This window comes from Canis lupus, chromosome 9 (genome assembly GCF_011100685.1).
Source record: "Canis lupus familiaris isolate Mischka breed German Shepherd chromosome 9, alternate assembly UU_Cfam_GSD_1.0, whole genome shotgun sequence".
Taxonomy (NCBI): domain Eukaryota; kingdom Metazoa; phylum Chordata; class Mammalia; order Carnivora; family Canidae; genus Canis; species Canis lupus.
This window is the reverse complement of record NC_049230.1, coordinates 40,765,608-40,829,029: the sequence shown is the minus strand read 5'-3', so window position 1 is coordinate 40,829,029 and position 63,422 is coordinate 40,765,608. Positions and strand designations below refer to the sequence as shown.

Below are 63,422 nucleotides of genomic sequence, written 5' to 3'. Positions count from 1 at the left end.
CTCTGCTCGCCACCAGGCACATGCTGTGGCACCCAACACCCGCAGCATGGCCGCTCCTTTTGGAATCCCTGATTTTAGGTGGGAGGCAGTGTCTTCAGGGAAGGCGAACTGGTTATGGTAATCCCGTTTCCCTTTGCTAAAGATTAAGATTAAGAGTGGGTGTGGTTCAGTTTGGGAGCCTATCAGGGAAAGATTTTATATCCTGATAAAGAGTGGGAGGAGCAGTGGCCCCCTTCCCTTTCTTCCTGAAGATCCAATGGGAGGCTGAGCTGAGAAGAGCAGGACAGGCAGTGCTGACAAAAACCTTGATGACATTGATCAGCTGCTGGATCATCCCTAAAACCATCCATCTGCAGACTTTTGGTTCAGTAAGGGAAAAACTGCCCTAATTGTTTCCAGCCACTTGGAGATCAGTGCTTTGTTACTTGAAGCTGATAACTTTCTGCTTCACACACCCAGTCAGGAGACAAAAGGGATAACTCAAAGACACACATCTCATGTTGTCTCACCTTTGTGCCTGCCAGTCCCTTTTGCTGAGATTCCCACCCCCTCTACAAAAAATGGTCTGAATTCTCACCTCACAAGTGCCAAGAAGGGTGCCCCCTGCCCTGCGAAGCTTCCCTGTGTGCCAAGCCAGAGCATTGTCCCTTTTGCCAACCACTGGACTTTTCTCTATCAGAATACAACCTGTGGGCTTTTTGTTTTGTTTCATTTCTGACCACACATCTTTGTCCCCTTCTTTGACTCTAGTCGGTTTCCCAAGGGGATCTGGACACTACCAACCAGAATATTTCAAAAATCCATTCCTCATGTCTCAGCATCCCTCCTGGAGACAGAGGAGCTCACTGGTTGTGCTCAGATTCTGGACTCAGTCAACCCCATGTTTTAATTCTGTGTTCCAATCCTAGCAGATCTAGCATGAACTAGGACAAGAGATGTCACCTCTCCAAGATCCTTCAAGAGTTCATGAGGAATGAAGGCCATAATTATATCTCCTGTAAAACCCAGTACATTGGCTGGCACGTATGAGGGTTCATTAATTCAGTGTTGGTTAAAAAAAAAATTAATGAATGTCACATACATAATATGTAAAAAGTTCATTTTGTTTTGGGGAAAAAAAACATAAAAAATTAATGCTCCATATAGCAATGGCCACAATTGCCAAACTATGGAAAGAGCCCAAATGTCCATCAACAGATAAATGGATAAAGATGTGATACACACACACACACACACACACACACACACACACAAATATTACTCAGCCGGAAAAAGAATGAAATCTTGCCATTTGCAACAACATGGATGGAGCTAGAGGATATTATGTTAAGCAAAATAAGTCAGTCAGAGAAAGATAGTTATCATATGATTTCACTCATATGTGTAATCTAAGAAACAAAACAGATGAAAACAGGGGAAGTGGAGGAAAAATAAAATAAGAGGAAAACAGAAAGGGAGGCAAACCATAAGAGATTCTTAATTGTAGGAAACAAACTGAGGCTTGTTGGAGGGGAGGGAGGTTGTGGGGATGGGGTAACTGGGAAATGGGCAATAAGAAGGGCACATTAGGTGATGAGCACTGGGTATTATATGCAAGTGGTAAATCACTGAATTCTACTTCTGAAACTAATAATACAGTATATGTTAATTGAATTAAATTAAAGAATTTTTTTAAATTAGCGCTTAATAATTTCATGAGCTCAGTATAGGCAAACATTTCTGGAATAGGACATAAAAAGCATTAACCAGGGGCACCTGGGTGGCTCAGTCAGTTAAGTGTCTGCTTTCAGCTCTGGTCATGATCTCAGGGTCCTGGGATGAAGCTTATGCCAAGTTTCCTGCTCAGTGAGGAGCCTGCTTCTCCCTCTCCTCCCTGCTTGTGCTCTCTTGCTATCTCTGTCTCTCTCTCTCAAATAAATAAATAAAATCTTAAAAAACAAAACAAAACAAAAGTAAAAAATAAATTTAAAAACACAAAACATTAACCATAAAGGAAAAAAATAAATTGGACTTTGTTAAAGTTAAAAATATCTGTTCATTAAAAGATGCCAGGGAGAGGCTCCTGGGTAGCTCAGTAGGTTAAGCATCTGCCTTTGGCTCAAGTCGTGATCCCAGGGTCCTCGGGTTGAAGCCCCAAGTCCAGCTCCCTGCTCCACGGGGAGCCTGCTTCTGCAGCTCCATCTGCCGTTCCTCTGCTTATGCTCTCTTTCTCTCTCTCTGTCAAATAAATAAATAAAATCTTAAAAAAAAAAAAAAAGACACCAGGGAAAAGGCAAGTCACAGAGTGAAAGCAGATATTTACAATACATATGACTAACAAAGAACTGGTATCCGGAATATATTTTAAAATTCCTGGGGATCCCTGGGTGGCACAGCGGTTTGGCGCCTGCCTTTGGCCCAGGGCGCGATCCTGGAGACCCTGGATCAAATCCCACGTCGGGCTCCCGGTGCATGGAGCCTGCTTCTCCCTCTGCCTGTGTCTCTGCCTCTCTCTCTCTCTGTGACTATCATGAATAAATAAATAAATAAATAATCTTTAAAAAAATAAAATAAAATAAAATAAAATAAAATAAAATAAAATAAAATTCCTACGGGGTGGCTGGGTGGCTCAGTTTGTTAAGTGGCCCACTCGATTTCATCTCAGGTCATGATCCCAGAGCCCTGAGATTGAGCCCCACATTGTGCTCTGTGCCCAGTGGGAAGTCTGCTTCTCCCTTTGTCTCTCCCCTTGCTTGCTCACTTTCTCTCTCTCTCAAATAAGTAAATTTTTAAATTCCTGCAAAATGAGAAAAAGGCAGGCAAACCACTGAAAAAATGGGCAGAAGACTTGAATAAGTACTTACCTAAAGAGGATGTTTAAATGACCAATTAGCAGAAAAAAGGTGTTCTTTTATTACTCATCAGGGAAATGAAAATTAAAACCCATGTTATGATACCACTACACATCCATGAGAATGGCTAAAGTGAAGAAGACAGATAATACTGATAGATCAGGGCAGCCCGGGTGGCTCAGCAGTTTAGCGCCGCCTTCAGCCCAGGGCATGATCCTGGAGACCTGGGATCAAGTCCCGCGTCAGGCTCCCTGTGTGGAGCCTGCCTCTCCCTCTACCTGTGTCTCTGCCTCTCTCTCTGTGTCTCTCATGAATAAATAAATAAAATCTTAAAAAAAATACTGATAGACCAGTAAGACCTGAGTGTTGGCAAGGGTGTGGACCTCTCAAACTTGCTGATGGAGCTGTGGATTGGTGGAATTACTTTGGAAAATCACTTGGCAGTATCTACAGAAGCTGAACATATGTATCTCTGATGAGCCAGTCATCCCACCCCTAGGTGTGTATTCAACAGAATACAGACATATGTGCACTAAAAGACATCGCATAGGTTGAGCTATAATATATTGCCAGTATCTGACAGTTGTTGATTTACAAAAATTGCAGTTTTCTATGGTTGAACCTAATACTGGAATGTGCTTTTTGTAGAAGCCCAAACCTGGGATACCTCAAGGGTCAAAAGATTATGTGTCTATTGAATACACTTCAACTATACCCAGCAACATGGAGGAATCTCACAAACATAATTTTTTTTTAGGATTTTATTTATTTATTCATGAGAGACACAAACATAATGTTGAGTGAAAGAAGCCACACGGTTTATATAAAGTGCAAAAACAGGCAAAAGAATATATGGTGATAAAAATCAGACTACCTTTAGGGGCTAGTCACTGAAGGGGAATGGGAGCCTTTTGAAATCCTGATTTCGATGTTTTTTGTTTTTGTTCTTGTTTTTGTTTGTTTGTTTTAGCCCTGAGTACTGGTTAAACATATGCATGCACTTACTAAAAACTCATCAAATAATGCATTTATTATTTGTGCTTTTCTGTATATTTGTTACACTTCAATGAAAGTTTACTTAAAAAGTGTAATTCTCGGGGATCCCTGGGTGGCTCAGCAGTTTAGCGTCTGCCTTCGGTCCAGGGTGTGATCCTGGAGTCCCGGGATCGAGCCCCACATCGGGCTCCCTGCATGGAGCCTGCTTCTCCCTCTGCCGGTGTCTCTGCCTCTCTCTCTCTCTCTCTCTCTCTCTCTCTCTCTGTGTCTCTCATGAATAAATAAATAAAATATTAAAAAAAAAAAAGTGTAATTCTCTAGCAGCCCTGGTGGCTCAGCGGTTTAGTGCCGCCTTCAGCCCAGGGCCTGACCCTGGAGACCTGGGATCGAGTTCCACGTCGGGCTCCCTGTGTGGAGCCTGCTTCTCCCTCTGCCTGTATCTCTGCCTCTCTTTGTATCTCTCATGAATAAATAAATAAAATCTTTTTAAAAAAATTTAATTCTCGGAGTGCCTGGGTGGCTCAGTCAATTAAGTGTCCAAGCCTTGATCTCAGCTCAGGTCTTAAATATTTTTTTTTTAATTTTATTTATTTATGATAGGCACACAGTGAGAGAGAGAGGCAGAGACACAGGCAGAGGGAGAAGCAGGCTTCATGCACCGGGAGCCTGACGTGGGATTCGATCCTGGGTCTCCAGGATCGCGCCCTGGGCCAAAGGCAGGCGCTAAACCGCTGCGCCACCCAGGGATCCCTCAGCTCAGGTCTTGATCTCAGGGTGGTGAGTCCAAGCCCTGCATTGGGTTCTACTCTGGGTGTGGAGCCTACTTAAAAAACAAAAACAAAAATAGCAACAACAACAAAAAAACCCACAAAGTCTAATTCTCCAAGTCATTTGAAATAAGCATGCATCATATAAAGTTTATTTATTTAGTGATATGATCTACTTTATTTAGTCTTCAAAGTTGTTCCCCTCCTCAGACATAGCCAGGATTCCCATGAAAAGGCTGTTGATTCTTAGATAACTCTAGGCAAAGAGTACACAATATATCTCTTTGCTCCCCTTCCCCAGTGATATTTTATAGAGGAAAGATAATTGACCTTCCTAATATTACTTTGGCAAAAGTTTTAGATTTCTTTTCTGCTTTTATGTTACACCGTCTTACTGTCTTTTATTTTTTTTTAATTTTTATTTATTTATGATAGTCACAGAGAGAGAGAGGCAGAGACACAGGCAGAGGGAGAAGCAGGCTCCATGCACCGGGAGCCCGACGTGGGATTCGATCCTGGGTCTCCAGGATCACGCCCCGGGGCCAAAGGCAGGCGCTAAACCGCTGCGCCACCCAGGGATCCCCCCTTACTGTCTTTTAAGAAAGTATTACACACATGGGTGCCTGGGTCACTTAGTCAATTAACTGTCTGGTCAGGTCATGATCCCAGGGTCTTAGAATCTAGCAGGGAGCCTGCTTCTCCCTCTCATTCTCCCTCTGTGTTCTCCCTCCCTCTCTTTCAAAAAAGTAAATAAAATCTTTAAAAATTAAAAAAAATTAAAAGTATCACACACAATTAAAATAATAAGGCAAATGATCAAAATAAAAAAAAAACAGCATTCACAATTTGAAATCCAGAATCGGAATACTTGGGCTCATGTTCCAACACTGCCTCATATATATATGTGTATTTCAGTTTACTCCTGTAAGAACAGTTTCTCTTTTGCAAAATAAAGTTTATGTACCACTCTCACAAGGTTGTTATGAAAATGAAATTATATAAATCATTGGGAAAATATAAAATGTTATACATTGGAAGCTATTTTTTTCACAATAGAAGATATTATTAATTGGACCATTGATTATATAGATTGAGATGAAAGATGTGATTGTCTAAGAAACCATCTCAAGAAGTACCTAGATGCTTTCCAAAGTAATCCTTGGGGACCCTGGCTGGCTCAGTCAGAAGAGCATGTGACTCCTGATCTTGGGATTGTGAGTTCAAGCCCCATGTTTGGTGTAGAGATCTCTTAAAAAAATAAACTCTTTTTTAAAAAATTGTATTTATTTGTTCATGAGAGACACACAGAGAGAGGCGGAGACATAGGAGAGGGAGAAGCAGGTTCCTTGCGGGGAGACCGATGCAGGACTCGATCCCAGGACCCTGGGATCACTACCTGAACCAAAGGCAGATGCTCAACCACTGAGTCACCCAGGTACCCTAAAAAATAACCTTAAAAAATTGCCTATGTGATTAATTTAGGTATAACTAAAGGTAATTGAAGTTTTAGATTTTCGAGCCTAATTTTAAAACTCTAGTTCAACAGAGTAGCACCTCAACGTTCAAATCACATTTCCAACAGATGTCACCCTAATCCCTTCAATTATAGTTGTGAGTAAAGCTCTGTGACTAACTTCTCACTCAGTGCTCCAGGTCACATTATAAAATGTAAACAATTATTGTGTGTTAATTCAGGACTTATTTTCTGGCTCTTTAGAGTTCACAACTGAGGATGCCTGGGTAGCTCAGTTGGTTAAGTGTATGCCTTGGGCTCATGTCACGTTTCTGGAGTCCTGGGGATGAGGCCCCATCCCTAACCAATCGGGAGCCTGCTTCTCCCTCTCCCTCTGCTTCTCCCCATCCCCTGTCCTTCTCATGCTCTCTGTCTCAAATAAATAAATAAAATCTTAAAAAAAAAAAAAGCGGATTTCACAACTGGATGTTTCAACTTATTGTTGTATTTTATTCAGAATGCAAACCCACATGCTTGATTGCCTATAATAATAGGGCTCTCAACTTCACCCAATTCAACCAACATTTTTTAGGGTGTGTCTGGCAAAATTCACATAACATAAAATTCACCATTTTAACCATTTTTTTCCCTCGTAATCAAGACCTGAGCTGAGATTGAGTCAGACGCTTAACCCACTGAGCCACCCAGGCACCCCTCATTTTAACCATTTAAAGTGTACAATTCAGTGGTATTTAATACATTCACAGTGCTGTGCAGCCATCACCACTATCTAGCTCCAGAACATTTCCAACACCCTAAAAGGAAACCTTGTACATTTAGCAGTCACTCTCCTGCCTCCCTCCCCCAGTCCCTGGCAACCAGGAATCTGCTTCCTGTCTCTATGGATTCTCCTGTCCTGGACATTTCACATACATAGATCAACCAACATTTTTTGGGCCTGGTACTTGCTAGGCACCAAGAATATAAGATGAATAGGACAATCTGCTGTTAACAAGATCACTGACAACTGGGACAAGATAGATTTTAAAAAATCATAGTACAGTGTGATGATTATTATAACAGAAATATGAACATTGTGAGAAAATAGATGGAGACAGGGCAAACTGTAAGAGGTAAGATTTGAATTTGGGCAGAAGGGCAGGAGTTTGCTAGAACAGTGGGGGCTGGGTAAAAGAGGATGGGGTAGGGATCCCTGGGTGGCGCAGCAGTTTGGCGCCTGCCTTTGGCCCAGGGCGCGATCCTGGAGACCCAGGATCGAATCCCACATCGGGCTCCCGGTGCATGGAGCCTGCTTCTCCCTCTGCCTCTCTCTCTCTCTCTCTCTCTCTCTCTCTCTCTGGCTATCATAAATAAATAAAAATTAAAAAAAAATTAAAAAAAAAAAGAGGATGGGGTAGAGGAGGAGGGGGCTGCAGTAATAGAGGGAAGCAGCTTGAGCAAGGCACAAGATCATAGAGTTGGGCAGCTGTGTGCTCAGAGGAGGTAGACAAAGCACATCGCAATCATGTTGTCACCCCAGGGCCTTTGTACTTGCTGGCCCCTTTTCCTGGGACACGCTTTTCTTAGGTGCTAACTTAGCTCAAACCCTTCCTTCAGATCTTTGCTCCAGTATCACTTACTCAGAGAGGGTTTCCTTGACCTTCCTATCAAAATAGGATCTTCCATCCTCCCCTATCCTCTTACTTATTGTTATTTTACAGCATTTATCACCCTGATAACATATTGTATATAGGTATATTTGTTTCTCTGTTCATGTTCTGTCTCTCCCACTTGAAGGTAAGCTGAACAAAGGCAGGAACTTTTGCTTGTTTATAGCTATATATTCCCAGTGCCCATAACAGTGCCTGGCACATAGTGTATGCCCCACAAATATTTAATGAGTGAAGGAGCAAACACTTTAGTAGCATTGCAGTGGGGAGTCCTTCTGGGCTCTTAGCTGCTTCCTATAGAAGATAAAGTAATATTGAATATACAAAGAAATAGGTTAACTTGGTCAGATTCTTTGGCTTGGTTGCTTGATTTTCTGCTGTTTCATATGCCTGCCTGTAATTTCTTTCAAAGGGAAAACATGTTCATGATCCCAAGACCTCTCACTTTACTGTTTATTATTTTTTACCCACATTCATTTCTTTATTTTGCAAATATTTTTCAAATCTCCACTACACAGCAGGCAGGTACTGGGATACAGCAGAGGATACAACTGACCTGACCCTGCCCTTATGAAGCTTAGGTGAGTAAGGGAGACCAGGAAATCAATGAGCAATTACAGGAGATTCGGGTGCTTGAAAATACTAGCGTTAAAGAGGGGAGAGGTTTTGGGCACAAAGATACTCATTACAGCTAAACAGCCAGATGAAAATTTAGGAAAAGTTTAATAAGGTCTTAAGGTCTGCTGGTAAAAAAAAAAAAAAAAAAAAAAAAAAAGGGACTGCTGGTAGAGCCGCGCCTGGGTGGCTTAGTTGGTTAGGTGGTTGGTTCTTGATGTCTTGATTTTGGCTTAGGTCATGATCTCAGGATTCTAGGATCGAGCCCCATGTCAGGCTGCGCACTTTTGGTGGAGGATTCTTTCTCTCTCTTTCTCCTCTGCCCCTGCCTCTCCTTGCACATGTGCACTCTCTCTCTCAGAAATAAATAAAATAAATCTTTTTTAAAAAGACTGGTGGTAGAACAATTAAAAGATAATATTAGGTTGACCTGCATGACATTACTATTTTTGTAAGTCAGCTTCATACTATCAACCTAATATATTGATAAAAGGGGCCCAAAGCTCCAGATTATGTATCATCCAGTATACATCATATCAGTTGTGTAACCTGGGACAAATGTACTTAAATTCTCTTCCAGGGCCTCAGTTGCTTCATCTGTAAAATGGGCATAAAACTAGTTCTATGTAAGGATTGTATTTAAGATTAAATGGAATAATGCTTGACATACAACAATCCCTGAATATATGGTGGTCATAATTGTGGTATTTCTTCCTTCTTTATTGCATTTTCCAAATTTCTTGTAATTATAGTTTAAAAAAAAAATCTAGGGATGCCTGGATGGCTCAGCAGTTGAGCTCAGGGTGTGATCCTGGAGTTCCAGGATCGAGTCCCACATCAGGCTCCCTATGAGGACCCTGCTTCTCCCTCTGCCTATGTCTCTACCTCTCTCTGTGTGTCTCTCATGAATAAATAAATAAAATCTTTTTAAAAATCTAGTAAACATAATTATTTAAAATTTCAAAGGACTCGTGATCTATTCCCCAAGGATCTTGAGCCAAGTCCAGGGCTGGGAATGTGGTTGAAAGCTTTCTTCCAGCCCCATGGTGGCTGGGCTCGGTTCAACAGACAGTGACCCTGAGAGCAGGGCTGGATGTTTGTGCTCTGAGGGATCCTGGGAGCTTTATTTACAGAGGACTCTCTGTCTAGGGCCTGAATTGCCCCCTCACCCCTGCAGCTGTTGCACTGATGGAGCCCATGAGAAGCCTGTCTCGGCCCACCCTGCCCCTCATAGCCTGGACCCTGATCCTGGTCACCATAGCCTTTGACCCAGTGCTTCTGCATAGGAACAGCCTCTGGTTCCTGAACACAGATCTGAACTGAATGCTGATTGTGTCCATTACCTATAAGTGGGCTATAGAGTTTCTGTTAGCGGCAATGAAAAGTTGTGCAAACGGGGCAGCTGGGCAGCTCAGGGGGTTAGGCCTCTACCTTCAGATCAGGTCAGGATTCCAGAGTCCCAGGATTGAGCCCCACATTGGCCTCCGGGCTTGGGGGTGTCTGCTTCTCCCTCTGTCCCTCCCCCTGCTCTTGCTCTCTGTCTCTCTGTCTCTCTCTCATAAATAAATAAAATCTTTTAAAAAGAAAAGAAAAAGTTGTGGAAACAGGTAGTGGTGATAGTGGCACAACATCATGCATGTAATTAATGCCGCTGAATTGTACACTTAAAAATGGTTAAAAGTGCCAATTTCACATTACAGAGATTTTACCATAGTTTTTTTAAGAAGTGGGAAAAAAAAAAACCCAGGAATGGGAGAGGGTGAAAGAGAGGGCAGGCTTGTCCTATGGGATTTAGTGGCCACCAGGAGACCTGGATTTAGACCCTTGTTCTGCCCATTTGGCTCTTTGAACTTAGTGTAACTTAACTCCTCTGAGGATAACATGCTGCCCTCACAGAGCAGTCATGACACTCAAATGTGATCAAATGTTGTGAAACTCTCTGTAAAATAATCAATAATTGTTAATTAGCATTGTCACCCTCTCATTCCCCAGAGAAAGAAAGAAACTCATTACAAACAAAATACAATAGTATCTTTTATTTCTTAAATATTTATTTATTTAGTCTCTGAGAATGCCTGAAATTCCACCTTGAGGCTTGGAATTCAGTAAATGGAAACCTCCAGAAATAAAACAGGAGGAGGACAAACTAAAGGAATCTCTCCATCTCTGGCTCCTCACCATGAAGGAGATCTAGTTTTGCTGGGGTTGGCTTTTGTGGGATCTCACAAAATGGTGAGACTCCTTGTGTCAGAGGAGAGCGGGACAAAGGTACATGAACTAGGAAGGCTGAGGGTTTCGCCCAGGCATTGGGCAGCAGCGAAATGATGTCCTTGCCCTGTCCCCTCATTGCCCCCTACGTCCTCCCTTCTTGCCTTCCTATCTTAAGTTGCCTTTCCCATCTGTCTCCTGGGAGATTTATTTCTGTCTCCTTTTTCATCTAAAACAGCGGAAATGAATCATCTTTCAGCCTATTTGGTAAACAAGCCCCATGCCCTCTGACCCCTCTGGGGCTCTCTCTGGTTCCTCTAGAGCTGCCTCTGGGCTAGGTCTCACCCCCCACAGTTGAGACTCTCCTGACTGATTATTTTTGGGAATGTCCCCCTCCTCCCAGGCCCAGAGGCTTGACCTCCTCCACCCTGTGGAAGATGGGAAATGACACACAGCATTCCAAATGATGATCCCACGAGCTGACCAGACGGGCAGGGAAAGGAAGGCAGCCCTGTGTTCTGAGGACTTTGTGTGCCATGCACGTCCTGGCACATCTCAACAACCCCATTAAATGGATCGTCCCTAATTCTCATTTTACAGGCGAGGAATATAAGGCTCAGAGAAGTGAAAGAATTTGCCCAAGGCCACGTAGCTAGTAAGTGGTGGAGTCAAGATTCAAAATCTGTATTCTTGGACTCATTCCATTATATCATGCTGCCCTATGTATTCACATGTACCTATGCATGCATGTTGAGTTGGGATACTGGTAGGTCAGCTTGAACTTCAACTGTAATCATCGGGATGGAAATCTAACATCCTTGTGCATAAAGCTATATGCATATGACAGATGGGTGTTTACCTACAGAGGGGAAGGCAAGTGTGTGCCATCTGTGCCTTACCAGACACCCGGAGATCCCAGAGAAAGGGGTCAAGGAGGGACAAGGATGGTGGGGGGAGACCCTAGATTCAAGACTATCAAAGCCCTGGCCACACCTGACAGTGATGGAACTTAACAGATAAAAGTGCCTGGTGAAGTCCACATTGGTGAAACGACACTTCCCCGTGAACAGTCATGCAACTGTTTATTGGACTTCTAAAAATGGGCAGGTGCTGGGTTTCTAGGGTTGTGTGGGATACAGAAATAAAGCTACTGATGTGAACTATTCAGCGTGGCCCTGTGCGTGCTGGAGGTGGGAGAGGAGTTAACATAAATATATAAATAACTGTGATGCAATGTAGATAGAAAGTGCTCGGGGCCGAAGGGAGGGACGGATCCCATAACAGGGTTCCAGCAGGACCAGAAGCCGGAGAGATTGCTCGAGGCTGGGTATCAAGGAGCGTTTCCTCGGAGTTAGCACTGGAATCTCTCTAAGTAGATGCAAGCGATACATCAGTAGAACGCTTTCACGGGTTAGAGCGTGTCTAATCTTCCAAGGAGCCCAGAGACACAGACATGTCCTTCTTCGCCTGTTACAGAGGTGGAAACCGAGGCTAGAGAAGCTGACTGGGTGGCCCACAGTCCCGCAGCTGGCAGGTGCCTGGCAGGGGTCTGCTCCGGGCCCGGCGCTCGGCTCCCTCCGGGTGTGGCCGGCCTGGCCCGCCTGAGCCCGGGCGGAGAGGCTGGAGCCGCGGCACAGGGGCCGAGGGGGCGGGGCGGGAGGCCGAGGGGGCGGGGCGGGAGGCCGAGGGGCGGGGCGGGAGGCCGAGGGGGCGGGGCGGGAGGCCGAGGGGGCGGGGCGGGAGGCCGAGGGGGCGGGGCGGGAAGGCCGAGGGGGCGGGGCGGGAGGCCGAGGGGGCGGGGCGGGAGGCCCGAGGCCCGAGGGGCGGGGCTGGCAGCGGCGCGGGCGCGCGGGAGGCCGCGGAGCTGCTTCCCTCTCCACCTGCCGAGCGAGCTCCGCGCCATGGGCCGCTGCAGGCTGGGGGGCGGCGGAGCCGAGCCCCGCTGAGCCCGCCGGGCCGGCCATGGGCGACCGCGAGCGCAACAAGAAGCGGCTGCTGGAACTGCTGCAGGCGGCGGGCACCGGCAACGCGCACTGCGCCGACTGCGGAGCGGCGGGTAAGGGTGCGGCGTCCGGGAGCAGGACCCTCTGCCGGCCAACCCCCTCTCCTTCTAGACTCGGTCCCGTCCCGGGTGGCCGCTGGCTCCGGGCATGACCCCTCTGACACCTTCGCACCCGGGCCCCAGCCCACCCATACCACGAATCTCCGCCCCGCGCGCTCGGCTGCCGCGCCCCCCGCACCCAGGCCCGCTGACCTCCGCACTCTGGACCCCGACAGGGGCCCCGGACCCGGGTGCCCTGGCCATCGCGTTCACCTTCCCCGCCGGACACCCCACGCACTCGGTCCTCGGTCTCTGACATCTTTGCTCCGGACCCAGCCACCTCTCACGCCCATGTACCCAAACATCCCGCACACCCAGGGGTCCCGGACCCCGGGCGTCTGAAGGTCCAGTGGCCCCTTTCCTGCCCCCGGCGCCCCGGGGTCCTCCCAGGTTCCCGCTCCGCAGCGCGCGGACCCTGCCGCCGCCGCCGCCGCCGCCGCCCAGGGGCCCTACGGCCGACTTCTCCACCTGCCGCTCCCCGGCCGGCCGCCCCAGTGTCGGCCCCTTCCTCCGCACTCTCCTCTCGGTTCCCCGGAGTCCTGTCACTTCGCTTCGCCCTCGCCGCAGCCTCTCGGCCCCATCCCTAGACTCCTTCCAGGATCATCCCGGTGGGCTGACCATGCTGGTATCTTAGTTCACCCAAGGTGGGGGGGCCGAGAGGAAAGGGTTCCTAGCGTGGGCAGCGCTGGGCATGGCCCAGGAATCCTAAGGCCAAGCCCTGCTTCTCCCAGCACCACCACCACCACCCCCGCCCCGCAGCCAGCCCAGCCCTGGTCCCGGTGCCTAGCTCTCCATCCAACTACCCTTGCGCCCTCTCGCCCCGCAGATCCCGACTGGGCCTCCTACAAGCTGGGTATTTTCATCTGTCTCAACTGCTCCGGCGTCCACCGCAACTTCCCAGACATCAGCAAAGTTAAATCCGTGAGACTTGACTTCTGGGACGACAGTACTGTGGAGGTAGGAAGGGAGCGGGGGGTGGCGGAGGGAGGCACTGGTAGCCTTGGAACAGCAGAGCGGGGGTGGGGGGTGGGGTGGGGTGGGGGTGGAGTTGGGGGGTGGGATGGAGGTGGGGGGTGGAGGCGGTGGGCAGGCCCTAGGGTACCGGCGTGGGGGGGATGGAGCATTCTCCAGGGGAAGAAACAGTGAAACGGTTCCAGAGAGAAGCAGTAACTAGCAAGAGAAAGCACTGCCTTTTAGACCCCCTGCTTAGCCAGAGACGGTGAGTGCAAGGCCCTGAGCCGGTTATTTCCCTGTTTAAATGTCTGTGTTCTAAGGATACCACTACCCCTTGACAGGGCTGCTCTAAGGATTAAATGTAAGCTCCTGCTTCCGGGTCTATAGTCCCGGTTCCAGCCCACCCCCTAGCCAGGAAGGGCACAGTTTTTCTTTCCTGACCTATAGAGATGGAGGACACTTTCAGCTTGGATGGTAATACCATTTTGGCCACAAAACCTTCAGAGAGCAAGCTGTTCTAAATTGTGCTGGTTGGCTGAGGATTTCGAGGACTATTGGAGAAGTAGACCCGTGTTTACTGAGTGCCCACTCTGTGCCTGGCACTGTGCTAGATGCTTATTTGTTGGACGCATTACTGTAAGCCTACTGTGTGCTGGGTATTAGGAAAGCACAATGAATAAGATACAGTCTCTGCCCACGTGGAGCTTACATTCTAGTGCAGGAGAAAGACAAGAAACCAGTAAACCAGCACATAGACCTGAAGATTGTAACCTTCCTTGTAACCCTCCTGTTATTATACTTTTTTCATTTTTGCAGTTCTAATCCCTGAACCTCAGGGGGTTAAGTAGTGCCCAAGGGTCACTGAGTAAGTGGCACAGCTGGAATGTCAAACCTGCTCTGTTGGGATCCAGAGCCCATTCAAATCCTGTGTCACAGTCTGGAGTCCCTGGGGATTGGGGGAGAATGGGGTTCACTCTGCTCAAAGGATGTATATTAAAAACCTGATGTTTCTTCCCACATGTGCCCTCACCCCAGATATGCCACCCGTTACTGAGTGCCAGCTGTTGGCCAAGGCCAACTTTGGCATATCTGCCTCTGGGTGTGTCAGGTGTCCCAGGGCCCCAGTGATCATCCTGACCTACCTACTCCATGGGGCCAGCTCCAACTTCTTCTGTCCTCCAGCTATGTCTATCTCCTGCACGTAGCTGCTGGTGGTCCTGGCCATCTGTGGAGAGAGAGGGTGGGAGAAAGAACATGAGCTTTGGAGTTAGGTCTGAGTTCAAGTCCCAGCTCCTCACTTGCTAGCTGTGTCACCTTGGGTAAGTCACCTAACCTCTCTGAGCCCATTTCCTTACCTCTAATATGGGGATGATAGTATTAAAATGGTCTAGGGAATCGAATGAATCCACTAGGGTAAAAACCATAGAGTGCTCTGCCCATGTGAGCCACGGTTGTAGTGCCTCATTGTTCCAGGCTGTGGCTTCCCAGCAGCATGTATGACCAAGCCCAATAGGATGCATCAAACTCCAGGAGCATTTCCTGACTCAGCCTAGGAGCCAATGGGAAGAGTGGCCTTCTGGGTAGACAGTGGTTTCATTTCACATTTTTTTCAAGTTCTAATATTACCCCAAGTTGCTCTTGTCTTACAGTTTATGAGCCACAATGGGAACCTCCGTGTGAAGGCCAAGTATGAAGCCAGAGTCCCTGCTTTCTACTATGTCCCCCAAGCCAACGACTGCCTGTGAGTGGGTGATTTCTTGGTCTCACTTCCCTGATCCCTGCTCCATCTCTAGTACCTTTGTGTGTGGTGGTCTTTTCCATGGACCTGGTGGATCCAGGAAAACATTTGGTACTATTGTGGAGAACACAGAGACCTGGCCTCATTCCCTCTCTACCTTTATTGGTTGGTTTATCACTTCCCCTCTCTGTGACTCAGTTTCCACAGCTGTGAAATGGGGCATTTTCTCTATGATGGGCCCTTTGTCTCTGATGTTCTCATAGCCTACTCATAGTGGCTAATTTGATAGAGAAGAGGAACACTGTTTTTTGGGGGGGAGGGGGTTTGGTAGAATGGGTGTGTTTCGGCTACTTCCTACAGAATGTCTTGAACTCAGCATAGCTCCAAAGCAGCTATCTGGCCTCAGATGCCTACATAATCACCATAAAAATAATAGTAACCAGGGATCCCTGGGTGGTGCAGCGGTTTGGCGCCTGCCTTTGGCCCAGGGCGCAATCCTGGAGACCCAGGATCGAATCCCACATCGGGCTCCCGGTCCATGGAGCCTGCTTCTCCCTCTGCCTGTGTCTCTGCCTCTCTCTCTCTCTCTGTGTGTGACTATCACAAATAAATAAAAATTAAAAAAAAAAATAATAGTAACCACTAATATTTATTGAACTTTACCTATACACCAGGCTCTGTGCTAAATGCTTGTGTGCGGTAATTTGTTTAATTCTCTCAACGATTCTGAGATAGCACTGCCATGGTCTCTATAGTATAGTGACATACCTGAGGTTCATAGAGACAGAACTGGGACTGACTAGCCCATCTGACACCAGGGCCTGGTGTTGGGTACCAGGGCACTGGGGAAATCTAATATAAGGAGGGAAGCTGGGAAGCAGCAGGAGGTTTCATGTCCCCTGGATATGAGGGGTCAGTGTGACCCTGGTACCTAGTGACCCCAACTTTCTTAGGACTGTCTGAGCCTTAACCTTCCTCCTGGGGACTCAGCCTCACTGCCAGGGCTGTTAGATAGCATTCTGCCTCCACCCATACAAATGGGAAGAAGGTACCCTCTGGGCAGACACAGCCTCATAGCGGGTATGGCTTGCAGGAAGCAGGCTGCATTTCAGCCACCATTGTCTGCTAGCCTCAGCAGGAAGCTTTTGGACAGTGCACAAACTATACAACTCTACCTAGTACCCTGCCATTTCCCAGTAGTTAAACAACTGAGAGGCTACTGATACAGCATGGAGTAGCAGGGGAGCTGCAGCTTTCTACTCAGAAGACTCCAGTATTGTTTCCTGACTCTACCACTATTTACCTGTGAGAAGGTGGACAAGTTACCAAACTTCTCTGAATCGTGGCATCCTCATCTCTGGAAATGTAGGTAATGATGCCTATATCATGGCATGGTGGTAGAGATTAAATGAGATACTTTATGTAAAATGTCTTACAGGCCACCCAACAGGCTAGTTTTAAATCCATTTCTCAGTGTCACCTTCAGAATGCTGCCTGGTTCGTGGCCCAGGCGGAGGGATGTGCCAGGCTTAACTCGAGAGGGTCTGGCTCACCTTGCCTCACTGCTGCTACTCAGTGGTTGGCTGCAAGGAGAAAGGAATAGGAATTTGGTGAATATCTACTATGTGTTAGGCTTTCTGCCAGCACTACAGCCACTACTTGTCATGATTCCAACCACAGCCCTGCACCTTATCCCCTTTTAGTGGAACACCAATGGTCTTCTCCCTATAATTCTGGAAGTCCTCTAAATTCCCCACCTCCAGGACCAGGACTGGGGCCTCAGTCTCCACTCCCTCTCCCAGCTCTGATCCTGTGGCTCAGGGTTTCACAGAAGGCTTGGTGACTCTCCGCAGTGAGCTGGGAGTGAGGGCTGTGAGAGTGAGAATTGCCTTAGGTAGGACTCCTGATTGTAAGTAACAGAAAACCAGTTTAAACCAGCTTAGGCAGGAGTGGGATTTTATTGATTCTGGGGATCAAACCGTAGGAGGGACAGAGATAGAGCCACCCTCAGGAAGGACAAGCCAGGGACTCAAATGCTATTTGGCCTCTCTCACTCTCTGTCTGGTTCTCATTCCTGCCCCTTTCTGTCGGCCAGGCTTCTTTCATACAGCTGGGAGCAAGGCTACTTCCAGGTCCCTGGCTCCAGATCACCAGCTCCAGCTCCCAGCTTGATGGTGAGAGGGCTTCCAATCCTTTGCCCTCTCAGCTTTACTCCTTTTACTCCACACAGCCTGGGGCAGAGCTCTGATTAGCGAGTTCAGGCCCAGTGCCCACTTCTGGGTCTTTCCCTGTGGGTCTGAAGTAAGGTCACGGAAATTTTGGAGCATTTACCTGGAAAAGGCAAGAGGGAACCAAACAATTGAAATAAGTTTTCTGGGCAGCCCCAGTGGCCCAGCGGTTTAGCGCCACTTGCAGCCCGGTTGTGATCCTGGAGACCCGGGATCTAGTCCCACATCAGACTCCCTACATGGAGCCTGCTTCTCCCTCTGCCTGTGTCTCTCTCTCTCTCTCTCTCTCTCTGTGTGTGTGTGTGTGTCTATGAGTAAATAAATAAAATGTTTTAAAAAAAAGAAAAGTTTTCTACACGGGGTCACGGATGACAATATTTGCTTCGTCTAACATTAAACTCCTACTATATGCTGATCGTGGTACTAGGCCCTTTTGTATATATTTAAACTCCACAACAACCCTGAGGGGAAGGTAGGTATAGTATTATTGAACTATTCCCCCAAGGTCAGAGGAGTTAAGGAACTTGTGTTGGTCACACAGTGGATAAATAGTAGAAGAGGACCAGGTCTCAGGTGGTTGGACCCCAAGATCATGGCTCTGTCCAGTGTAGCATGCCCAGAATTTATGGGCAAGCCACAGGAAGAGGCTCATGGACTCCCTTAGCTTCAACTTATGATCATGCAGTGGGAGGGGGACTGTAGATAGTCCAGAGGAGCTGGTTGACTTAGAGGGCTGGGCTGGGGTTGGAGTAGCCCAGTGTTTTTTATATAGCCCCTTGGGGGGAATATTTTCCCCAAGGACACCCTGGCAATATCTGAAGACATTTTGGGGTGTCATAACTAGGGAGGGGGTACTACTGGCATCTAGAGGATAGAGGCCAGAGATGCTGCTAAACATTCTTCAGAACACAGGATTCTTCCCCTCACCACAACAAAGAATTAGCCCCAGATGTAAGGTACTGAGGCTGAGCAGCCCTGGGTGGTCTGAGCAGGCAGCTGCTGTGATGTGCCACTCTGTGTGAAGAGGATGCATCAGACAGCAGTTGACCAAAGGTTCTTTCTTTTTTTCAGAGTGTTAAAGGAACAGTGGATTCGAGCTAAGTATGAAAGACAGGAATTTATGGCCGATGGGAAAACCATGTCATCCCCAGGTAAAGTTATTTCCATCATCTTGTGAAGTCTGTGTTCTAATGAATTCTAGACAATGAAGTGCCTGGCTACTGGAACAGGGCCCAGTTCAGACAGTATCTGCCGACCTCGCTCTGGCCACAGAGGCCAAGATGTGGGTTCCTCTGTGTCTGAAACAGCAACACGTCAGCTGGTAGAGTTTTATGGTCTGAGTGGTCAAGAAGCATTTTTATCTCAGGTCCCTGCAGGGCCACACATGCATGTAGAGTCTTAGTATAGAATTGCAGAAAGACTCACCCACCAGGCAGAACCTTTAGAAAAGAGGCACCCCTGCTCTTGTGAGTATGGCTCCTGGTGTGCATAAGACTTGGCAAGGTGCATGGGGAGGATTTCAGCCTCCCTTCACACCTTTGTGTGGGGCACAAGCTCATTGCTGGCCCTTGACCTGGGGTCATTTCTGCCCAGCTGCTCTGAGTCCAAGCTGACATTGACCCAGAGAACAAAGCATACAAAACCACCATGAGGACCAGCGGCAGCCAGAGCTCAGCGTTCTGAGCTACCCGTAGCTCACAGTATTCTTCAGCTAGCAGGTACCTAGAGGTCACTCATTAGTCCACCCTCTGGAGAGTTTCATTAGGCCAATGTTGACATGATGTTGGGCAGACCATATGGGCATCTTTCAGAATCATCCAGTTTCTCAGGACTTAGCCTCCTTAAGAGTTTACTCTATCTTATGAAACAGCCAAAGAAGGAAGTTAGGGAGGGCCCAACTGAAATCATAAGACATTGCAAATTTGGCCCCAGACAAAGTCCGAACGTGCTGCAGCTGACATGGCAAAGTTATATTTTAGATATTTTAGCCCTGGGCGGAGCGTGCATTCTACCCTCAAGACCCTATGAGGTTTGAGAACTGCTTGTTCATATTAAGGATGTGAGTGTTCCCTCTGTCTCGTCCTTGGTGGCTAAGGTAACCGAGAAGGGTTCCTGTGGAAGCGAGGGAGGGACAATGCTCAGTTCCTGAGGAGGAAGTTTGTCCTGCTGGCAAGAGAAGGCCTCCTGAAGTACTATACGAAAGAAGAGGTAAGAGCCCCAACCAGCAAGGGGTCCCTCCCTGAGCACTGGCTCTCACCCAACTCAGGTCACATTTGAATCAGTGGTGCTGTGTCTTCTGGATAATCTTGGCCACTGAGCGTTCAGCACTGCATTGTTACTTTTCCATGGCTATGTGATCAGTCCAGTCCACAGAAAACACACCTTCTCTTCACCTAGAATCAGCTTGGATGTGTCCACAATAAAGTCTTGGATGACTCCTTGGGTTTACCGCATTTATGAATGCACTCAAGAAATTTATTCAGCACCTGCTGTATACTAGATATTCCCATAGGCACTGGAGCTACAGCAATAAATAAAACGAAGCTCCCATTCTCATGGGGCTTTCATTCTAGAGGAAGGAGACAGATGGTAACCAAAATGTACATCAAAATATGATATATGAGGTAGTAGTAAGTTCTGTGAAGAGAAATAAAAGTGGGTGAAGAGTGAGAGGATGATGGGGCTGATATCATTCAGGGCTTAGGGAAGGCCCCTCTGATGACATTGGAGCAGAGAAATGAATAAAAGTGAGCAAGTCAGGGTCACCTGTGCAGCTCAGTCGGTTAAGTGCATCTGGCTCTAGGTTTCTGCTCAGGTCATGATCTCGGGGTCATGAGATTGAGCCCCGTGTCAGGGTCCGTGCTCAGGGTGGGAGTCTGCTTGGGTTTTTCTCTCTCTCTCCCTCTGCCCCTCTCCACTTTCTCTCTTTTTTTATTATTTTTAAAATATTTTATTTATTTATTCATGAGAGACACAGAGAGAGGAAGATATATATAGAGAAGCATCTCCCTGTGGGGAGTCCGATGTGGGACTCAATCTCAGGACCTCAGGATCACGACCTGAGCCAAAGGCAGCCACTCAACCATTGAGCCACCCAGGTGCCCTCTCTCTGTTTCTCAAATAAATAAATAAAATCTTAAAAAAAAAAAAAGTGAGCAAGTTATGTGCGTATGTGAGGGCAGAGTAGAAGCAGTAGAGGGAACATGATGTGCATAAACCCTGAACATGGTCTTGGCACACCTGTGTGCCAGTTAGAAAATGACCCCTCTGAGATGGTGTAGCCCTGGGGCCCAGGTCAGATAAGCGGAAGCCTAGATTGCAGTTCTTGTCTCAGCCAGGGACTTTTTGTTAGTGCACAAACTATTTGCCCATAAGCCACAGCCCTGGCCTGAACTGGTTGGTGGGTCAAGGAAGCCAAAGTGACCTGTACAGAGGGAGCAAAGAAAAGGATGGAAGGAGATGAACTCACATGGGTAAGGACTTTGTAGGGCCTAAGAAGACTCAATATTGTTGTTTTTTTTTTTAACAGTTTTATCAAGATATAAATTCACAGAGGTGCCTGGGTGGCTTAAGTGTGGGACTTGTGACCTCAGCTCAGGTCTTGATCTCAGGGTCATGGGACCAAGCCCTGTGTCCAGCCCATATTGCATCACATCAGGCTCCTCACACAATGGAAAGCCTGCTCCAGATTCTCTCCCCCTCTCTCCCTCTGTTCCTCTCCCACGTTTGCACTTTCTCTCTTTCTCTAAAATAAATAAATACAAATTTTAAAAAAGATATAAATTCACATACCATACAATTCACCCATTTAAAGCATACAACTAATGGCTTTTAATATATTCACAGAATTGTGCAACTGTCAACACAATTTTAGAACATTTTCATAACCCCCAAAAGAAATCTCACACCCATTAGCCCTATCTTGGTGTACCCTATGGTGGGTACACCATAACCCCCAGCCCCAGGAGACCAATGATCTACTTTCTGTCTCTGTATTTATAGACACCTCAAGTATATATATGGACTATGTGGTGTTTAGTAACAGAACTCTTTCATTTCACATGTGTGTTCAAGGTTCATTTATGTAGCATGTATTGTACTTATTTTTATTGCCAAGTATTGGTCCATTGTGTGGATATTTCATCTTTTCACTAGCTGATAGACATTTGAGTTATTTCCACTTTCTGGTAAGTATGAATAATGCTCCTATGAACATTGGTGCACAAGTTTTCATGTGGACATGTTTCCATTCTTCTTGGGGATATAGCTAGGAGTGGAATTGCTGGGTCGGGTGGTAACTGTCTTTACTCTGTCACACTTTTCCAAAGTCCCTGCACCATTTTATGTCTCCATCAGCAATGAGTGAAGGTTCCAATTGCTTCACATCTTCACCAACACTTGCTGTCATCTGTCTTTTTTTTTTAAGATTTTTATTTACTTTATTTGAGAGAGAGAGCGAGCATGAATGAGGAGAGGGGCAGAGGGAGAAGCAGACTTCCCACTGACCCCCCCCCCCCCGCCCCGCCAACACAGGGGTCAATCCTAGGATCCCGGGATCATGACCTGAGCTGAAGGCAGATGCTCAACCGCTGAGCCACTCAGGCACCTCGTCATCTATCTTTTTGATTATAACCATTTTGGGGGATATGAGTTAATATCTGGTTGTGATTCTGGTTTGCATTTCCTTGATGGGTATTGATATTGAGCATTTTTTCATGTGCTTATTGGCCATTTATTTATCTTCTTTAGAAAAATGTCTGTTCAGATCCATTTCTAATATTTTAATTAGTTTAGTTGGCTTTTTATTACTGAGTTTTTATAGTTCTTTATGTATTGTAGGTATAAGGCCATATTGGATACATGATTTACAAAAAAATGTAGGCTTTTTGGATTTTACTCTGAGGTGAGAAGCCACAGGACAGTATTGAGCAGAAAAATAATACAATTTGATTTAAGCTCTTTACATTTTGGGAATATAAGTCTTGTGATGGATGAACATTTCATGGGGACAGTTTCTTCTGTACTCTTATTCCTACTTGCATCAGGGACCATTATGATATGGCTCTTTTATTTATTTTAAAAAGATTTTACTTTTAAGTAATCTGTACACCCAACATGGGGCTCAAACCCACAAATCCAAGATCATGAGTCATGCTTTAGCAAAGCCCCGGTGGCTCAGCGGTTTAGTGCCGCCTTTGGCCCAGGGTGTGATCCTGGAGACCCAGGATCGGGTCCTGCGTCGGGCTCCCTGCATGGAGCCTGCTTCTCCCTCTGCCTGTGTGTGTCTCTCATTCTCTCTCTCTCACATGAATAAATAAATAAAATATTTTAAAAAAGAGTCATTCTTTACTGACTGAACTGGCCAAGTGTCCAATTTAAATTTTTTTTAATTTTTTTATTTTATTATTTATGATAGTCACAGAGAGAGAGAGAAAGAGAGAGAGAGAGAGAGGCAGAGACATAGGCAGAGGGAGAAGCAGGCTCCATGCACCAGGAACCCGATGTGGGATTCGATCCTGGGTCTCCAGGATCGCGCCCTGGGCCAAAGGCAGGCGCCAAACCGCTGCGCCACCCAGGGATCCCTAAATTTTTTTTAAAGACGCACTCTGGCTGCTTCTGGGGTCAGGGTGGGGCAGAGAGGGAACAAGAGTGGAAGGAGAGAAAGCAGTTAGGAAGCCATTGCAATAATGTGAGGAATCAGGGTGCCTGAGTGGCTCAGTCAGTAGATCATATGACTCTTGATCTCAGTGTTGTGAGTTTGAACCCCACATTGGGCATAGAGTTACTTCAAAGAAATAAAAATAGTTAATTAAAAAAATAATCAATTGAGGAATAATGGTGGATTAGATGAAATGGTGGTGAAAGAGATAGTTAGAGGTGATCAGATTTTGGAAGTGGAACCCACAAGATTTACTGACAGATTGGCCATGGGATATGAGAGTAAGAAGCATCAAGGCTAGTTCCCAGCTTTTTGCCCTATGTAACTAGAAGGACAGATTTGCCATTTACTGAAAAGGCAAAAACTTAGCCCTCTGAAGGGATGATCAAGAGCCCTTTTTGGTTTGAGATGCTTATTAGTCATCTAGGTGGAGACACTGAGAAGGAAGTTGGATATATGAGCTTGGAGGTCTGGGGAGAGTTTGGAGGTGGAGTCCTCAGCATTGCAATGGGTTTAACGATGGGACTGGCTGGAATCGCCTGGGCAGGGAATGTGGGTAAATGAGAAAAGATTTTTTTGTTTTGTTTTGTTTGTATCCCACATGTGTTTATTGGTATAGTTTCCCACTCCTCTTTTTTCAGGGTGCTTTTAGTGATGCTTCTGTCAGAGGGAGCATCCTTCTATAAGCCTTGCCCTTCCTCCTGTAGACTGGCAAAGGACTGTGGTGCAGCCAACACACAAAACTACCTTTCGTGCATGGTTAAGGATGGTGGTGATTTTTTTGTAGCATCCTGGGCACTTCTCGGCCACGAAGTAGGGGTTGGGACTCTGCACCAGGTGCTGCTTCTTGTGCTTCCTCTTCTGAGGATGGTTGGATGAGGTCCTTCACAAGGAGCATGTTCTTGTGGGGAGGTGGTCACCCAAAAAGGAGCGAAAGCAGAAATCCTAGGACTGTGTACTTTAGTTGCTTCTTGCTGAATGAGAAACCATCATAAAGCTTAGTGGCTTAAAACATCAGTTTATTATTTCTCTCAATCTTGAGGGTCAGGAATTTGGGCAGGCCTTGGCTGTTGCAATGTACTCCATGGGGCATCAGTCAGGTCATTCACCCTGCTGCATTGAGCTGGTGGTTGGGCTGGGCGAGAAGGCCCAGGAAGCTTTCATGTATATGTCTGGTGCCTTGGTTACTCCAGGTAGTCGCTGTTTGTCCACGTGGTTGTTCCTTATTCAGGAGTCTGCGTTGAGCTTCTTTGCAGTGTGGCAGTTGGCCTCCCCTAAGTAAAGGGGTAGGCTACTCAGCCTCTTAAACCCGAGGCCAGGAACTAACTTCTGTTGATCAAAGCAACTCAAGCAGCCAGCGCTGATTCAAGAGGAGGGCATATAGATGACCCTCTCCTCCCTTTGTGGGGTACAATGGTGTGTGTATACCGGGAGGGCCAGAATCAGTGAGGGCCATCTTTGGAGATTATTTACCACACTGAGCTCCAAGACATTGCAGTATTTAGAAGGCAGAAAAATGAGAAGTCTCCAGCAGAGAATGTGAAGGAGTAGCCAAAAAATCAGAAAAGGACAAGCTTTGAGCACATCAGCTATCACCTGACTCCATTTCCTATATGTAGACCTTTTTTTTTTTTTTTTTTTTTTTTTTTAATTTCCCCTGTTGGGCAATCTCCCTGACAGTCAGGAAAATGCAAATTAAAGCCATGTGAGATATACTACATACTCACCAGAATAACTGAAATTAAAAAGACTGACAATTCCATGTAAAGGGTGTGGAGAAACTGAAACTCTCATACGTTGCTGGTGGAATTGTAAAATGACACAACTACTTGGGAAAACCATTTTGCAGTTTTTAATAATGGTAGATATACACTTAACCATATAACCCAGCCATTCCACGCCTAGGTATTTACTGAAGAGGAACAAAGACAAATGTCCACAAAAATATTTGTATGCAAGTGTTCATATATGCTTTTTTAAAATTATTTATTTATTTATGATAGTCACACACAGAGAGAGAGAGGCAGAGACACAGGCAGAGGGAGAAGCAGGCTCCATGCACCGGGAGCCCGATGTGGGATTCGATCCCGGGTCTCCAGGATCGCGCCCTGGGCCAAAGGCAGGCGCCAAACCGCTGAGCCACCCAGGGATCCCCCAAGCTGTACTTTTAAAATGAGTTTCATTTATTATTTATAAATTATACCTCAACAGGGATGCCTGGGTGGCTCAGCGGTTTGGCGCCTGCCTTTGGCCCAGGGCGCAATCCTGGAATCCCGGGATCCAGTCCCACGTTGGGCTCCCGGCATGGAGCCTGCTTCTCCCTCTGCCTGTATCTCTGCCTCTCTCTCTCTCTCTCTCTCTCTCTCATGAATAAATAAAATCTTTAAAAAAAATTATACCTCAACAAAGTTGATTGAATGAAAATTAATAATGATATCCAATTTCATACCCATCATATTGGCAAAAAATTTAAATCTGCCAGTCAGATGTTGGTGAGGACATAGGGGAAGCGGAACTCCTCTATGATTGTGTTATTCACTTATGTTGTTTAGTAGTTAGAATTGAAGTAAATATTGGTACAACCGATGTGGAGAGCCATAGAGCAGAATAATTTGCTGGCCCTCTATAGTTCTTTTTTAACCTAGGCCCCATGCCCACTGTGGGGCTTGAACTCATGACCCTAAGATTAAGAATCGCATGTTCTACCAACTGAGCCAGCCAGGCGTGCCCCAAGGAACTGAAGTTTTATTTTTATTTAATTTTAGTTTTAATTTAAAGAGCCACATGTGGTTAATGGCTGCCACAGGTCTAGAAGGTTTGTGCCATTTTTCTCTGTTATCAATTACAAAGAAAACACTCTTTTCCCTTCCTTGCTGAGTATTGGTTAGTGCTTAACCTGTGTTCCAGACCCCTGCCAACAGAAAAGAGTGCGGGAGGGAGCTCCCCAAGGGCCCCATACCTGCTTTTATCTGTTTTATTTTATTTGTTTGGCTTCCATAGATAATATACTTCAGAAAAAGTCCTGTGGCTTAAAGTTGGTTTTTTTTTTTTTTTGGAAGATTTTTCTATTTTCATTCACTCATGAGAGGCACAAAGAGAGAGGCAGAGACATAGGCAGAGGGAGAAGCAGGCTCTCTGTGGGGAGCCTGATGCAGGACTTCATCCCAGGACCTCAGGATCTCACCCTGAGCCGAAGGCAGATGCTCAACCACTGAGCTACCCAGGTGCCCCTGTGGCTTAAAGTTTTGAAAAGTTCTCAGTTAAGGCCTTTCTAGGCCCCATCCCAGCTCCAAGAAGCCAATCCGCAGGAGAGCAGAATATCTGTGCATCTCGATATTACAACAGGGACGTATAAAAGCCCTGAAGAGTTAGCAGTTGGTTATTGGTTTGTATTAAGGCCTTGGTGAAGGTGGCGAGAAGTCACCTGCCTCCTCTCTTTCAGGGTAAAGGCCCCAAAGCTGTCATCAGCATCAAGGACTTGAATGCTACCTTCGAAACAGAGAAGATAGGGAACCCCCATGGTCTGCAGATCACCTACAGGAGAGAGGGCCACATCAGAAACCTCTTCGTGTACCATGAGAGTGGGAAGGTGAGATGACCAGCATGGCCACCCTGGCCCCCAGCCCGCACTCCGAGATTCTGCAGGCCTGGCTTGCTAGCTCCCTGGTTCAGCTGCTGCTTGGGATTTGCTGCTGCTGTTTGCCTCATCTCTCATCATTTTCCAATCTGAGAGAGCCATACAACATAGCAGCAGGGAGTGAGAGCAGGGAGAGAAACCTGGCAGGCACCATGGATGTGTCTGGATAGTGAGCAGCCACTAAGGGGACTCCAGTTAGCAGGAAGGGCCGTGCCCAGGGGTGACAAACCCAGGTAGGGCAGAGATTCTGAACATGGGAGCAGGGGAGAAGGGAAGATCCTGCAGCCCTGAACTCCAGGGCCTTGCTTCTCACATGTGGTCTTGTACCCACAGTATTAGGATCACCTGGGAGCTTGCTAGGAACAGTCTCAGTCAGACCCACCTGAACCTACTGAATTAGAGACTCCATTTTCACAGGATCTCCAGGTGACCATTAAGCACATTAAAGTTTAAGAAATTGGCTCTGCCAGAGAAGAGCAAGCCAATAGTATATGTCCAGGAGAATAAGCTTGGTCAGAATGTGTGGAATCTCATGACTGGACAAGGGGCATGGATGCCATGTGGAGGTGCAGAGAGGTAGAGGTGAGGGCAGACATTTAGTGAGTGCCTATTGATTCTGTGCCAGGCATTGTTCTTGGCAATCACCACACATCTTTTTTTTTTTTTTTTTTTTTTTTAAGATTTTATTTATTTGGGGGAGAGAGAGAGAACAAGTTGGGAAGAGGCAGAGGGAGAGGGACAAGCAGACTCCATGCTGAATGCAGAGCCCGATGTGGAGCTCAAACCCACAACCCTGGGATTATGACCTGAGCTGAAATCAGTAGTTAGATGCTTCATGGATTGAGCCACCCAGGAGCCCCATTCTATATAATTTCTTATTCCTCAAAACAGTCCAGGAGATGTTTTAACCCTATGTTACTGAGCCTTGGGCACATTACATAACTTGTTCAGGGTCACCCAGACTACAGTTCCTGAGTCCTACACCTATTTACCACCCCATGTGCCTCTGCTGGAGGGACAATCCTTGGCAGCAGGAGCCAGGAACCTGAGGCAGGGACTAGATCTTCCCAAGGGGTGCTAGCCCTGGGATGCTTTCCTCATAGTCTGGGCAGAGTTCCTGGTGGTGGAGTCTGAAGAATAGGGGTTTGGAGTCAGAAACTGGAGCCCTGGTTCTTCCACTCTGGGCTGAGTTACTTGGCCAAGTCCCTTCCCCTCCTCCATCTGCTTGGTTATGGATTTGAACACCTACCCCCCAGAGGGGTTTTGAGGGTTGAATGACCATGAACCATGAATGTCAAAGAATTTCATTACTGTGAAGTACATTTCTTTTTTTTTTTTCTTTAAGATTTTATTTATTTGAGAGAAAGATGGTGAGAAAGAGCACCACTAGGGGGGCAGAGAAGGGAGAAGCAGTATCGCCACTGAGCAGGGAGCTCGAGGCTTGGCTTGATCCCAGCACCATGGGATCATGACCTGAACTGAAGGCAGATGCTTAACCGAATGAGCCACCCACATGCCCCTACAGTGAAGTGCATTTCAAACATTAACCTCTGCTAATTATTTGCTCATGATTGTAGCAGTTGTAAAGGGTAAAATCTTATGGGCAATTTCACATCTGTATCACTTACTCATTCACTCTATTTTTTTTTTTAAGATTTTATTTACTGGGGGGTGGGTGAGGGGCAGAGGGACAAACAGACCCACCTGTGGAATGCAGAGCCCGCCAGGGGCTGGATCACAGGACCCTGAGTTCGTGACCTGAGCTGAAATCAGACACTTAATCAACTGAGCCACGCAGGCACCCCATTCAGTGACTCTTTTGATTAATCCTTATTGTGCTTCTGCAATGTTCGAAGTACTGCCCTGAGTTCTAGAGAGTGTGATAATGAATAGTTAGAGCCATGGATGGGCCTCAAGCATCCCAGAGTCTGGGGAGGGAGTCAGAAATTGGGAAATGGGCATTGTTGATACTGTGTGATGGGGTGTCAGTCATGCTGGGGACACATAGGAGACATGTCAGTGGCCTAGTCTGGGCTGGCGTGGGTAGAGGGCAATCAGAGGAAAGACTTTCTATTTAAAAATTATGTGAATATGTTGAAAAAGTGGACACTCAAACCAGCTTAAAGGGGGTATGAATGGAAAATATACAAGTGTTTTTTTGTTTTTTTTTTTTTAAGAGCAACAGATATGACTGGGTCTCCTGAGAGATTAGTCAGGAACTCTGTGTGTCTGTGTGTGTGTGTATGTGAGAGAGAGAGAGAGAGAGAGAGAGAGAGAGAGAGAGAGAGCAGGAAAGGACTCTCACAGGAATACATTATCCTATAGCACCAGAAGTACAAGTAAATGTCATATTTATTTCTCTAAATTCAAGGACCCCCATTCCCCAAAGTGGCAAGAAATCTAATATCCATCATCTTTCTTGACTTCCTCACTTAGTTCCACCATAATCTTGGGACTGGGAGACACAGAGGAGATTCCCGGTTCTTTGTCCATGGTCCTTGGTCTTCGAACCATGGTCCATGGGTTCTCTGCTGTTGCCCTATGTCCACGTTGGTGCCAGTGGCCCCCCCCCCTCCATGCCAGTCGCTATATGAAGGCTTTTACTGAAGTGCCCAAGGTCTCTGATACTTAGGGTAACTGCCCCCACTTCCAGGTACCCCCCCCCCCCCAGCTGTGGAGCATCTGACCACCTGGGTATGGCCATTCTCTTTCCCTCAATGCCCCAGCTTCTCTGTTAGATAGGCATAAACAGGGGCTGCAGACTCATGACTGCAGGGGCCAGGTAGGTCATTTGAACATGGAATGGGCAACTATAAGGCTATAAAGCAGGAAGACCTGTATGGAGGACTGAAACAAACAAAACTTTGGAACCAAACAAATGTGTATGCAGGTTGGATTTGGCCCTAGGGTTACCAGTTAGTGACCGAAGTCTGGGTGGGTATTTTCTGGGACCTGCATAGGTTATTAATGCCCAGGACAAGAGAGCTCACAATTCTGGAATACTGGGCCAGCCTGCTTGGCTGCTGAGAAAGGGTCATTATGTTGCATTCCTGGGAAACTGTATTTGAATGAATTTTTCAATCACTGTATTACATCGAGGTGGAGCAGACCAGCTATTTGAACAAATCTTTCAGCATCCCAATTCCAAATTATTTGGGAGAAAGGCCCTGATAAGCCCAGGCTAGCCTCTTTATTGGTCCAGGCCTGACCTAGTTCCTGTGGCCAAGAAGGGGAAGATCCTAGCAGCAAATGTGGCTGCAGTTGTGGGTGAGTGGTGTGTGAGAATGGGTGGGGCGTTTCTTATAGAAGCAGGGCTTGGGATGAGCAAAAATCCACTCAAACAACTAAACTAAACTTCAGGATAAGAAGAATGTGGAGTGCCTGGGTGGCTCAGTCCGTTAAATGTCTGTCTGCATTTGGCTCAGGTCATGGTCCCAGGGTGGTGGGATCGAGCCCTGCATCAGCTCTCTGCTCAACGGGGAGCCTGCTTCTTCTGCCTGCTGCTCCCCCTGATTGCGTTCTCCCATTTTCTCACTAATAAATCAATAAAATCTTTCTTTTTATTTAAAAAAATTTTTTTAAAGATTTATTTTTATTTATTTATGATAGACATAGAGAGAGAGAGAGAGAGAGAGAGAGAGAGAGAGGCAGAGATACAGGCAGAGGGAGAAGCAGGCTCCATGTAGGGAGCCCGACGCAGGACTCAATCCCGGGACTCCAGGATCGCGTCCTGGGCCAAAGGCAGGCGCGAAACCGCTGAGCCACCCAGGGATCCTCTCCCTTTTTTTTTTTTTTAAAGGATACGTAGAATATTCTAGGTAAAAGCTATGTGTGGGGTGAGGGAAGAGAGGTGGATTAAGTAGAGTGTACAACATGAAAGGATTGCAAATGCTTTTGTGTGGAGGGAGCTCAGAGGGCGAAGTGGTCATACTAGAGACTTAGACTTTTCACCTGAGGGTAGCAAAGAGGACTCTGGGGGGGCCCTGGGTGGCTCAGTGGTTGAGCATCTGCCTTTGGCTCAGGTCATGATCCCAGGATCCTGGGATTGAGTCCCTCATCAGGCTCCTTGCAAGGAGTCTGCTTCTCCCTCTGCCTGTGTCTCTGCCTCTCTCTCTGTCTCTCATGAATAAATAAATGCAATCTTAAAAAAAAAAAAATCACTCTGGCTGCTGTGGGGAGGATCTATTGCAGAGCAGCAGAGCCAAGGCAGAGCCAGCTAGACAAGTGGTTCACCAGGTCCTTATAAGGTAACTCACACTGCTAAGGGCACACTCCCCCAGAGTGACACTAGCAAGTCCAAGCCAGCTTTGGCCCAAGTTGCACCCCAGGTGATGAGCATCCCCATTGAAGGGAATCCCCAGGTGTACTTGCCCCCACATGAGATCCAGTCTTTGACATCTGAGGGCCCTTCCTCCTCCAATTATATCCCACTGACCAGCATTGCATCACCAGAGAGCCGGTTAGGGATTCAGGATCTGAGGCCTCACCTACCTCAAACCCACTAGACCCAAATCTGCATTTTAAAGAGATCCTCAGGTGATTCTTACACACTTTGGAAAGGGCCAAGCATGGCTCAAGACCATTACCTAACTCTACCATAGTTCTCCTTGGTCTTTCTTCATGGCTCTGGACCTCTCTGTCAGTGGCTTCCCATCTGCTCAGGTGAGCTCCCCAGGCTCTGGCATCATTCTCCCACATGCCTGTGATCAGGTCTCTAAGCAGAATTGGGGGTGTTGACACTGAAGACCCAGCTAACTTCCTGCCACCAGACTCAGCTCCCCACTACTCCATCTCACAGGATATCTATCCTCATTTTTTCTCCACAGGAGATAGTGGACTGGTTCAATGCCCTCCGTGCAGCCCGTCTGCAATACCTAAAAACGGCCTTTCCTGAGCTCCCAGAGTCTGAGGTGAGCTAAATGTGGACCCCAACTTCCTTTTTTTTAAAAAAAGATTTATTTTGAGGGAGGGAGAGAGAGAGAGAGAGAGAGAGAGAGAGAGAGAAAGCAGACTCCCTGCTGAGTGTAGAGCCTGATGCGGGGCTTGATCTCATGACCTAGGCTGAAACCAAGAATCAGATGCTTAACTGACTGAGCCACCTAGGTGCCCCATGAACCCCAGCTTCTGAGTCTCCTCTCTGCCACCTCCACTCCTTGCCTGCTGACCTCAAAAATACTCAGAGGCCCAACTAGCTTTGTTTGTGAACAAGACTTTGAGAGAAATGAAAGGCTTTCTTTAGGGGATTATGGCCTCACACATGGCATGGCAGCCTCCAAAATGTAGGTTGCCTTTTAGATGCAGAGCCACCATCCCCAGTGTCAAGGGGCTTGGGATTTGGGCATCTCTTTCTGATGCCTTCTCCCATTGAAATGTGCAAATGATCCCTCATGGGCCTTCATGCGCTTTTGAGCCCATTTTATCTTGTATTGTCTTTTATCTAGTAATCCCTTATAGCAGACAGCTAGGTGGGGTGATTGTTCCTATTTTACTGATGAAAACTGAGTCCCAGGAAGGTCAAGTGAATACCAGAGAGTGCTCTTCCCACTCTAATGTCCTCCCTTTGCCCTTTTGTGTTCTGGCCTCGGGAAGGCAATGGGATCTTCTCCATTACAGTTCTAATAGGGGCAGTCTGCCTTCTGTAGCCAAGATCACGGTGCTCCTGAGAACTTCATTTTGGTTGTCCTCAGACATGTGGGGCATCCATCTACATCTCTCAAGTGTGTGGGGCAGAGGATGCTGCCTTGAACCAGGAGGCTTGGGCTCTCATGGATGCTCTGTTGCTAACTCACTGTTTGTCACTAACATCACTTCTCGGAACATCTGCTTCGATGTCTGAAAGATGGCTGTTGGTCTGGATCATCCTCAGGGTCCCTTCCACCTCAGAGGTGCTATGGTCTGGGGTCTGCTTTAGGCTCTACTCTAGGAGGATTTTGTAAATGATGGGGGTGGAGACACTGTATTAATCCCAGGACTTTCTTGTTCCAAACTGTTACACCTTCCTTGAAAGCCTAAATGCTCCTTAATTCCAGAGTTTGCAGGGAGCTAAGTTTTGGAAACAGGCTACCCCTCCAGGCCTAGCAATGCACTGAGATGGCAGTTCTCTGCAAGTGACTCCAGCCAGGCCTGCGTCAGGACCCTCTGGTTCTGTGGAGTCAGCACCCAGTATGAGCGAGTGCACAATCCGTGGGCAGGGCTTGTGCATGCTGAGTGCTGACTGGAGACTTCGGAGGACAAAGTGCAGACTCTCAGCTTTAGTCATCTAGGCTGGCTCTTCAACTTTGTTGACCCCTGCAGAGGATATTGGTTTTTGGCCAACCCCTCAATGTCCTCTTGCCTCCCCTCATCACCATGAGTCTTCTCCCCCCATCCCCCATCTCTCTGCTGCCTTTCCTCCCCCTGTCACTAGGTATGGCCTGAGATTCTGGACTACCGCCTGGACCTCAGTTCAGGCTGAGGGATCCGGGGGCCAGACACCTGGGAGTTCCAGTGTGGGGGGTGGTCCCATACTAAGAAATGTGTGGCCTCTGAGGTCAGAGAAGCTGATGTGTTACCTGAGGCATGTCACCTCACCATTCTGAGCTTCAGTTTGCTCATCTGTCACCATGGGGACAATGCCCAGTCTCCAGGGCTATTGTGAGAATCGAACGGGCCACAGCTTCTAGGGTCCTAAAAGCAGCACTCCATCCATGTGCTCTTCCTTCTTCTGGTATCTCCTCAGGGCTAGACTAGCATTGCCCAGGCTCAGGTTCAGACTCTTGAGCAGTTTAGGACTCTTCTTTCCAAATGAAGAAATTAAGGCCTCCAGAAGGTATTTTAGGGAAAGGGGAGTGCTATACTTTCATTTTTGGCTCACAATTTTCTTCCTTTCGACTTCCCAGACTTCACTTCCCCTTTGCCCCAGGTCCGGGGCTCTGGAGCTCCAGAGGACGCCCTCTGCTCTCAGAGGCCTGAGCTGTCATTGGAAGCTCTAGACTTGTCAGTTTGACTCCCTAGAGCATAGGAGGCCACCATTAATTCCTGGAAGCTTCTCTGAGTAAGGGATGGCAAGCTGGAAGGGATCCGAGAGATCACATAATCCAGTCTCCATATTACTCGGAGGGAAGTGGGCCCAGAGAGGGACAGGGTCTTAGCAAGGTAAAACAGCTAGGTGGAGGTCAGAACAGCACCTGGAATCCAGGTCTCCTGACTCCTAGTCCAGAGCTTTCTCTATTTGCCCACCCTGCCACCATCTCCTGTGGGCCTATGTCAGAAACCCCAGCAAAGACCAGGTCTTGGCCAGGTGCCTGATCAGAGGGCTCTGGAATGTTTACACTGTAGTGTCATGGTGATAGGAATACCACTAGTGTCTGTCAGCCATAGGTGTGAATCCCACCCAGCTTTATAGCCTCCCAGCAACACGGCATAGAGAAAATTGCCAGCCACTTCTCTGAGGCCTGGTTTCTTCAGAAGTCCAATGAAGATGATAATGTCCACCTCACAGGGTGATTGAGAATTGCATCCAGAGCCTGACACATGTAGATCCTCAAAACATGCCCTCCTGGCACCAGGAGGGTTTCCTCAGAGCCCTGCCTGTCTGCCTCCTAGGGCTACTGAAGGAATTCGTAGACTAAGTCCTTAAATCACGATTCGGCTCTGCTGGTGAGCTCTGCAAGGATCTGAGATGCTGTCGTCTGACTGTTGAAATGGTAATATTGCATCCCTGCCACATTCCAAATATAACCCTGTGAACTGTGAACACACATCCTTCCCCATTCCAGACTTCCCCTTTGCTGGGGAGCCAAGTTCAGGAAGGAAACTTGAACCCTTGGCGTGTGAGTTGGTGTATGTCAGTGTATGTCTCTCTTTCCCCAGCTCGTGCCCCTCATCACCAGGAACTACCTCAAACAAGGCTTCATGGAAAAGACTGGTCCAAAGGTACATTTGGCCGCTCTCTGGGGGGACTTACACGTGCCCCTGGTTCTAGTGGGCAGTAGGGCAGAATTTGGAAAGTGAGGAACCAGGGGTGAGAAGAGTGGGGGGAAGGGAAGTAACCCAATGTTTGTGCATTCCTGGGGCCAAAGACCAAGAGGAGACTGGTGAGCTGGTGTGTGGTCCAGCTGTGGGTGCTTCTCCTGATTCTCCTCCTCCTTTATCAACATCACCAGCAGCTTCTTTCCTTTTTTTTTTTTTTTTTTAAGATTATATTTGTTTATTAGAGAGAGAGAGAGAATGCATGTGCATGCCAGTGCTGGAGAGGGCGAGGGGCAGAGAGAGAGCAGGGAACATACACAGCTGATCCCAGGACCCTAGGATCATGACTTGAGCCAAGGCAGACGCTTCCCTGACTGAGTCGTCCAGTTGCCCCAGCTTCCTTCCTCTTAACTCCAATCTCATTGACCCCACTCCTGTGAAAGCAGAGCTGAAAAGGGACTCTGCGTAACAGCTTTTACACTTTCCAGAACCCTTGTGTGCTCTGTGCTGGGGGCCTACCAGCACTGTCCAAGTGAGATAGGCTGGTGACTGGTCTGTGAACACACAGCTATACACGCCTGCCCGCCCGCCCGTGGGCACACCCCTTCCCAGCACACACATCCTCCCTCCAGCTGAGCCTCTGCTCTCCTTTGCTAAACCCGCCCCAACTGCCAGTGCTGCCCATTTCTACTTATCAGTGACAGAAGGGAAGACTGGCTGCTCTTGGGCCTCCCTTGGAGGTCCAGAGGGGTGGCGGCTCCTGCTGTGAGGGCATCTTGGGGGGACCCCAGCCTGAATGCGAAGAGGGGCACAGCTCCAAGTCAGAAGTCTGGCTGGAGAGGATCCTGATGATTGTGAGGGGAGGAGGTGGGGAAGGGAGGGTGAGAAGAGAAAGCAGAGGGAGCCTCCTGAAAAAACCAAAGCAGCAGCAATCCAATGCTGGTTTTTTTTTTTTTTTTTTTTAACAGGATGGTTGTTAATTCTGCAGGGAAAGGTGTTAGGCAATCAGTGTGAAAGAAAGCCTCTGGGCAGCTTAAAAACTAGTCAAAGCCTTGCACATTTTTTCTGCAGATGGCACAGCCACTCCCCAGTGGTTTTTGCCAGGGGCTTTCTTTCCCCTGACCTTGGTTAGGGTTCCAGCCAGGCCAGCACTTTCAGCATTGCTGAGCAGGAACTCTTTCTGATTTCCCCCACTTCCTTTTTCTGAGACTCCTTATCCCTAGCCTGAGAAAGAGGAGAGCCCCTCTTCCTACCCTACCCACAGCAGCACCCAGAGGCACAAGGTGCAGCTGGCAAGGTGTGAGCAGGTGGGCAGAGCCCCAGGGAGGAGCACTGGGGTGTGTGACGGCCAAGATACTGGCCAGCTCCCTCGACCCAGCCCAGCCCAGGCTGGCTCTCTGACCTCTGTGCCCCAACCCGCACCCCCGCACTCAAGTGACCCTAGTATGAGGTTCCCTCTTTTGCAGCAAAGAGAACCTTTCAAGAAAAGATGGTTTGCTCTGGATCCCCAGGAGCGGAGGCTGCTGTATTACAAGAACCCACTGGTAAGAGCCACTGCCGGCCCCTGTCCAGTGCACCCCCAGACAGGTGGGGTCTGTGCCAGCTGGGGACTGCAGGGGAATCAACAGTATTGGAACAACTTGGTGAGGGAAATGCCTCCATCTTTGCTCATCTCTCTAAGTCATCTCCATGCACAGAGTTATTCTCTTCCACCGTCAGGACGTCCTCTGTGTATCCAAAATGCTGCCAATGTAGTTAAACGGGTGATTTTTCATCCTCCTGTCTCCAGGGCTCGCTTCTCATTTGGGAGACTAGCGGTTAGCACTGTAGGCTCTAGAGCTTTCAGTCCTGCCATTTAGAGGTATGCCTTGGCCAGAGCACTTAACCCTCTGTGCCTTAGTTTCCTTCTCCAGAAGATAGTTTTAATAACAGCACCTTCCTCAGAGGCTGCCGTGAGGATTATATGAGCTACTTAAGGTAAAGCTCCCAAACAGTAAGCTGTCCATAAATGTTAAGCATCATTTTAACAGATCACGTGTGTGATTTCTTTTATGGCTTTTGTAGCCTTTCAAATTCTGGGTCTCACCAAGCAGAAATTCCCCGCAGAGACTCTCACTGCACACATATGACACCTCTTTCTAAAAGAGAGCCTAGGGGATGTCAGGGCTGCCGGCGTCCCTCTGCCCCAGCCGTGGCCTCTGGTGACCTCGTGTCCTCTGTTTCCAGGATGCCTTTGAACAGGGCCAGGTCTTCTTGGGGAGCAACGAGCAGGGGTATGGAGTCTATGAAGACCTGCCCAAGGGCATCCGGGGGAACCGCTGGAAAGCCGGCCTCACCATCATCACCCCGGAGCGGAGATTCGTCTTCACCTGCCCCAGCGAGAAAGAGCAGCGGGAGTGGCTGGAGAGTTTTCGGGATGTCCTCTCTCGCCCCTTGACGCCCCTCAACCTCCTCCGTAAGATGCACGGCCTGGGGGGGCTTATTCTTTTGGCCAAGGGCAGAAGGGGGCCTCACAAGGGGTCTCTGTGAGCCCTGAAATGGAGGTCATGGCCCCCAACTGTCCTCTTTCCATTTTTTTCTCTTCCTGCCAAAGGAAAGTACAGGTGGTACACATTACTGCCAGAAAGCCCTTGCTGTTCACGCACAGTCCTTCTGTCGTTGAGAGCTCTACGCTGTTAGCTCCCCACCCTCCACCAGTCCGTCTCATGAGAAACCCTGGCCTGTTATTATTAGCTCCAGTCTCACCCACTGGGCAACTCCCAGGGTCTCAGGTTCCTCTGAGACCCACTCAGGTTCCCACGAGGGAAGGCTATTTTTAATGCTCTTCTCCGGTCCTCCCTTCTGTCTGCTTCTCCCCTGCTCCTCCCTTTTGCCCCCGATGTTACAAGTAGGTTTCTGTCTACTGACAGTCCTGTGAAAAATAGGAAGACATTCTGAACTGGAGCAGGAAACTTCTGGCCCGGGGCCTGGTTTGAGGGTACCAGGAAGATGTTCTGTGTTTGGAAAAGAACAGAGTAGGTCACTGCCCCCGGCCCCTTAGGAGAGATGCCTGTGCCCTTAAGAGTCAGCTGATGATAAACACACACCCTTTTCACTTTCCAAAATCTTACAGCCAAAGAGCCTGAGAAGCAGAAGTTGTTAGCGAAGCATATCAGCTGCTACTTTCTTTCCCTGTGGGCCTGTATGTCTGAGTCTCTGTTTCTCGCCATGTACTCTGGTGTGTGTCCTCTCTGTCTCTCACCCCGCTTTGGTTGGTTTTTTGATTCTGGTTGTTTGTTATCATGCCCTTGTCCCCTTACTTTCCCTTCTCTCCAGTAGGATTGCATTGGCATGGTTATCACCTCAGCTCTCTTCTTGCTCCCCTGGCAGCTGCATCATCAGAGAGTGGCCACAGCAGCAGGTGACTCGTTGGCTGAGGAGCTGGCCACTGGTCACCTGGAGCTCATGGGAAGAAGGACAAGCTGTCACCTAGGCCTTCGGTGCCCAGCAGAAGTGCCCCGAGGTCAGCAGACATGGCTGGCCATGAACTCTGCCAAGACTGAAGCTTTGGCCTTTACTTACTGGCTCCCTGGGCCTTCCCTCTGCCCTGAGGGTCTTGGGGATCTGGTACCTGTCATCAAGGCTCTGGAGATCTGAGATGAAGGCGCTGCAATGGAAAGCCACCCACCATGTCATGCAAGTGGCATGTTTGCTCAAAGAGAAAAAAAGGTTGATTCTGAATCTAACCATGAGGGAATAATCAGACAAATCCACATTAGGGACATTCTGTAAAACAGCTGGCCTGCACTCCTCAAGTGTCAGGATCATGAAAGATAAAGTCACGAGGAAACTTACCTAGATAAAAGAAGACGAAGGGAGGCAACAAGGTGCAATTCATGATTCTTGGTGGATCCTGGATTTTTACACTTTATTTTATTTTTTAAGATTTTTATTTTTAAGTAATCTCTACACCCAATGCAAGGCTTAAACTCATGACCCCAAGATCAAGGGTCACATGCTCCAGCAACTGAGCCAGCCAGGCAACCCTGGATTCTAGGTTTTTAAAAAACAGCTATAAAAGACCTAATTGAGATACCTGGGGCAGTTTGAATATGGATGTATATTAGCTAATCATGATGTGAGACTGATAATTATGTTATATTTGTGTAGGAGATTGCTCTTGTTCTTAATGAACACGTGCTAAAAAGTTCAGGGGTAAAATGTAATAATCTTTAGTCTACAACTGACTCTTACATGGGTCAGCAAAGAATAAGTGTGTTTGTACATGTATATATAGAAAATATATACATATATATAGTGTGTGTATGTGTATATATGGAAGACAGGAAGTGTATATATATATATATATATATATATATATATATATATATACACACACACACACAGGGAGAGAGAGAAAGCAAGCCACAGTGCAAAATGTTAGCAACTGAAGAATCTACAGGAAGTATAGATGGGTCTTTATTGTCCTGTTGGTGCAAATTTTCTAGTGACTCAAAAGTGTTCAAACTAAAAAGCTGGAAGCTGGGGAAATTTTTAAAGAAACATCCACTCTCAGCCTTCAAAAGCAGTGTGTTTTCAATATGAATCAAGATAGTTCCTGACAGTTCATGTTAGAAGAAATGAAAACCTAGAGAATACAAAAAAAAAAACAATGTCTGAACTGATGATCGTCATACTCCGGAAAGAAAGAAGCAAGCCGAGGAGGTGGCTGTGCTGGACCCTAAGACACAGCTGTCCAATCTGCGTGTCAGCTGTGGCCCTGCCACTGACTTGAAATTGTTGAAAACCTCACTTTCCCACTGACATGCCTTGGCTTTTCTCTTTTACTTAAGGAAGTTGTGCTAACTATTGAAATCCAATGGAAGCAATAAGTATTTTTGAGCATCTCCTAGGTGCCAGGCTCTGGGCTAAGCCTTGGGAATAGGACAGGAATCACATGATCCCTGCTGTCACAGATCCCAGGCTGCTACAAGTCAACTCTTACACAGGGTGGGACGATGCCACGAGTGTTCAGAACAGGAAGTACAAGCTCCTTGGGGAGCATGCAACATAGGGTTTCCCCTAACTGAGGGTCGGGGGATAGGAAGGCCTCTGTCCTCTCCAGAAAGTGACGTTGAAATAGAAACCTTAAAGATATTTAGAGGTTACTCAAAGGGAAGAGGGTGAGGAAGACACTTGTCTCAGGGAAGTAAATGTTCAAAGGCCTTTGGATGGGAAAGAGGAACTGATAGAAATCGGGAAGGGCTGACGTGTTAGAGAAACAGATCACCGAGGTCTCTGCTCTGTGATTCTTTGTCTTTCATGTGATGTGCAGAGGAACATTTGGTGTTCTCTCTTCATTTTGGTGGAGACGGAAAGGGTTGGGAGGGTGTTTACTAGAGTTGCTGCTTTTTACAGTGTTTTCCTATGGATCCCCCCAGAGGACAAGCAGTGTTATTGGAGTGTCTTTTCGGAGGCTTCTTGACAGCCCAGAGGAAGATGTGGGTGCTTCCTCTTTTGGCTCCTGAAGCACCTTGAAAATGTCTGTTTCAATACCTGCTGGGTTCAATACCTAAGGGTCAGTTGACTCACCTGCCTTTTTTACTACCCATGAGCGATGCCTAGAGAGGAAGAAAGAAGTAAACAGGCAGTAAGAAAGCTACTTGGTATTAAGAAGGAAAGTCACATGATCAGATTCCAAACTTAGGAAAAGAAGGCAGCAATGTAGAGTATGAGAAGGAAGCAGAGAGATCAGTTGGGAGGCCATTGCATAAATCACAAGCACCATCGTAATGCCTAGTTGTGGGCTTGTGTCTGAGGGCGCACACCAGCTCTATTTCCCGTCTCTTCTTTCTTAAACATCCTCCTCTTGTTCAGACAGAAAAGCCATACCTCTTACCCACCTTCAACCTTACTAGAGTATATTGCTCCAAGGCATAAAAATCTTTATTTGGGATGCCAAATAAAGAGATCTTTTGAAATAAGAGTGACAAGCCTTCTTTTTAAATTTTATTTTTTATATCACTCTATAATTGACTTTTTTTTACTGTTCTGTAAGTCTTAATACAACAGGATTCATGTAATTATCACCACAATCAGAATAAAGAATGGTTACATCGCGTCAAACATTCCCTAGTGCTACCTCTTTATAGCCACACCCTTCCCCTGCTACCTGCCAATCACAAATCTGTTCTTCATCAGTCCAGATTTGTATTTTTGAAGATGTCTTATAAATGGAATCATTCAATATGTAATTTTTGAAACTGGCTTCTTTCAGTATAATGCCTTCGAGATTCATCCAAGCCACTGCATGTATCAATAATTCTTATTGCTGAGTAGTATTGCGTTATATGGATGTACCACAGTTTGTTTATCCCATGGAATAGTACTCAGCAATAAAAAGGAATGAATTATTAATACATGCAACAATATCCAGGAGTGGCACTGTTGAGTTTATGGTAGGTGTATGTTTAACTTTATAACAAACCATCAAACTGTTTTCCAGAGAGGCTGGACTATTTCGCATTTCCACTAATGATATATGAGAATCCTAGTTACTCTGCCCAGAAGTCCAGTGTACCATCCATTGTGCCACAGAGCCAGGAAGAGAGTTCCATTTACTCTGCATCATCACCAGCACTTGGTATTGTCAGTACTCTTAATTTTAACAGTCCTAATAAATGTGTAGTGGTTTTCCATGGTTTTCATTTGTATTTCTCTAGTGGCTGGTGATGCTGAACATTTTTTCATGTGCTTATCTTTGGAGAAGTGACTTTAGTTCCATGTCTCATTTTTTAAATTAATTTTTAAAAAAGATTTTATTTATTCATGTGAGAGAGAGAACACAAGCAGGAAGAAGAGCAGAGGAAAAGGGACAAGCAGACTTGCCACAATACGGGGAGCCCGACATGGGGCTCGATCCCAGGACTATGATATCTTGATGTGAGCTGAAGGCAGATGCTCAACTGACTAAGCCACTCAGGTGCCGGTCATTTTTTTAATTGCGTGGTTTCTTTTCTTTATTGTTGAGTTTTGACAATTCTTTATATATTCTTGATATTAGTCCTTTGACAGACATGGAATGTGCAAATATTTTACCCCAATCTGTAGCTTTTTATTCTCTTAACAGTGCCAGGGAAGTTTTCTTACGGCATTGAGGTCAGGGTTTATGGCTTCCTTTGTTTTTTGCAGATTTTTGTTGGTGATGAAGTTTGGCATGAAAAATAGGGTGTTTTGGCTTATGTTTGGATATTTTGAATTCATATAAAGTGGAGTAGGAATGAGGATGATGTTCATTTAATGTTCATTAATCATTTAATATTCATTTAATGATGTTCTTCCCCTGAAAAAAATATGCTTTGTCCCTGAAGGAATGCACTGGTAGATATTAATGGCAGTCATACCTTATTTCATCCCCCACACAAATTCAGGAATTTGTCCTTTCCCATCTAACATTAGAACCCAGTGTCACAGGGATGTGTATTGACACATTTTTAAAAAAGATTTTATTTACTTATTTTAGAGAAAGAGCATGCAAGGGGCAGGGAGGGAGGTAGAGGCAGAGGGAGAGAGAGAAACCAAAGCAGAATCCCCGCTGAGCAAGGAGCCCAAGGGAGGGCTTGCTCCCAGGACAGCAACATCATGACCTGAGCAGAAACTGAGCTGGACACTTAACCTGCTGAGCCACCCAGGTGCGCTTTAACACATCTATTTGAATTTAACAATGATGTCAGACTGACGGAAAATGAGTCTGATTTGCCTGACTGGTTTGATGTGAGAACTGGCCTTGCCAATTAGGTTATGTGGCAAGTATTTTGCATAAATTGGGTAAGCTAAATCTGCAGCCCCCAAATTTTAAAGAAAATATATTTCAAGCATATAAAAGTATCTTTCCAAAAAATATGAGATTGACAAAGGTGTATTGAAATGATTAATATTCCAATTTTTCTAGGCCTGAGTATATCAAGTTAAACAAAGTGACTCTTGGGATCCCTGGGTGGCGCAGCGGTTTGGCGCCTGCCTTTGGCCCAGGGCCCGATCCTGGAGACCCAGGATCGAGTCCCACGTCGGGCTCCCAGGTACATGGAGCCTGCTTCTCCCTCTGCCTGTGTCTCTGCCTCTCTCTCTCTCTCTGTGACTATCATAAATAGATAAAAAACAAACAAACAAACAAAAAACAAAGTGACTCTTAAGTAATAGAGTGATTGGTTTAATTGATAGTAATTTGATAAGCCGGGGCAAAGTCTTGTTACCATACCTCCCAGAAAATGAGAAAGTGAATACTTCTTTTTTCTCTAAGTTTTTATTTATTTAATCTCTACAATCAACATGGGGCTCAGACTCATGGCCCTGAGATTGAGAGTTGCTTGCTCTTTCAACTGAGCCAGCCAGGCACCCCAAGAAAGTAAATACTTTTGACTTTTGCAACACAGGTAGCCTCAAATTCTTTGTTCTAATAAAGATTAAAGGAAAATCTGATCAAATTGTCAGCTGAGAGATTACTAAGTAATTTCTGTTGATGGATCACTGATTTTTTTTATCTCAAAGTATTCAGTAAAGTATGTGACATGGTTGTCATATATGTGAACGAGGTTTTTCAGAACTAACATAAAAACAAAAAATAGGAATATAATTTATTCCCGAATCTTGTTTAATTCTATTGCTAAGTAATGTTCATCTCTCATATAACTCAATAGCAAAAAAAAAAAAAAAAAAAAAAAATTAAAAACAGGCAGAAGACCTGGATACATATTTTCCAAAGAAGATGTACAAATGACCAGCAGGTACATGAAAAGGTGCTCAACAGCATAATCATCAGGGAAAAGCAAATCAAAACACCAATAAGATATCACCTTGCTGTAAGAGTAGCTATCAAAAAGACAGGAAATAACAAGTATCGGCCAGGATGTGGAGAAAAGGGAACCCCTGTGCACTGCTGGTGGGAATGTAAATTGGCGCAGCCACTGTGGAAAAGTTATGGAGGTTCCTTAAAAAATAATAATAGACCTACCATATAACCCAGTAATCTCATTTCTGGGTATATATCTGAAGGAAACAAAATCACTGTCTCAAAGAGTTATCTGCACCCAATGCAGCATTATACACAATTGTCAAGTCATAGAAATAGCCTGTGTCTACATTAATAGATGAATGGATAAAGAAAATACACACACACCCCTTGAGGATATTATACTAAATGAAATAAATCAGAGAAAGACATTGTATGATCTCACATGTAGAATCTATAAAAGCTGAACTCAGAAACAGAGTAGAATAGTGGTTGCCAGGGACTGGGAAGTGGGAGGAAATGGGAAGATGTAGGGCAAAAAATACAAATTGCCATTTTTGGGATGAAGAAATTCTGGGAATCTATCATACAGCATGGTGACTATTGTTTACTATTTTGTATATTTTAAAGTTGCTAAGAGAGTAGATCTTAAATGTTCTCATCAGCCTCAAAAAAAGGTGAGATGATGGAGGCATTCACTAACCTTATTATGGTAATCATTTTGCAATATATATGTGCATTAAATAAATCATCTTATTGTTCATCTTAAACTTAGAGACAATGCTATGTGTCATTTGAGATAACTCAGTAAAGCTGGAGAAAAAAAGTAATATTCATCCACAGATAAATGCGTTTTTTAAATTAAAAAAATTTTTAAAAAAAAGATTTTATTTATTTATTCATGAGAGACACAGAGAGAGAGGCAGAGACAGGCAGAGGGAGAAGCAGGCTCCATACAGGGAGCCCCATGTGGGATTCTATCCTGGGACTCCAGGACCACACCCTGGGCCAAAGGCAGTCGCTAAACCGCTGAGCCACCCAGGCGTCCCAATAAATGCATTTTTAAAAAGAAACCAGCCCATCCATCTCACTAAGAGCTGTAATTCCAATAAAATTTTGATTTTTTATTTAATACCTATTTATATAAATTTATATTTGTTTTGATTGACTGCTAATAATAATTTTTTAAAAATATTTGTTAGAGACAGAAGAGTATGAGCAGGGAGGGGTAAGGGAGAGGGAGAGAGAATCCCCAGCAGACTCCACACTGAGTGTGGAGCCTGACTCTGAGCTCAATCTCAGGACCTCGAGATCATGACCAGAGCAGAAATCAAGAGTCAGATGTTTAACTGACTGAGCCATCCAGGTGTCCTGACTGCTAATAATAACTTTTTTTATTAATTTTTTTTCTGATTTTATTTATTTATTCATGAGAGACACAGAGACATAGAGAGGCAGAGACATAAGCAGAGGGAGAAGCAGGCTCTATGCAGGGAGCCTGATGTGGGACTTGATCCCAGGACTCCAGGATCATGCCCTGAGCCGAAGGCAGAGGCTTAACTGCTGAGCCACCCAGGCATCCCTATAATTTTAATGATAAGTCAATCTAGCATAAAAATTTATTTATTTTTTTAAAGATTTAATTTATTTATTCATGAGAGACACGGAGAGAGCGAGAGGCAGAGACACAGGCAGAGGGAGAAGGAGGCTCCATGCAGGGAGCCTGATGTGGGACTCCATCTCAGGACTCCAGGATCACGCCCCAGGCCAAAGGCAGGCACTAAACCGCTGAACCACCTGGGGATCCCCCAGAAGAAAAATTTAATGAGCCTTTTTGTTATAGGAAGTAAAACAGACTTAAAATTTCAATAAATATGCATATTTCTATTGCAGAGAATTATTACAAGTTGATAAAAGTGATTACAAAGTGATAAAAGACTTTCATGCATAAAATAGATTGCTTTAGAATATCGTTCTGTGGAATTGGACAACTAAGAAGAAATGGATAAATTCCTAGAAACATATAAACTACCAAAACTGAAACAGGAAGAAATAGAAAATTTGAGCAGACATAACCAGCAAAGAAACTGAATCAGTACAAAAAAAAAAAAAACAAAAACCCTCCCAACAAATGAAACTCCAGTGATGTGGGAAGCAAAGACAAAAGAAAAATCAAACGTCTTTACTACTTATAGGCCATTGACAAGTCCTTGAAACAGGCAGAATGACAGTCCTATAGGAACTCAGCTGCCTCGATGTTAGAGCTTTGCTAAGGGCAAAAGGCAATCTTAGCCCAACTCCAGAATCCTGTAAGTCTACTTTAACATGTAAAAATTCCTTTGAGGGGCATCTGAGTGATGTAGTCAATTAAGCGTCCAATTCTTGGGTTCAGCTCAGGTTGTGATCTCACAGTTTTGGGATTGAGCGCCAAGTCACACTCCGTGCTCAGCATGGAGTCTGCTGAGATTCTCTCTCCCTCTCCCTCTGCCCCTCCTGCTCATGCTCACCCTCTGTCTAAAATAAATAAATCTTTTAAAAAAATAAATAATTACTTTGGAAACTTCCTTTATCTTTATCCTCCCAAGATATGTGTTGGCAATCATCCGCCAAGCATATGATCCGCCAATATACATCTGGAGGGTCTCATGACTAAGGTTTTATTAGACAGCAATAAAGATTTTATTTATTTATTTATTTGTTTATTTATTTATTTATTTATTTATTCATTCATTCATTCATTCATTCATGAGAGACAGAGAGAGAGAGGTAGAGTCACAGGCAGAGGGAGAAGCAGGCTTCCTGCAAGGAGCCCAATTCGGGCTCGATCCGGATTCTGGGATCACGCCCTGAGCCGAAGGCAGATGTTTAACTGCTGAGCCACCCAGGCGTCCCATCAGACAGTAATAAATGATCTTTTCCTAACAATAGCTAGCCCCCTCAAAGTCCTGGAAACCTTGCTTCCAAAATTCTTTGGAGACTTATGCTCTCCCTAACCCCCTCCCAACTTGGAGATATATAATGGGCCACTCCTCATGACCCCAGTGCAGCTCTTTCTGCCCACAGGTCCTGTCCCTGTGCTTTAATAAAAACACTTTTTTGGGCCCCTGGCTGGCTCAGTGGTTGGACATCTGCCTTTGGCTCAGGTTGTGATCCTGGCTCAGTGGTTGGACATCTGCCTTTGGCTCAAGTTGTGATCCTCTCTCTATGTATCTCATGAATAAATAAATAAAAATCTTTAAAAAATAAAAACACTTTTTTGCACTGAAGGCGTTTTAAGAATTCTTTCTTGGCTGTTGGCTCTGAACCCCAATATCTATCCTATATCACTAGGATCAAATGACTTCACAGGTGAATTTTACCAAATAGTTAAAGAAGAGTGAACATCTCTTCTTCTCAAACTATTCCAAAAAATAGAAATGGAAGAATATAGTTCTCTGGAGAAAATGGAATGGCAATACAAATTCAAAAAGATGAAACAAAGAGAAATTTTCCAATGTAAATGAAGAACTTGTTAATGTATTTTTACAGCTAGGGCTACTTCCACCCCTACCCTCTTTTTGGTAACCACTGCATGTTTTTGCATGAAACTTTCAGGAATTGTCCAAGAAAAAGTTTGCAGACCACTGGTTAATCCACTCCTTCAAGAAACTTGGGTGTCTAATAGAGAAGGGAAGGAGAGGTGGCTAGAGGGATGCTTCTATCAAAGGAAATTTTATTTTTCAAGATGGAAAGTTTGAGCATGTGTCTTTAGTATTGTGTCTATATTTCCAGAAAAGAGAGGTGTGAAGAAATAGGGTTTACCACCAATGAAGAGACTTCAGAACAAAATCCAGGTAACATATCAATCAGGATAGGCTAAATTATGCTGTAGCCACAAGCACCCATTAAGTCTCCATAAGCTTAACATGTCTTAAGTTTATTTTTCTCTTTTACTACAGGTTCCAGTGTGGGTCCCCAGGGGGTCTGCTCATCTTCACCACTCAGACACCAGGCCACCAGATGATGGCTTCATCTCCACAGTCAGGGCATTTGGCAGAAAGGGATACAATGACTTACTAGCTTTTTTAAGCTGGTGGAAAGGTGACAAGTATTCTGCATGTTTCAAGTGGGTCAGAGAAGTGCCAATCCTACCAGGTGCTGAAAAGAGCTGGAAACTTCACTGAGTAGCCTAATAGGTAGTTCTATTGACTACTACTTGTCATTTCCAGTATTGGAAATAGCCATAAATTTGTATTATCTGGTACTTACTTTGGGGCAAGGCAAGATGGGATGAAATAAAATATGAGATATTGTTAGTTCATTTCAACAGATCAGAGAGATGGGGGTTCTGGTCTCTGCCACTCAATGGATGCTGTGTAAACCTGAAAGTTCCTTTGCGTCTTTGGGGCCTTCCAGCCCCAACATTTTCCTGCTGTGATGAGTCTGGGACTGGAATAAGGAGAGAGGAGGAAGCGAGCGAGCCCAACCAAGGCCAGGCTTGCTACCTCAAGAAAACAGACCTAGTGTTTTTGTCCGGTTGCCTGTTGGGTAATGTGCTTTCAGCCAGCAGAGAGCAGCACGGAGACAGTGGCATAGTTCTGCTTCGTAGTGTCGGTTTGAAACGTCTAGGGGTCCTTCAACTTTGGCCGCATATTAGAATCATCTCGAGGAGGCTTTTAAGAATATCCGTGCGGGGATCCACCCCGGAGGATGAAATCAGACTCTTTGGGAGTGAAGCCCCAGCATCATTCTTTTAAAAGAGCTATGTGCACTGGGAATTTTTTTTTTTTAAGATTTTATTTATTGATTCATGAGAGACACAGAGAGAGGCCGAGACATAGGCACAGGGGGAAGCAGGCTACCCCCGGGGAGCCTGATGAGGACTGGATCGCTGGACCCTGGGATGAGGACCTCACCCTCTGGCTGAGGCTCAACCACTGAGCCCCCCAAGTGCCCTGCGCCGGGTTTTCTTTAATCTTTTACTACTTGTTGGAGGGGATGGATGACAGCTAGTGGGCGCAGTCTCGTAGAAAAGTTCTGGAACCGGACCGTCTCTTTCTTCTCGAGGGCTGTCGGGACCGCGTTTTAATGGGCCGGGGTCTGTGTGCAGAGGGAGGGCATCAGGCTCGCGGGTCCTTGGGACATCGGGGTGCTCCCGGCGCTGGGGCGAGCTGAGATCCCGCGCAGCTGTGACTGCGGCCCGCTCCGCCCTGGGGCGCGGCGTGCGGGGAGGGGAAGCGCAAAGGCCGCTCTCCCCGACGCCGGAGACAGGAAGAAAGGCTGGGCCGAGGCGGGGAGAGGAAGGCCGAGGGAGGAGCTGGAGGCGCCGTCCGCGCCCAGGCGTCCCGTGGGGCGCCCCGTCACCATGGCGGGCCCGGACCCCGGCCCGGCCGTCCCCGTGTGGCTGGCCGAGGACGACCTGGGCTGCATCATCTGTCACGGGCTGCTCGCCTGGCCCGCCACGCTGCCCTGCGGCCACAGCTTCTGCCGCGACTGCCTCAAGGGCCTGTGGGCCGCCGGCTGCGCTGGGCCCCCGCGCTCCTGCCCCACCTGCCGCGCGAGCGCCGCGGAGCCGCGGCAGCTGCGCAAGAACACGATGCTGCAGGAGCTGGTGGACAAGTACAGCCGCGCGCTGCGCGAGGTAGGCGAGGGCCCGGCCGGCGCCGCGGGCACCTGCGCCCCCCGCCGCCCCGCGCCCCGCCCCGCGCCCCGCGCCCCCCGCCGCCGACCGCGCTTCCCGGGTGCCCTGCCTCCGCGCTTGCGCCCTTCGCCCCGCCGCCTGCCTGCCTGGCGATCTGCTCTCGCTCCGAGCACTCCCGCTCCTGGGGAAGTGGGGATGAGTGTGAGCACGCGGGGGAAAACCCAGTCCCTGACTTCCAATCAGACTGGGTGCTCTATCTACTCCTTGGCACATTTCCACTCTTGGCCAGTCTGTCTGCAGACTGTGGGCTCTTTTAACATTCTTCTATTGGGGTAACATATAGCATAGAGTCATACCAACCTTTTTTTTTTTTTTTTTCTTTTAAAGATTCTATTTATTTATCCATGAGACACACACAGAGAGAGGCAGAGACACAGGCAGAGGGAGAAGCAGGCTCCGTGCAGGGAGCCTGACGTGGGACTCGATCCCTGGACCCCGGGATCAGGACCTGAGCTGAAGGCAGAGGCTCAACCATTAAGCCGCCTAGGTGTCCCTCCATACTTTTTTAAGTGTATAATTTAGTGGCATGAGTTATATTCACAGTGATGTGCAGCTATCACTAGTTTGTTTCCAAAAGGTCATCACCACAAAAACTCTGCACCCTTTAAGCAATAACTTCTCATTCCAACGCTCTGCAGCACCCCCCCCCCCTTTTTTTTTAAAGATTTTTATTTATTTATGAGAGACAGAAGGAGAAGGAGGCTCCATGCAGGGAGCCCGACGTGGGACCCAATCCCGGGGTCCAGGATCACGCCCTGGGCCAAAGGCAGGCGCTAAACCGCTGAGCCACCCAGGCATCCTATCTGCAGCCTCTTTTAACCTCTAATCTGTGTTCTGTCTTCATGACTTGCCTACTCTAGGTATTTCATCTCAGTGGAGTCGTGTAATATTTGTCTCTTTGTGTCTGGCTTCTTCCACCTACCATGTTTTCAGAGTTCATTCATGTTGTAGCATGCACCTGAATTTTATTCCTTTTTGTGGCTGAGTAATGTTCCATTGTATGTATGTACCAAATATCTGTTCATACACTAATGGAAGTTTGGATTGTTTCCACCTGCTGGTTACTGTGAGTAATGATGCAGTGAATATTGGTGTGCAAATAACCAAGTCCTTATTTTCAGTTCTTTTCAGTAAATTCTGCAGCAGCTACAACATTTTACATTCCACCAGCAAAGGAGGAGTTGCCGAATTTTCTTTTTTCTTTTTTTTTTTTTTTCCGAATTTTCCACATACTTGTCAGTACTTGTTATTCTCTCGTTTTATTTTCATTCCACCTTCTCACCACTTTGTTTTTAGTATAGCTTTCCCATTTAGGATTGAAGCGTTTTCTCACTGTGGGTTTGGTCTGCATTTCCCTGACGATTGATGATGGTGACTGAACATCTTCTCATGTGTATGTGTTTTTTAAAGATTTTGTTTGTTTGTTTGTTTGTTTGTTTGTTTATTTATTTATTTATTTATTTATTTATTTGAAAGAGAGAGAGATAGTAAGAGAGAGCACTAGCAGGGGGCAGAGGGAGAAGCAGGCTCCCCGCTGATCAGTGAGCCTCAATATGGGGCTCTATCCCAGGACTCTGGGATCATGACCTGAGCCAAAGGCAGACTCTTAAGGGACTGAGCCACCCAGGCACCCCTCTTTTCTTGTGCTTATTGCTCATGTATATATCTTCATTGGAGAAATGCTTATTCAGGTCCTTTGATTGTTTTAAAAGTTAGGTTCTTTTTTTTTTTAGAGATTTAATTTGTTTATTTATGAGAGACACGGAGGCAGAGACATAGGAAGAGAGAGAAGCGGGCTCCCTGCAAGGAGCCCGATGTGGGACTCAATCCCAGATCCCAGATCCCAGGATCATGCCCAGAGCTGAAGGCAGACGCTCAATCGCTGAGCCACCCAGGCGTCCCTAAAAGTTAGGTTCTTTGTTTTTGTTGAGTTTTAGGAAATCTTTATAAATTGTGGATATTAAGCCCTTATCAGATAATACCACTTTCAAATATATCCCCCCCATCTTATGGGTTGTCATTTTACTTTCTTGATGGTGTCCTTTGATACACAAAAGTTTTATCTATTTCTTCTTCTCATGTCATATCTAAATGCATTGCTGAATTCTGAGTTCATGAAGATTTACCCTCATATTTTCTCCTAAGATTTTTATGGTAATAGGTCATATATTTAGGTTGCTGATCTATTTTGAGTTAATGTTTCTATGTGCATGAGATAGGGGTCCAACTTTATTCTTTTACATGTGGAAATCTAGCTGTCCCAGCACTATCTGTCGAAGAGACTATTTTTCTCCATTGAGTGGAGTTAGCACCTTATAAAAAAATCAGCTAGGGGGTACCTTCACCTGAAACCATCTGTACAAGTATTACTCTTGGGGCGCCTGTGTGGCTCAGTGGTTGAGCATCTGCCTTCAGCTCGGGTCTTGATCCCAGGGTCCTGGGATCTAGTCCCATACTGTGCTCCCCATGGGGAGCCTGCCTATCTTTCTGTGTCTCTCATTAATAAATAAAATCTTTTAAAAAAATCAGTTGGCCTTAGATGAATGGATTTATCTCTGGACTCCTAATTCTATTCCACTGATTTTTTTTGGTCTATCCTTATGTCAGTACCACATTGTTTTGATTACTGTAGCTTTGTAGTAAAGTTTGAAATCAGAAAGCATAAGTCCATCCTACTCTGTTCTTCTTTTTCAAGATTGTTTTCGCTCTTCAGGGCCTCTGCAATTCCATATGAATTTGAAGATTGATGTTACCATTCTGCAAAGAAGGCTGTTGGAATTTTGAGAGGGAGTGGATTGAATCTGTAGGTTACCTTGGGTGTGACATCTTTAACAATATTATGTCTTCTTGGGGATCCCTGGGTGGCGCAGCGGTTTAGCACCCGCCTTTGGCCCAGGGCGTGATCCTGGACACCCGGGATCAAGTCCCACGTCGGGCTCCCTGCATGGAGCCTGCTTCTCCCTCTGCCTCTCTCTCTGTCTGTCTGTCTATCATGAATAAATAAAATCTTAAAAAAACAAAACAAAACAAAACAATATTATGTCTTCTTGGGGCAGCCCTGGTTACCTAGCGGTTTAGCGCTGCCTTCAGCCCAGGGCCTGATACTGGAGAACCCAGATCAAGTCCCACATCGGGCTCCCTGCATGGAGCCTGCTTCTCCCTCTGCCAGTCTCTCTCTCTCTCTCTCTCTCTCTCTCTGTCATGAAAAAATAAATAAAATCTTTAAAAAATATATTATGTCTTCTTCCCAGAAATGTGAAATGTCTTTCCATTTATTTATTATTTATTATTTCCATTTATTTATTCCATTTATTTAGGTCTTTTTAACTATCTTTCAGTGATGTTCTGTAGGTTCCAAAAATATAAGTCCTTTCATTTCCTTAGTTAAATTTATTCCTAGGTATTTTATTCCTTTAGATGCTACTATAAATGGAATTGCTTCCTTAATTTCATTTTTGGATCATTCCCTGCAGGTGTATAAAAACACACTTCTTTTTGGGAGATGATCTTGTGCCCTGTGATTTTGCTGAATTCATTTACTAGCTTTCTTGTGGATTCTTTTTTTTTTTTTTAAGAGAGTTTTAAAAATGTATTTGACAGAAAGAGAGCAAAAGTAGGCAGAGTGGCAGGCAGAGGGAGAGGGAGAAGTAGGCTCCTTGCTGAGCAGAGAGCCCAACATGGGGCTCCATCCCAGGACCCTGATATCATGACCTGAGCCACCCAGGCCATCCTCTCTTGTGGATTCTTTAGGATAATATTTATATGGTCATATCCTATGTGAGTACAGATCATCGTACTTCTTTTCCAATTGGGATGCTTTTTATTTCTTGTCTAATTGCTCTGCCTAAATTTCCTGTACAATGTTTGGTAGCAGAGTTGAAACCAGGCATGCTTGTTTTGTTCCTGACTAGAAGCTTTTAGTCTTCTACCATGGAGTATGATGTTAGTTGTGGGTTTTTCGTAAATTCCCTTTATCATGTTGAGGAAATTCTTTTCTATTCTTGGTTTTCTCAGTATATATATATTTTTTGATCATGAAAGGGTGTTAGATTTTGTCAAATGCTTTTTCTGCATCGATTGAGATGATTGTATATCGTGTGTGTGTGTGTTTCCTTCATTCTATTAATGTGATGTATTATATTGGTTGTTTTTCTTAAGTTGAACCACCTCACATTTCTAGGATAAATTCTGCTTGGTTGTGGTGTATTATCCTCTTAATATTCTGTTGGATTTAGTTTGCTAGTTTTTGTTAAGAATTTCTACATCGATGTTCATAATAGATAATGGTCTGTAATTTTCTTGTGATGTGTTTATCTAGCTTTGGCATTAGGGTAATGCTGGTCTTACTGAGGAGTTAGGAAGTGTTTCACCATCTTCAATATTTTGGAAGAGTTTGGGAACTATTGATGTTAACTCTTTAAGTATTTGGTAGAGGGACGCCTGGGTGGCTCAGGAATTGAGTGTCTGCCTTCAGCTCAGGTCGTGTTCCTGGGATCCTGGGATCGAGTCCTGCATCGGGCTCCCTGAAGGGAGCTGCTTCTCCCTCTGCCTGTGTCTCTGCCTCTCTCTCTCTCTGTGTCTCTCATGAATAATTAAATAAAATCTTAAAAAATTTAGTGATTGATTTGAGATCTTTTTTCTTTTTAATGCAGGTCTTTCCAGTTATAAATTTCCCTCTGAGTCTTTTACAGAGTTCTGACACAATTGTTTCTGTCAGTTTCTGCTGGTTCTGTGAAGGGAACATGAGATCTTGGAGTTGCCTACTGTGTGAAGGAAACATGAGATCTTGGAGTTGCCTACTCCACCCTTTTGCTGTTCTCAGATATACATATATATAAATATATATTTATGTAAGATATATATTTATACATATATATTTAAGATTTTATTCTCAATTAATCTTTATACCCAATGTGGATGTGGGACTCAGACTCACTCCAAGATCAAGAGTCATACAGTCTACTGACCGAGCCAGCCAGGTACCCCTGTTCTCTGTAATATATATTTTTAAAGATTTATTTATTTATTTGAGGAGGGGAGGGGCTGAAGGTGAGGGAGAGGGAGAATCTCAAGCTGATTCCCCACTGAGCACAGAGAATGAGGTGGGGCTCAATCTCAGGATCCATAAAATCATGACCTGAGCTGAAATAATGAGTTGGATGCTTAACCAACTGAGCCAACCAGGTGCCTCTGCAATATTTTTTAACAGAATTGAGGCCACATTGTATAACTAGGTTATATCCTCTTTTTTGAATTAATTAATAGCGTTTATTTTTTGAAGCAGTTCTATGTTTACAGAAAACTGAGCAGATATTGTGGCAAGTCCCCATATGTCCCTAATAATAGTTTGCCCTATTATTAACATCTTGCATTAGTGTGGTACATTTGTTGCAATTGATGAATCAATATTAATACATTATTTACTAAAATCCACAGTTGAGCTTGATGCAGTGGCAGTATTGTAGCCAATGAGGTTTATCCAAGGCATGATTTTGCCAATTGAAACTAAAATCCACAGTTGATATTAGGGTTCACTCTGTGTTGTACAGTTCTATTGGTTTTGACAAATGCATGATAATATGTAACTGCAGTTATGGTGTCATACAGTTTTACTGCTCTGAAAATCCCCTATGCTCCACCTCTTTGTACCTTGATCCCAAACCCTGGCACTTCCTAATCTTTTTACTGTTTCTTTTTCCCAGGATGTCATATAATTAGAACCATACAATTTATATCCTTTCCAGATTGGCTTCTTTCACTAAGCAAAATGATGGTATGTGGCTTGATAGCTCATTTCTTTTTATTCCTGAATAATATTCTATTACATAGATGTACCACAATCTATCCATTCACCTTCTGATGGGAATGGTTGCTTCCTTTTTTTTCTTTTTCTTTTGTGTGTGTGTGTGATTATGCTAATTTTTTTTTTTTTTTTTTTAAGATTTTACTTATTTGGGCAGCCTGGGTGGCTCAGCGGTTTAACACTGCCTTTGGCCCTGGGCATGATCCTGGAGACCCGGGATTGAGTCCTACATCAAGCTCCATGCATGGAGCCTGCTTCTTCCTTTGCCTGTGTCTCTACCTCTTTCTCTCTGTGTCTCTCATGGATAAATAAAAATAAATAAATAAATAAATAAATAAATAAATAAATAAATAAATAAATATGTAGGATGTCAATAATCAAATGAAAGGAGCTGGCATCTGTGCATCACTTTAAAGTTTCCAAGATTGGGGCACCTGGATGTCTCAGTTGAGTAAGCATTGAACTCTTGATTTCAGCTTAGGTCATGATCTCAGGGTCTTGAGATCAAGCCCCATGTTGAGCTCTGCATTCAATGCGGAGTTTGCTTGAGATTCTCTCTCTCCATTTGCCTCTCCCCCTGCTTGCACTCTCTCTCTCATTTTCTCTCTCTCTCAACTAAATAAATAAAATCTTAAAAAAAAAAAAAAGTCGCTAAGATCCCTGCACAGTAAACAGGTAGAGTCTCTGCATTGTTGAAGAGGAGAAAGAGGGAGGGTCATTTTCACTTTGAAAGGAATGGTGAAGACACAAGATGACCCTGGTGAGAGTGGACCTTCAACCCCTCCAATTGAATGGCCTCCATAGTCCCACTCACCATGCCGGCTGCATGCACCCTGCCAGGCTCTCAGCATCTCTCTGACCTCCTCTGTTCACTTTCCTTTAGCCTCCCCTCTCATCTCTGCCCCCTGCCTGTGGATGGGCTCTGTTTCCCTGTATGGCTATAGGATGATCAGTAGGCATGCCAAGGTATATGGGCTGTCTGCCTCCTTGTCCTCTGGACATTTTTGTCACTCTGTTGCCTGCTTCCTTTATGCAGTATTTACAGCTCCCTCTGTCTAGAGCTGCTGGGTCCTGGGTCCAGCTTTGTGTTCCACTTTGTTATTTTATTTTATTTTTTTAAAGATTCCATTTATTTATTTGACAGAAAGAGAAAATGAGCACAAGCAGGGGGAGCAGCAGAGGCAGAGGGAGAAGCAGACTCCCCACCAAGCAAGAAGCCATGTGGGGCTTCATCCCAGGACCCTGGGATCATGACCTGAGCCAAAGGCAGATGCTTAACTGACTGAGCCACCCAGGTGCTCCCCACCACCACCACTTTGTTCTTTTGTTCTTTTAAAGGCAGCAGCCCAGAAGAGCATCAAAGAAGTTGGACGTGAGCTGACAGAGTTGGTGGAACAGCTTGTAGGAATTGTCAGGAATCTTCAGAGTCAGAAACACCTCCCCGAATCTGGACCAGAAAATGAAAGGAGCACCCTGAGCATGGGCATGGTAGGCTCAGCGGGGAGGGGAAAGCATGTGCTGGGAGTAGGACTAGGGACAGTTTCCAGCTAGAGCCACAGAAGTACGTGAAAGATGCAAGGTCTTCATCTTTTACCACTTTCTTTTTTTTTTTTTTAATTTTTTAAAAATTTATGATAGTCACACACAGAGAGAGAGAGAGGCAGAGACATAGGCAGAGGGAGAAGCAGGCTCCATGCACTGGGAGCCCGACGTGGGATTCAATCCCGGGTCTCCAGGATTGTGCCCTGGGCCAAAGGCAGGCGCTAAACCGCTGCGCCACCCAGGGATCCCCTTTTACCACTTTCTTACTGTCACACATGGATGACTGGAAGTGCAGAATACTTGAGGTGAGGTAGGGGAGCTTCAGGTGGGCTAGGTTCCATCCTTATCTCTACACCTAACCAGCTCTGAGATACCCAGGAACCTCTATGCAAATCGTGCAGACAGTCTAGTCCTCATCTTCATTGACCTCTCAGCACCGTTTGACCACACTTCATTCTTGAAGCTTTCTTTTCCCTTACCTTCTGGGACAGGGGTCTTCTGAACTTCCCATTTCTCTGTAGCTGCTCCTTCTTTGTCTGTCTTGTGGGCTCACTCTCTTTTTCCCTCCTCAGCAGCAAAGTGCCCAAATTCCTCAAGGCTGAGGGTACATCCCTATCTTCCCCACTGCGTGGTCTTCCCCACACCATGGCTTTAATGACCACTCTGTGCACAAACATAACTCCATCCTGGACCCTTCTCTTAGCTATGGTCTGATGTCTTCCTTCTCACCTTTTCCTCTTGGATGTCTTCTTGGACATCCCACTTAAAATGTCCCAAACTGTTTCTCCTTTGGGAGTCCCCATCTCAATGACTGGCTCTGTTTTCCTAAGTGCATAAACCTGGGAATCATGTCACTCCCTCCCTTGCTGGCCTAAACATCCCTGGAACCTATTTACTACTCTTTTTTAAAAATATATTTTTTTTATTTATTCATGAGACACACACACAGAGGCAGAGACACAGGCAGAGGGAGAAGCAGGCTCTATGCAGGGAGCCTGATGTGGGACTTGATCCTGGGACTCTAGGATCACACCCTGGGCTGAAGCCAGGTGCTAAACCGCTGAGCCAGGGACTCCCGCTATTTAGTACTCTTGAGCTCCTTGGAGACAACTCTGATCCAAGCCTCTGATCATTTCTTGCCTAGATTACTGCAAGAATGAATTACTCCACTCTATTCCCACTGGTCTGCTCTCCTCAGAGTGACCCTGTCAGACACAAATCTGATTTAAAACATCTCCAGTGACATCTACTTTTGTGGAATTAATACCTCAATCTTGGCAGTCCTCACAGAATGAACAGGGCCCTCCAGAACGCATTTCCTGTCTGCCCCTCTTGTGGCCTGCCACTCGGCCCCCCTCCTCCGCCTCTCCCCAGGTCTTTATGCTGCAGCCACTCTGGCCACTTTTGGTTCCTGCAGGGTGTCACACTTCTTCCCACCACAGGATGCACTCCATGGAATGTTCTTTCACCCTGTCACCTAGGTAACGTCTGCTCATCCTTCAGACCACAGCTAGATCTTCACTTTCCTGGAGAAACCTTCACTGATTTCCTCAAACAAGTGCCCCTGTTAGATTAGAGGCCCTTACAATTTCATGTAGCAGTTACCATAAGTTGCAACTTGACAATGATGGGTGCCATAATTTATTCATATCCATTCTCCTTCTTCCCTTGCCCTGGACTTGAAGCTTCATTATGGTAGAGACTTTGATGGCCTTTGTTCTTTTGTTCATTCTTGTAGCCCCAGGCCTAGCAAGATGCTTGCTGCACAGCAGGTGCTCAGCAAACACTCACTGAATGAGTGGAGACAGGGTCTTCAGGGCTGCAAGGTGTTGAGGGGGAGGAAAGCCTGAGAATCTGACTTTCACACTTGATCATTGCATTGGTTTGATGTGAGGATGAAAAAAAGCTCTGGTCTAAAAAAGTGCTCAGAAAAAGAAAAGTGCTCAAGTGGTAGGCAATTGCAGGACAAAAAAATTTACTGTGGTGACTGAGTTCACCATGAGTTGCAACTTCTTTGGTAAAAGGGAATAACCAACCTATGGTGGAAGGTTGTTCTACAAATTAGAAGTAAGCCAAAGAAAGTACTCTCTTTGCCTGTGTCTCTGCCTCTTTCTCTTTGTCTCTTGTGAATAAATAAATAAAATCTTAAAAAAATAGCTTATATATATATAAAAGAAATCCATATTTATTGTACAAAATACTAGAAAATACATAGCAGTTTAAAGAAATCAAACATCATCCACAACTCCACCACCCGTAAATAACCACTCTTTAATACTTTTGGCTGCACTATGTGTTCTTCCATATTGCTTTCATGTAGTTTGAGGGCCTAATTATGTTTTTAAAAATTTGTGAGGAGGCAAGTAGAAAAGTATAGATGGCAGAATTAGAATATACTAACTTGATGCATACCTTAGGAGACTTCAATTAATTAATTTATTTTTAATGATTCATCAATAGTCTTCTTCTGATGGGGCGGACCTTGCCTTGGCTTCTTCAAAGCCAGTGACTTCTGACACACCCGAGAGAAAAATGAAAGACATTCTGCATGACCTAGAAGAAATCCAGAAAAAATTACAAGAAAACTTCACATGGAAAGGGGCCCTTGAAGAACATCTGCAGGGTGAATTGATTTTATTTTGGGAAAGAGGATTAACTATGGAAGTTGGGGGAAATGACAAAGTGTTCCATGGCTTTGTTTTGGGGGGATGAGGATCCCAGAGCCCAGCTGTGGTGTTGTAAATGAGGAAGGAGTGGGCTGAGGTGTTTTTGTGGCTAGCTATGTGTTTTGGATGTAGCTGGAGGTGTGATGTAACATAAGCCTTTAAAAGATAGAAACTCATTTTCTGAGACCTATACATCCAGAATCTAGACCTGATTTTGCTGCTTGCCTGTGTTATCTACCTGGAGATTCAAAAATAGGCTGCTTTTTATGTTTAATTATTAAATGTCTTTGTTAACAAAGCATGCAACTTTGTAAATCATCCTTGATAAGTTCTATTAAACTGTCATCCCTGGTGAGTATACTAATAGTAAACAGTAACAATGCAGGAAAGAACCTCTCTGTCCTGACTTTGTAGGTTCTCTATTATAACCCTTGTCATGACTGAAGAACAATTCACACCTGCCCCTTAGACATTAGCCTGGACTCCTGCTCTGCCTCCTGCTCCACTGCCAGCTTTCTATACTTTAGAGACATGTCTCTTATAACTCTTTCTATGTTTAAATGATCTTACTCTGCTTAAAAAGTTATTTTTTATTTAGGTGGAGAAACATGATCCCTTGGGAAAAGTTTCTCAAGGAAACAAGTTAGAACATACTTTATTAGCTGCTGCAAAAATTATCTGAGAAATAAGTGCCCTCTTGGCTCCTGTGTGCCCCTAAATTTAGATTGGGTTCCTTAGTGATCTTATTTACTGACACATATTTGAAATCAATATTTAGGGGCTCCTGGCTGGCTCAGTTGGTGGAGCATATGACTCTTGATCTTAGAGCTGTGAGTTCAAGCTCCATGTTGGGCCTAGGGATTACTAAAAAATAAAATCTAGAAAAAGGGAGAAAGAAATGTTTAGATTTTGAGGTTAAATTTAAAATTTTAAATTCAGAAATCAAAACAATATAACAGCATACAATGAAAATCTCTTTCCCACCCTTGTCCAATTTTCCTATTGCCCCTGTCTCAGTTAACCACTTGTATTAGTTTCTTGAGTTCCCATTCAGAATTTACTTGTGCGAGTGACAGTTTAAATCACAGACAGGGGGTCATGGGTATTCTGGGTGTTAGAATGCTGTGACCTGCTGGAACTGTAATTTATTTGATAGATATGCATCTGACACTTACTTCCTATGTAGCTGGCACTACGCTTGGTGCTTAGAACATAAAGGTGAACAAGGTCTCTACCAGCAAGAAGCTTCGAGGGAAGCTGTTACCAGGGAAACGGGCAGTAAAAAAAAAAGGTCCATGGTGAGAACATGGGGCTGAACATACCTGAGCTGGATGTTCTGCCTTGATCCAAGTCTGACACTAAAAAAATCCACTAAAGAAACGTGATGAAGCAGGGCAGCCCCGGTGGCGCAGCGGTTTAGTGCCGTCTGCAGCCTGGGGTGTGATCCTGGAGATCCAGGATTGAGTCCCACATTGAGCTTCCTGCATGGAGCCCGCTTCTCCCTCTGTCTGTGTCTCTGCCTCTCTCTTCACTCTCTCTGAATGAATAAATCAATAAATCTTTAAAAAAAAAAAAAAAAAAAAGAAATGTGATGAAGCAGACAAGCCATATGCCCTGATCATGATGTTTGGATACCTTCTATTTGCCTTTTTTTTTTTTTTTTTAATTTATTTATTTATTTTTTTTATTTATTTATGATAGTCACAGAGAGAGAGAGAGAGAGGCAGAGACACAGGCAGAGGGAGAAGCAGGCTCCATGCACCGGGAGCCCGATGTGGGATTCGATCCTGGGTCTCCAGGATCGCGCCCTGGGCCAAAGGCAGGCGCCAAACCGCTGCGCCACCCAGGGATCCCCCTTTTTTTTTTTTTTTTTAATGAGACTTTCTTTTCTTCCTCCCAATTTTTTGAAATCCTTAGTGGAACTCCAGGAAGCTCCATCTTCTTCTTCACACCCATTGCCTGACCACAGCTGCCCAGCCCCCAGGAGGGCCTTCCAGTTTGCTCAGTGTAAGTATGTGGTCTCCTTAACACCTGGGTTTGGCCTGCCACGTCCACCTTCTGCTGCTGAGTCTGTTCCTGGGCTCACAAGGCCGTCTGATTACAAAGGCAAAAGGGAGAGGCACCTGGGTGGCTCAGCGGTTGAGCATCTGTCTGCTTTTAGCTCAGGTTGTAATCCTGGGGTCCTGGGATCCAGTTTCACATCAGGCTCCCCGCAGGGAGCCTGCTTCTCCCTCTGCCTGTCTCTGCCTCTCTCTGTGTGTCTCTCATGAATAAATACATAAAATCTTAAAAAAAAAAAAAAACCCACAAAAGCAAAAGAGATTGAAGACTCTCAAATTCCAAGCTATGCTGGGTGGGATTCAGATACAGCTTCTGAAAGAGGCTTAATGGGGAAGTAAAAATTAAGATAGAAAAGGGGGTATTGTTATTAGAACAACACTGGGGATATGTACAGAAAACTGCAATTTGATAAACTAATTTTAATGCCAGTGTGAGTAAAACTTTATCACACCCAAAGACACAGAGATGCTTTCTGCTCTTACTTTTTTCCTCAGGGGCCATCAGCCCAACCTTTGACCTTCGCAGCCACTCCTGTAGCTTGGAGGTGTCCGAGGATTGCCGGGTGGTGACTGTATCTCACTGGCCACAGACCCATCTCTGGAATCATGAGAGGTTTGTGACCTGCCAGGTCTTATGTTCCCAGGCCTTCTCTTCTGGGCAGCAGTACTGGGAAGTGGACACTCAGCATTGCAGCCACTGGGCAGTTGGGGTAGCTTCCTGGGGGATGAGGCGTACCCAGATCCTGGGAAGGACCAAGGACTCTTACTGTGTAGAGTGGAAGGGGAATAGCCAACTCTCTGCATGGCACATGGTCCAGGAAACGGTCCTTGGCTCAGACAGACCTAAAGTGGTGGGCATCTGGCTGGACCTGGAGGAGGGAAAACTCGCCTTCTATTCAGTGGCTGACCAGGAGACGCTGCTGTATGAGTGCCCAGTCTCTGCCTCCTCTCCTCTGCACCCCGCCTTCTGGCTCTATGGCTTAAATCCTGGAAACTCTCTGACTATACGGCCAGTAAATGTGTAAAGGTTCCCTGGGTGTTAAAACATGGTGGTGGTGTCCTGGTCTCCCCCTCTGGTTCCAAGCCAGTGGCAACTTGACAAGAATCCTACTTCTTGAGTTAACGGGTGTGCAGTAAAGGGCTAACTGCAGGCTTGGGATGTTCAACGGCACATTCCGAGAGCATGGGTCCCTGACTGGCTCCTGGGAGGCAGCCTCTAAGTGCTTGGCATATCCTGCCTGATAAGAGTATTTTGGTTTACCTGAGGGCCTTGGGCCAGAAGGTATCAGCTTGACCTCTGGAGGGGCTGGAGACAAAGGCCTGCCTATGTGACCGACACCAGGGCACCAAGGCTTGGGTAAGCCACCCTGGTTGATAGTCCTCCTTGTATATTGTCACATGCTGTTGCATGGGGAATTAACATTGTCCTTGTGACTCTGTGGGGAAGGAGACTTGGGGTCTCTTAGCCTGTTTCCTATGTGCCTTTTTCTACTGCTGATTTTAATCTGTATCCTTCCACTGTTAATAAATTGTAACCAAGACTATAATCACTTCTTTGAGTTCTCTGAGTTCTTCTAGCTAATCACTGAATCTGAGAGTAGTTTTAGGGACTCCCAAGCACAGGGGCAGGTTATCAATTGCTGTGTAATAATTGTAATAATTGCTGTATAATAATAACTACCATGAATGCAATGGTTTCGAACAATGCACAGTTATTATCTCAGTTTCTGTACACCAGGCTTCAGGGCACAGTTTGACAACGCCTCTGCTTCGTAGCATCACCAGGTGCAGTCAAGGGGTGATATGGAGCCATGATGGCATCTGAAGCTCAACTGGAGAAGGATCTCCTTCCAAACTCATGTGATCTTCAGCGCATTCAGTTCCCTGTGGGTTGTCAGACTAAGGGCTTTAGTTTCTTGCTGGCTATTGGCTATGGGCCACCCTCAGTTCCTTACCCCACAGGCCTCTGCACTGTAGCTACTTACATCCTCAAAGCCAATGAGGAAGAGGAGTTCTTCTAGCCAAATGGACATTAGATCTTATATAATGTAATCACACTAACATAATCACATACATCCTGTTGCCTTTGCCTTATTC

At 45.7% G+C, this 63,422-nt stretch overlaps 2 protein-coding genes and 1 long non-coding RNA gene across 12 annotated transcripts; 2 read left to right on the top strand and 1 right to left on the bottom strand.

Moving 5' to 3' along the window:
- Positions 1-10,421: 10,421 nt before the first annotated feature.
- On the bottom strand, positions 10,422-15,370 carry LOC119873323. Its single transcript, XR_005364691.1, has 3 exons — positions 14,951-15,370; positions 14,738-14,820; positions 10,422-12,007 (listed from the first exon to the last, which is right to left on the bottom strand). It is a non-coding gene; the product is annotated as an uncharacterized LOC119873323 (long non-coding RNA).
- On the top strand, positions 12,401-56,417 carry ADAP2 (ArfGAP with dual PH domains 2). 9 transcript variants are annotated; one of them, XR_005364689.1, is made up of 12 exons: positions 12,403-12,596; positions 13,468-13,598; positions 15,245-15,336; positions 18,633-18,712; positions 19,657-19,769; positions 26,663-26,809; positions 31,684-31,767; positions 34,709-34,771; positions 36,274-36,351; positions 37,034-37,262; positions 47,513-47,749; positions 56,396-56,417. XR_005364689.1 is itself a non-coding variant. In XM_038548168.1 (11 exons), the coding sequence occupies exons 1-11, from the start codon at positions 12,503-12,505 to the stop codon at positions 47,575-47,577; spliced, it is 1,176 nt and encodes a 391-aa protein (XP_038404096.1). In that variant the 5' UTR covers positions 12,403-12,502; the 3' UTR covers positions 47,578-47,891. The 9 variants fall into 9 exon arrangements, 8 of the variants coding, with proteins under 8 accessions (XP_038404099.1, XP_038404098.1, XP_038404096.1 ...); XM_038548168.1 differs by lacking the exon at positions 56,396-56,417 and having other exon boundaries at positions 47,513-47,891; XM_038548167.1 differs by lacking the exons at positions 47,513-47,749; positions 56,396-56,417 and adding an exon at positions 38,126-41,482.
- On the top strand, positions 48,390-62,875 carry RNF135 (ring finger protein 135). Of its 2 annotated transcripts, none has more exons than XM_038548165.1 (5): positions 48,390-49,194; positions 56,396-56,545; positions 59,060-59,222; positions 61,183-61,272; positions 61,821-62,875. In XM_038548165.1, exons 1-5 carry the CDS (start codon positions 48,919-48,921, stop codon positions 62,348-62,350), a joined length of 1,209 nt encoding a protein of 402 aa, XP_038404093.1. In that variant the 5' UTR covers positions 48,390-48,918; the 3' UTR covers positions 62,351-62,875. The 2 variants fall into 2 exon arrangements, with proteins under 2 accessions (XP_038404093.1, XP_038404094.1); XM_038548166.1 differs by lacking the exon at positions 48,390-49,194 and adding an exon at positions 51,986-52,057.
- The last annotated feature ends 547 nt before the right edge of the window (positions 62,876-63,422 follow it).

Excerpts from the sequence above, each read along its gene's own strand:
- ADAP2 (XM_038548167.1), top strand. The coding sequence starts at position 12,503 with ATGGGCGACCGCGAGCGCAACAAGAAGCGGCTGCTGGAACTGCTGCAG. Across the intron at positions 26,810-31,683 it reads TGTACCATGAGAGTGGGAAG|GAGATAGTGGACTGGTTCAA; the intron begins GTGAGATGACCA and ends TTTTCTCCACAG. Across the intron at positions 37,263-38,125 it reads GACGCCCCTCAACCTCCTCC|GATTGCATTGGCATGGTTAT; the intron begins GTAAGATGCACG and ends TCTCTCCAGTAG.
- RNF135 (XM_038548165.1), top strand. The coding sequence starts at position 48,919 with ATGGCGGGCCCGGACCCCGGCCCGGCCGTCCCCGTGTGGCTGGCCGAG. Across the intron at positions 59,223-61,182 it reads CCTTGAAGAACATCTGCAGG|TGGAACTCCAGGAAGCTCCA; the intron begins GTGAATTGATTT and ends TGAAATCCTTAG. Across the intron at positions 61,273-61,820 it reads GGCCTTCCAGTTTGCTCAGT|GGGCCATCAGCCCAACCTTT; the intron begins GTAAGTATGTGG and ends TTTTTTCCTCAG.